Here is a 72089-nt window from a genome sequence, read left to right on the forward strand (position 1 = left end):
CTTAGCTCAGAACTCCGAACACACATTCTTCTTAGATCACAGGCACATTCTGAGGGTGTGCTGAAGTGATTGCTGCCAAGTACCTCTGCCACACAGGTTACACCACCCTTGAACAATTCTTCTGCAGCAAATGCAGTGAGAACAGCAGCCAATGCTCGGAAATCAGGTTATATGAGTAAGTTGTTGAGAGGAAAGCTTTTCCTCTGCCAAGTTGAATTCAGTGGTTGGGGGCCTGTAAATTAACTGACAATAGACATATTAACAGGAAAAAAAGGTCTGCTTATGCTTTAAAGGAGTTCAGGAAATGCCACTGTAAAATATGCCCCTTCAGTGTGTTGACATTTCATACCGAGGGCACTTGAGGGACAGTGGATGTAGGCAGAGGCTTCCTCTGGGCTCCCCTTATGTGTCTAAAGACAGATCCTCTGAAAGGAGGTCAGCTGTCATCAGTCCCCTCCCCAGGAATTTCATCACCCAGGGAAGATTAACTTCTATCACAGGAGGGGAGTCAGGGAGTCAATGCCACACTCAGACAAACTTAGTCACAGATTATCACCTATTCTTCCAAAGGCCCATTCATCTTTTCCATTCATCATCTACTCTCCCCTAAGCTGCCTCCTCCATCCCCTCCCCTATGAAGAGGGTACATAAGCTACTAGACTAACTGGGTTTTGGTGATATTCCCCTTTTTTCCCTCTGATGCCCCTGTGCATGTAACAAATTTGCATACTTTTTCTCCTGTTAATCTGCCTGTTTTCACAGACTCAGTTACAGGACCTAAGAGTAGAGAGAAAGCATTTTCTCCCATACTGCATACATGCAGGAGTACTCAGTGATGAGCAACTTGCTCAACAGCCAGAGATAAAAAGCTTACATAACAAATTTAACAAGTATGAGCAGGGTGGTGGTGGGGTTTAGCGCTTCATTGGGAAGGTATGGAAGATTCTGAAACCACCATTGCAAAAATTATACCAGTGAGAAAATTACGACAGTGAAAGAGATCTGATCTAACCAATGCCCATCTTGCCTCTAATCTCCAAACTTCCCTTAATCTATCCTGAGCTTGCGGCAAGCTAACTTTGGAAGAAATTTAGTTTACAGTTTAAATGATAATACCCCTTCCCCAAAACTGCATCACCTTTGTAAAGCTAAAAGACCACCAGGTTAAGAGGATGAGAGGAGCCTGAATTCTGACATAAACCGTTACCAACCATTATTCTGGAGGTCACAAGACTTGCAACTTCACTAATTACTCCTGCAGACATCACTTTTATAGAACCTAAGACTGGCCTTTGAGATGTCTTTTCAGGTTTTTGCATTTTTCCATCTGGGCCAACCAATAGTTCCACCCAGAAGCAAACTTAGCACACACAAGAACAATTTTCCATATGCCTGATTACATCCCCAGCTGATCGGCAGCCTCTGTCCCCTGCCTGCCAAATTGTCCTTGAGAAACCCTAGTCTTTGAATTCTGTGGGGAGATCGATTTGAGTAAGGACTCTATCTCCCACATGGCATGGTTGGCCTCATGTCAATTAAGCTATTTCTCCTTTGCAATGCCGTGGTCTTAGTGAGTTGGTTTTGTTTGTGCAGTGAACAAAGAGAACCCGCCAGACAGTTAAGAGTTCTAGTTATATTTTTGATACTAAGAAAATGAGCAGCCTGTCCCCAAAGCAGCTGAATTCACAGGAAATCTGCTGTGAGGGGGGTTAACATCACTGTATTTTCTGGAGGCTCTGCTTTAGTCAGATAAAGGAAGTTGAGATAAGATTTATTTCTGCATCTTCTTCAGTTCAAATCTGTTCCCTTTAAGATAATCTTTATACCAATTCTGGGGGTCTCAGCATGGTCCCACACAGGTTGGTTACAGCCAACAAGGAAGGCCAACCCCACCTCCCTGCCTGTCCCATGAGGATGAGCACTCACACTGGTGTAACAGACCAGAACATGCCACCCCAAAATATGCTGCCTTGGCATAAGGATTATTTTGAGAAACTGAAGACACAGAAGAATCTCTGAAAGCAGAGTAGAGGTTACCACTTTTTTTTCTATTTCGATTTCTATTTATTTATTTTATTATTATACTTTAAGTTCTAGGGTACATGCGCACAACGTGCAGGTTTGTTACATATGTATACATGTGTCATGTTGGTGTGCTGCACCCATCAACTCATCAGCACCCATCAACTCGTCATTTACATCAGTTATAACTCCCAATGCCATCCGCTCCCCACTTCCCATAATAGGCCCCGGTGTGTGATGTTCCCCTTCCCATGTCCAAGTGATCTCATTGTTCAATTCCCACCTATGAGTGAGAACATGTGGTGTTTGGTTTTCTGTTATTGTGAAAGTTTGCTGAGAATGATGGTTTCCAGCTGCACCCATGTCCCTACAAAGGACACAAACTCATCCTTTTTTATGGTTGCATAGTAATCCATAGTGTATATGTGCTACATATTCTTAATCCAGTCTGTCACTGATGGACATTTGGGTTGATTCCAAGTCTTTGCTATTGTGAATAGTGCCGCAATAAACATAGGTATGCATGTGTCTTTATAGCAGCATGATTTATAATCCTTTGGGTATATACCCAGTAATGCGATGGCTGGGTCATATGGTATTTCTAGTTCTAGAAAGGTTACCCTTTTACAGGGGAAATTTATATCTATAAGGGAAATTTCCAATTGTAAGGATGTCTATCTGTATTAGGAACGCTTTTCAATGGAAAAGGCATGGACTTAAATCTTCAGAATGTCGATGAAAAGAGTCAAACCCTATAAAATAATGGAAGAGATTTATTCTGAGCCAAATATGAGTAACCGATGGCCCATGACACAGCTCTCAGGAGATCCTGAGGACAAGTGCCCCAGGTGGTCCAGGTATAGCTTGGTTTTACACATTTTAGAGAGATATAAGACATGAATCAATACATGTAAGATGTACACTGGTTTCATTTGGAAACTCAGGACAACTGGAAGCAGGGGGTTTCCAAGTCACAGGTAGATTCAAAGATTTTCCGATTGGCAATTGGTTGAAAAAGCTATTATTAATAGAAAGGAATGTCCGGGTGAGGGGTTGTGGAGACCAAGGTTTTATCATGGGGATGAAGCCTCCAGGTAGCAGGCTTCAGAGAGAATAGATTGTAAATGCTTTTATCAGACTTAAAGAGTCTGCTTATCAGTACTTTCAAAAGGGAGGTGTGTATCCTAAGGCATATCTGGTTCCACCTTCCCATCATGGCCTGAAACTAGTTTTTTAGGTTAACTTTGGAATGCCTTTGGCTGAGAAGAGGGGTCCATTTGGATGACTGGATGTGGGCCTTCACATTTGTTTTATACACGGCTACTGAATTCTTATGATTATTAATGCAGGATATGGAAATATCCCTTAAAGTATTAAGAATAATGTTTTTTTAAAAAATTTAACTTTTATTTCAAGTTCAGGGGTACATGTGCAGGTTTGTTTACAGGCAAACTTGTGTCATGGGGGGTTGTTGTACAGATTATTTCATCACCCAGGTATTAAGCCCACGACCATTAGTTATTTTTCCTGATCCTCTCCATCCTCCTACCCTTCAGCCTCTGATAAGCCCCAGTGTATACTGTTCCCCTTCATGTGTCCATGTGTCCTCATCATTTAGCTCCCACTTGTGAGAACATGCAGTATTTGGTTTTCTGTTCCTGCAATAGTTTGCTAAGGAGAACCCAAAAATAAAAAAATTTCAGCAAAGATTTCATGATGAAGATGCCAAAAGCAACTGCAACAAAAGCAAATATTGACAAATGGAATCTAATTAAACTAAAGAGCTTCTGTACAGCAGAAGAAACTATCATCAGAGTCAACAACAACCTACAGAATAGGAGAAAATTTTTGCAAGCTATGCACCTGACAAAGGTCCAATAACCAGCATCTGTAAGGAACCTAAATTTGCAAGAAAATAATTTTATTTTGGAGTTTACAATAACAAACCCTACCCTGGTTTACTGAGCTTTTCCTGGGCATCTCTCAGGAACTGGCCCTCCCTCCACCTTTCTTTCTTTCTTTCAGTTGAAGATGGTATTTCAGCCTAAATTCTAAGCCACCGTTTTGAAATTTATTCATTTTTCCCTTGAATACATCCTGGGTATACATGAGGTATACATGTTAATGAACTGTTTTTCTCTTGTTAATCTGTCTTTTGTTACAGGGGTTTGTCCCAATTAAGAAGGATAAAGGGTAGAGAGAAAATTATTTTCATGCCATGAGAGAGAGTTAGGACTTTAAAATGCCTTAGTTAGGAAGGCATGGGAAATGCCAGGAGAGGGAGTAGGAGTTGGGACTTTAAAATGAGTGGATTACCATAAACTGGCAAAACAACGTTGGTGTTTCTTCTATAATTAGTGAAAATGGGAGTTTTAGAATTAACAAACAACCATGAAAAATAAAGGGATTTTTTTTCCACGGCACATGTAAATTTTTGTGGGTAGTTTTTACCCTCTCCTACAGCGCAGATCCGCCAGAGTTGGTGAGGAATACAAGCATCTCCTCAGCTAATTCCTTTAAAAATAAAACTTCTAATGCATGGTATTTCCCACACTGAGGTCAAGTGAGGCCCTTCTGTACTTAGCAGAGTCACTGGGAGTCAAAGAGAGACAGCGGGAATTGGTGCTGGATGATTTCTTAGACAATTTAAAATATCCAGAAAACCTTAAAAATTGCTGAAGTCTAATTTGGTTAGTTAATTTGCAATTTTGTATAAGCAGAATTATTCAAAGAAAGTAGCAGCCAGTATGGGTGTTTTGTACACAAGGGTGATTTGTAGACCCTGGGAACCCTGACACCATGAAGTATCAACATTAGCATCCCATGTCCTGCTTCTGGGTCTCAGGATTCCTGGGGTTGACACAGGCCAGAACCTCCCCTCCCTTTCTTTTTATAACAAAGTCTGAAATTGTCCCAAAGCACAAATTTCCCAGGGCACTACTGGAAGTGACTACATTTAAGTGTTTGAGGAAAAACAAAAATGATCATGATTCAAGGAGCCAGCTTTTCCTTGGCCTGAGAACTTGACATTAATTAAAACGGACTGTCCTAATCTCCTCTAACTTTCGTGAAGGGACAGTGTCATGCTACTTTAGCTTTTGCTTTGGCAGGCTTTCCTGAAAATTCTGATCAAGTCACTTATTGTAGACTGAGCATGAAGAAGAGGGTTCAAACAGCAAAAAATTCCAGTGGGTGGCGAGAGAAAGGTTACTCTCGGACAAATTCCTTTTCATAAGTCCTGACTGTGATTTCCGTGTGACCACAGCTGGCCATACAGCAATGTGTGGGTTTTGGGAATTGGGGAATTCCTTGTAGAATTATCTAGCTGACAGTTCACTCACACCAAAGTGCAAAGAGACAGACAAAAGGCCTCACCCAAATCAATAATCGACATCAACTGATGCATCATCTATATACTCCAGCGAGGCAGTGGCTCTCAAATTTATTGCCTATTAGAATCAACTGGGGAGATTTGACAAATGCAAGTGCCGGCCACATGCTACACAAATTTAATGATCATCTCTAAGGGTGGGACCCAGGTATGTGTAGTTTTAAAAATCCCCCAGGTGATTACTATGTGCAGCCATGTCTGAGAACCAATATCTTGAGAGGGACCTCTGGGAATGAGACTGAACCATGAATGTGGGTTGCTGTGGAATTAAGGGATAGAACTGAGACACAAGTAATACAGGGTGGTCACAGGAAAATAAAAAATTCCAGGCGGCAGTTCCACATGACTCGAGATTATGACCTGAGAAGACTCTGAAAAACCAGGAGATGCACCAGGCTGGTTAAGACTGACTGGATCCAACAAGGCACTGGATTTGATCTAGGTTTCACCTAGGACCTCATTATATGCTCATTAACACTCCAAATCACAAGCCCACCAGTACACTGCATTTGGAGTAAAAATGGGTGGCACCACAGTTCTGAAAAATCTCTACCTTTTTCCAGGAATCATGAATATGCCACCTCTTGGTTAAAGAAACCCATAAAAGTAGCAGCCCCAAACCCCATTTGCATGAGTCTCTCTTGAGTATGCCCACACTCCCCTTTCTTGAGTGTGTGTGTACTTTTCGCTTTGAAATCAATCTCTGTACTTGCACTATTTTCTGAGTCACCCTTGAATTCCTTCTTATGCTGGTGTCAAGAGTGTGGACACTCACTGGGGTTGAGGTACCGCCAGCACTTAGGGACCTCCCCCAGACCACTATATCAGATTGATTTCCCCTCAGTTCAAAGAGAGACGACAAATGACAGGGACAGAACCTTCAGCACAGATCACAACTACCCCCATATTATTAGAGACAGGTATTGGTCAGGGCTTCATAGACAGACTCTCTGTCCTCCTCTCACTACAGGAGCAATAAGGAAGTATAAAGATCTCTCATTTCCTAGGCTTTTCCTGGTTGTTAAGTCCAAATGAGGAGGTATTATAGACCCAAGATGCCAAGCATTTTGGTTTTGCTGAATGCAAACATAGGAAATGCTCCTTGCCCAAATCAGGGAGTTGGTAAGTTGATAAAGAGCTCCTGCAGAGAACTTGACTAATGCCATAAGAGCACACTTCAGAAGTGACCTGGGCGTCACAGACAGTCAGGGTTATATGAGGTTAGAAAAGGGACAGGCGACGTCACTGATGCTTAAAGGGAAAGGGGCCTGAGCCAGGCTAATGCACCTCAGTGAAGTGAGGGGCATTTCTGGCCTTGTACTATTGCTGGTGCTGTGGCCTTCTGATGGGTGGAGGATATAAAGAATATTATTTAACAAATATTTACTGAGCACCTTCTATGTACAGGCACTGTTCTGGAATCTGAGGTCACAGAGTAAACAAAACAGATAAAATCTCCTACCTTCAGGGACCTTAGAATCTGACTTCTCCCCATTGTATCCAATACCATGGTCTGAACTATTTAAACACCTCCTTATCCTGGGTTGAATAACACCATCGCCCCAAATATATGTCTACCTAGAACCTCCAGAAGGTGACCTTACTTGGAGTAAGGGTCTTGGCCAATTTAAGTCAGTAAAAGATCTTGAGATCAGATTTTTCCAGCTCAGAGTGAGCCAAAAATCCAATGATGAGTATCCTTTTAAGAAACAGAAATGGAATAACAGATACAGAGAGACATAGGCCATGTGTAGACGGCGGCAGAAATTAGAGAAAGCCCACAATCCAAGGAACACCAAGGATTGCCAAGTACCACCAGACACTTAGAGAGAGGCATGGCACTCTTCCTCAGACCCAGTCCTACCATCACCCTGATTTTGGATTTCTGGCTCCTAGAACTGTGAGAAAACAAATGGACTGTTCTAAGCGGTGCAAGTAATTTGTATAGTAATTTGTTATGCAGCCCTAGGAAACCAACACGTCCCCTAACTGGGCTTCCTTCCTCTGCCCTTGTTCCCCACAGCTGTCAGCGTGATCCTTCTGGATCTCAAGTCAGATCGCGCCGCTGCTCTGCTCAAAGCCCATCAGCAGCTCCCATCTCACTTGGAGCAAAAGCCAGGGTCTTTTCAAAGACCTTGAAAGCCCTTGGCACTGGGGAGGGACGATCTGGCCCCAGCTATCTTTCCAGGCAGGTCTCTTAACCAACCTTCCCATCTCCCTCAGAACACTGAGTTCTAGCCACAGTGGAATGTCCCTGGTGCGTGGGTCCCACCTGCCGAGAATGCTCTTCTCCTCCAGATATTCCTCCTGCCTTATTTCCTTACAAATCTCTGCTCAAATATCACTGTATCAACAGAGGCCTCCTCGGGTCACTCTTCTCTCTCCAAGCCCTTACTCTGCACCTGACATCATATACACATATAGATCAACACAAGTATAGATATGGCCAGAAATAAAAAGCATCTTCCAATATAATGCATTCTCCCTGAGGATAAGAATTTTAGTTTTTTAATTTTTTTTTTTTTTTTTTTACTTTTTAGAGACAGGGTCTCACTCTGTTGCCCAGGTTGGAGTGCACTGGTGTAATCACAGCTCACTGCAGCCTCGACCTCCCTGGGCTCAGGTAAGGGATAAGGATTTTATTTCGTTTGCTGCTGCATTCCCATTAGCTATCTCTGAAATGCCACATCCTAGAGATTTTGCCTGTTTTTGAACACATTACAGATTACTGAAATGCCACATCCTAGAGATTTTGCCTGTTTTTGAACACATTACAGATTACTTTGCATTAAAGATATCTCTTATGATATGTCTTATGTCTCCTACGGGATTGAAAGCTTCTTGAAGACTGGAACTCTGTTTCAGTCATACCTGTTTCAGCCTTTCTCTCTGACTAGCCTAAGACAGTACTTTGCAGATAGTCAATGCTCAACATGTACTAATTGTTTGGACCATGATCTAGCCTTTTTAGGTATAAATCTACATAAACTAAACTTTAAATTTCTTATTTTCTTAAAATGTTTAAGAATGACTCACCTAAAGGATCTTGGACTTTTATGAGCATATCTTGGGAAGAAAGCAATCCTATAAAAAGACTGTAATCCAAACTGTTTTTTCAGTGAGAAATGTTCTTTTTTTTGACATTTATTAAATGTCAACAACACATCTAGTATTTGGCATATTAAAAGCTGCTTCTCAAAAAAATGCTAGGGACCACATATTGAAAGGACTGAAAAAACTCATTAATCTAGACTTTCCCATTTTGAGATTTTGCTACTTCCAACAGGGAGGGAAAGGAGCTTGGGCTGAGATATCTGATCTAAATACATATATAAAAGATTTGCTTATATTTTAACTAATATCTCGGAAAGCTGTTTAAACCACTTAAGTAGCCCTCTAACACAAATGTTTCTTTCTTTCTTTGAGACAGAGCCTTGCTCTGTAGCCTAGGCTGGAGTGCAGTGGCATGATCTCGGCTCACTGCAACCTCTGCCTCCCGGGTTCAAGCGATTCTTGTTCCTCAGCCTCCTGAGTAGCTGGGATTACAGGCGCGTGCCACCACACCTGGCTAATCTTTGTATTTTTAATAGAAATGGGATTTCGCCATGTTAGGCAGGCTGGTCTTGAACTCCTGACCTCAAGTGATCCACCCACCTCAGCCTCCCAAAGCGCTGGGATTACAGTTGTGAGCCACCATGCCCAGCCAAAGACAATTGTTTCTAATTACCATACTTATAACTTCTTCAGATCAGTTTTCTAAAAATGCACTGATACGAGAATTTAAGGCATTCATATTTATTCACTAATGTAAGTTCCAAAGCATTTCTTGAAAGTAGGATTCTCACCCATGAAAAGTAGAGGTGCCAGCAAGGCAGAGACTTGATCAGGGTCATGGGCTGTCAGAATGATTTGCCCGAGGAGGAATCTGCAATGGGCATAAAGAGTCTGTAAAAGTTAGTACTGGAACTTCAAAGTTAAAATGAACTTTATTCCAACAACCTCCACTCAACCTGCAGGAGTTTCAAATACAATACAGAAGAAGAGTCACAGATAGGTTTCACTCAACTACTTTTTTCCTCTTCTTAGCTTAAAGTGACTATAATTTGATTTAATTTTCTTTGAGAAGAAACTACCCCCCAAAATTGTTTTCCTGGCTTTTGTTTCTGTGTTTAAATAAGCAAAGAGATAACAGATGGAAAACAACACTGGGCTAGAAACAAGGGGCACTGATCCCAGACTTCTCCCTATCTTGTGTGCTCTTAGAGAAGTCACTTTCTCTGGGCCTCAGTTTCCTCATTTGTAAAATTAGGGGTTTGGAAGAGTTGAAGTCTCCAACAGTTCCAATGCTCTGAGATCTTATATAGTCATATATTGTATTGTTGTGAAAATCCGACTTCTTATCAAAAGTGAGTTCTTTGAAGTTTTGCCTTTTAGACTTAAGTTTCATTATCTTCAAAATTAGTAAGATTAATCTCTGTCATTGAAAATTCTCAAGAAGGCACTGTTCATCCAAAGACCTGAGATTTATAGATAAAACAACTCAAAATAAATAAGAAGATACCCAATGTCATCTGTAAATGTTTTAATTTTTATTTTTTTCTTGTACAATATTTATCTTAGCATTTTTTAATTGATTTTTTTTTTTTTTTTTTTTTTTTTGAGATGGAGTCTCACTCCTTCACCTAGGCTGGAGTGCAGTGGCACCATCGTGGTTCACTGCAGCCTCAAACTCCCTGGCTCAAGTGAGCCTTAGTCACCTTAGCCTCTGAGTAGTTGGGACCACAGGTGTGCCACCATCATGACCAGGTAAATTTTTTTTTTTTGTAGAGACAGAGGTCTCACTATGTTACCCAGGCTGGTCTTGAACTTGTGGGCTCAAGTGATCCTCCTGCCTCAGTCCTGCAAAGTGCTGGGATTATAGGCATGAGTCACCACGCTTAGCCAAAAGCCAAACAAAAAAAGCCACCTCTTGGGTATCTCATTGAATTCTACTGAAATTGTATTAGAAGTTTTATTTAAAACATCTATAAATCTGTCAACAAAGAGAGGGGGGAAAAAAGAGAGGAGAGAGAAAGAAAGAGCAAGGGAAAGAGAGAATTTTAACTTTGAGCCCTGTGCTCATAGAAAGCATCAGTGATTGAGAAATCGTGTTATATTCTAAGAAACAGCTAGCGACAAAGGCCCACCATGCTCTGTGTATTCCTCAGGGTCCGTCCTCACGACTCCCCTAAAACTGCTAACCACTTTCTTGTTTTCCAGCCTCTGTAAAACTCCAGGTCCCTTCATTTCCTTTCCTCATTAATAACTGTTCTTCCCATGGCAATAACTTGAATAAAATCTCCCTAATTGCCTGATAGATTTTATCTTTGGCCATATATAGACAGCAGCCTGTGCTGGGTGCTCTGATGAAATCATACCTGGTGCTACATTACTTAGGTGAACAAGGAAGGCCTCGGTGAGGAGGTGACACTTATACTAAGACCTAAATAACAGGAGGGAGTGAGCTACGGACCAAGCAAGAGGAAGAGCCTTCCAGGTGGGGATTGTGGGCGTCCCACGCAAATATTCTAATGGAGAAACAGCTTGGTGTTCTGCAGAAGTCTAGAGCATAGTGAGTTGGGGAGTGGAGTGGGTTAGGGCACAGTCCAGTGGTAGCAGGGGAGATTAGGAAAGAGAGATAACAGGGGAATGATCATGAAAGCCTTGCCGCACACGGTGAGAAAATTGGATCTTATTTAAAGTGCAACGGGGGCCGGGTGCAGTGGCTCACGCCTGTAATCCCAGCACTTTGGGAGGCCGATGTGGGTGGATTACCTGAGGTCAAGAGTTCGACACCAGCCTGGTCAACATGGTAAAACCCTGTCTATACTAAAAAAAAAAAAAAAAAAAAAAAAAAAATTATATATATATATATACACACACACAAATTAGCCAGGCATGGTGGTGGGCACCTGTAGTCCCAGCTACTTGGGAGGCTGAGGCAGGAGAATTGCTTGAACCCAGGAGGTGGAGGTTGCAGTGAGCCAAGATTGGCCACTGCACTCCAGCCTGGGTGACAGTGCTAGACTCCGTCTCAAAATATTAATAATAATAAAATAAACAAAAAATAAAGCACATTGGGAAGCACTAGAAGCATTTAAACAGAAGAATGAAATGATTTGAGGTCTTTTAAAAAGATGATTTTGGGCTGCACATGGTGGCCCATCCCTGTAATCCCAGCACTTTGCGAGGCCAAAGCAGGAAGACGGCTTGAGGTCAGGAGTTCAAGACTAGCCTGGGCAGCACAGCGAGACCCTTTCTCTAAAAAAATTTCAGAAATTAGCCAGGCATGATGGTGCATGCCTGAAGTCCCAGCTACTTGGGAAGCTGAGGTGGGAGGACTGTTTGAATCCAGGAGTTTGAGGGTGCAGTGAGCTATGGTTACGCCACTGCACTCCAGCCTGGGTAATAGAGCAAGACTCCAACTCTAAAAGAAAAAAAAAGATTATTTTGGCTACTAAATGGAAAATTAACTTTAGATGGTCAAGAGTGACAGTAGGAAGCTTGTAGGCCACTGTAGCTATCCAGGCGCAATGGTGTGAATGTGTCCCTCCAAATTCAAAAGTTGAAACCTAATCACCAAGGTGATAGTATTAGAAGGTGAGACCTTTGGGAGATGATCAAGTCATGGCGGGTCGACTCTTCATGGATGGGATTAGTGCCCTTATGAAAGAGGCCCCAGAGAAACCCCTTACTGATTCCACTATGAGAAGATGCAGCAAGAAGCCACCTTCTGTGAACCAGAAAGTGGGCCTTTACTAGACCCCAACTCTGCCAGCACCTTGATCATGGACTTCTTACAGCCTTTAGACTATTCAAAATGAACTTTTGCTGTTTATACGCTACCCAGTTTATAGTATTTTGTTATAGCAGGTTGAATGGGCTAAGACACCAGGCAAGAGCCGATAGTGCCTTAGACCGCAGTAGTGGTAGCAATGGAGAAAAGTGGATACATTTTAAAGACAGAGTCAATAGAGCTTGCTGATGGATTGGAAGTATGGTACTAAATAAAAGAAAAACAGGGATTAAGACTGGCTCTCTGATTTTAGTTTTGACTTGGGTAACTGAATAGGTGGTAGTACTACTGGGGCCCAGGGATCTCCTGAGAGGAAACTGATTAAGATCTCAACCCAATTTCAGATGTTAGGGAGAGTTCTGGAGTAGACACTAGACTAGATGCCAATAAAGGCATGGGGGAACTCAAAAATCAGTTGGAAAACTAAAAAGTATGACTATGTTTATACCCAAAATTTGTCAAAGAAGTAATACACATTAAAATTCATTTACTAAAATAAATTTATCAGGTACCTACTAATGTCCTAGGGCTTCCAGGAGGCTGTACCTGGTCCTTTTTAAACTCTTGTAATTCTTTATGCAATTCCTGGGTAACCTCATCAATTCTCATGTCTTCACTTATAACATATATGCTAAATTCATCTGATAGCTGTATCTATACTCCAGAGAATTTTTATGCTCTAGGGGTATGTGTGTGTGTGCACGCGCCTGTGCATGTGCATGCACCTGTGTGTATACATAAGCACATATGACTGTCTACTAGATGTCTACTGGATGCCCCACAGGTATATAAAATTAAATACAACACCAAAAAAAATCATGATCTTCCAGATAACTATGTTGCTCCCCTGCCTGTGTTTGGTTCTTCAGTCAATGTCATCAAAGCCCAGCCATTCTCCCCGCTAAGAACTTGGTTGTCACTCTAGATATTCTATTATTCCATCCTGTCATCCCACATCTGATTAAGTTCCATTAATGCAACCTCCATCACATCATTCATATTTCTTCACTCCCTTTTCTGTGACTTCAGGTCATATAATCATTATACCTCTCATGAACTACAATGATAGTAATCCAGTCCCCTGAGTGCTAGTGCCTCAATTGCCTTCTGTACCATAACCAGTGTGGTATATCTAACACAAAATTATGACCATGCCACTCTCCCAATTAAAACTCTTCAAAAGCATCTCATTACCTATAGGATAAAGTCCAAACCGTGTAGCCTGGTATATGCAGCCCTACGTCATTTGGGTCTTGCATAGTTCTCCTTCCACATTTCATACCACCACCACCCTACACTTAACGCATCTCAAACTTCTTGCTATTTCCCCAGAAGCATGATGCTCACTCTGCTTCTCTTGCCTGGAATGTCCCTACTCATTACCCACCTCCTAGCTGGTGAGTACCTGCTCATCTTCCAAGAGGCACCTAAGCTTCCTTTCTCTATGGTCTTTTCTGCTTGCTGTCCAATTGAATGATCCACTCCCTTCTTTATGCCCTGACTCTATTCTGTACATATTTCAACTACAGCACTATACATAACACTGTACTTATTTTTTTTAAAGTGTATCTTCCCCACTACACTGTATGCCCTTCAAGGGAAGGGATAATATTCTACTTACATCGGTATCATTATCATGGAATTCAGTGCCTGACATGTAACACTAGTTAATAAAATTTTAGTCAATTATTAAGTATGTTAATGAAAGAATTAATATATATAGATAGATATAGATATAAATATAGATATAGAAACCAGGAATTTGATATAGGCTATTGTTACTTCACCAAGACAAATCAAACAATCTGAAGACAAAACAGAAAAGCATGGAAGAAAAATTATCAAAGGAATAACATGAAATAGTTTTGTAGCTGAAGGAAAACATAAGACTATTGGGGGAACCTGCCCCAAATATTTCAATATAGGTTCTTTCTATTTTCCATAAGTGTCGCCCAGCTGAGAAATAAAGAGAGACAGTACAAAGAGAAGAATTTGACAGCTGGGCCGCCAGGGGTGACATCACATATCGGTAGGACCGTGATACCTGCCTGAGCCTCAAATCAGCAAGTTTTTATTAAGGGTTTCAAAAGGGGAGAGGGTGTATGAACAGGGAGTAGGTACAAAGATCACATGCTTCAAAGGGAAAAAAGCAGAACTACTAACAAGGGTCTAACAAAGATCCCATGCTTCTGAGGGAACAGGACAAATGGCAAAAGCAGAGGTACTGATAAGGGTCCAACAAAGATCACAAGGCAAAGGGCAAAAGCAGAACTACTGATAAGGGTCTATGATCAGCGGTGCACGTATTGTCTTGATAAACATCTGAAACAACAGAAAACAGGGTTTGAGAGCAGAGAACCGGTCCAACCACAAATTTACCAGGGCAGAGTTTTTCCCCACCCTAGTTTTAAGCCTGAGGGTACTGCAGGAGACCAGTGCATATCTCAGTCCGTATCTCAACCGTGTAAGACAGACATTCCCAGAGCAGCCGTTTATAGACCTCCCCCCAGGAATGCATTCCTTTCCCAGGGTATTAATATGAATATTCCTTGCTAGGAAAAGAATTTAGAAGTATCTCTCCTACTTGCACGTCTGTTTATAGGCTCTCTGCAAGAAGAAAAATATGGCTGTTTTTGCCCGACCCCGCAGACAGTCAGACCTTATGGTTATCTTCCCTTGTTCCATAAAGATCGCTGTTATTGTGTTCTTTTTCAAGATGCACTGATTTCATATTGTTCAAACACACACGTTTTACAATCAATTTGTACAGTTAACACAATTATCACAGTGATCCTGAGGTGACATATATCCTCAGCTTATGAAGATTAAGAGCTTATGAGGATTAAGAGATTAAAGACAGGCATAATAAATCATAAAAGTATTATTTGGGAACTGATAAATGTCCATATTAAAATGAAATCTTCACAATTTATGTTCCTCTGCCGCAGCTCCAGCCAGTCCCTCCGTTCAGGTTCCCTGACTTTCCACAACAGAAGACTTCCAATTGAAATAGCTTATTTGCCAAGTAGAATAAAGAAAAAGAATTACTGCATACCCTGAAGTATAGCTATAAAAATTCCAAACTTAAAGCACCCAAAAACAATAGAAAGCCATCCATTTTAAGGTTTACAGTTAGTTGCCTTCCCAGCAATCATAGGTTCCTCCATCTTCCTTTTAGAGCTATTTTATTTTATTTTAGATTCAGAGGTACACGTGCAGGATTTGTATAGATAAGTTGCATATGATGAGGGCAATTCTTTACTCATCTACAGATAAATGCTACAGATTTCAGTGCTGCTCTTACCACATCTAAAATTTGAAAATACCTCAGGAACTGGGCAGTGGGAAGAAACAGTAAGGACTTTGAAAAGGGTGTTAGTGAAAAAGAAAATGCCTGAAGCAGCTTTTAGTAGAACCTGGAGACCTCTGAGGAGGCTGCTGGTGAGAGCTCACAGAAACCTAAGGAAAATGTTATTGAAAACTGGAGAAAGGGAATCCTTGTCATGTTGTAACAGGAAGAAGCAATACTGCTGCCTGAAGTCATATGGAAAACAGAAAACGCATCTAGCAAGCTGAGTGACTGAGTGGGGATTTCCAGACTTAAAGGTGTCAGTCACCTGGTTTCTTCTTATTGCTTATATTAAAATACAAAAGAAAAGAGACAAGCTGGAGAAAGGATTTTTATACAAAAAGAAGCCTGGACTAGATGAAGCCAGCTTTCCAGCTTTTGAAAGTTTTCAGCCCCTCGAGACGGAAAGCAATGCTAAAATTAAGATATGGCTTCTAGGAGAATATAAGATCCTGGGCACTGTCAGGAAAACAGCGTCTAAAGATGAAGCCATGCATGTGGCTACAACTCCCTTATTTACACCTTGGAAAGATTTAGGATGGTGTCTTAAAAGAGAGAGCTTGCTATGAAGCTTCAGGGTGCTATCTCTCAACAGTCTCAGCAGAAGACCAATGAGAAGAAGGGCTTATCACAAAGAAACTTTAGTGTGTGGATCTTGTGTCTAATGGAGGGAATCCCTTAATAGGAAAATTATACTGGTTTGGATTAAAGGAACAGGAACAATACAAAATGAAGAGAAGCACTGGACCCCCAAACTTCTACAGACAGGAAGCAAGCAGAGAGATGATTCAGCTGCAGACACAGGTAACTTTCCATGGAAAAGGCAGGATCTCCCAGAGAAGCCCAGAAGGCAGAGCCAAGAGTCTGTCTTGGCTCTTAGAAGAGAATCGTTCCAGGAAAGGAACAGGACTGAGTCAAGGAACTTCCAGTTAAGAAAATTCCAACTGGATTTCAATCAGTATAGGCCCATGACAACGTTTTCCCTCTTTTTGAATGGGACTGCCTATAGTGATTATCCTATGTCTGCCTCCCACTGTATGCTGGGTGTGTGGAGCAGATGGCTTGTCTCTTTAGTTCATGGACCTTTAGCAGGAACTGTACTCTAGGACCTGTGTATGAGGAAACACGCCTACACCTACCCCTGGTTTAGATGGCAAAAGACCCTGAACTTCAAGTCAGATGCTATATAGAGATGACTTGTGTGGCATCTTAGGAAGTGGTGAGTGTATTTTTCATGTGGGAAAGATGTAAGTCATGGGGGGGCCAGAGGGAAGACTGTGATGGGCAGCTTCCAAGATGATTGCAGGTCTGTTATTCATGACCTTGTGTAGTCCCCTCCCACATTAAGTAGGGCTGAACTGTATAATCAAGAGGATACTGTAGAAATGATGGACGGTGACTTCCAAAGCTACGTCCCAAAACACATCAAGGTTTCTGCCTGGCTCCCTCTTGAATCATCTGCCCTGGGGGCCAGTGTCTTGTAGAAAGGACACTCAAGTAGCCCCAAGGAGAGGTCCTCGAACCAGAAACTAAGACCTCCTATCAAAAGCCAAAACCAACTCACTACCCATGTGAGTCAGCCATCTTAGAAGAAAATCTTCAAACTATGGTCAAGTCTTCAGATGACTACAGCCCCGCTGACGTCTTGACTACAGTCTCATAAGATACCCTGAGCCAGGACCACACAGCTAATTTGCTCCCATATTCTTGACCCACAGAAACTGTGGGAGGTAATAAAAGTTTACTGCTATTGTAAGTCACTCAGTTTCAGGGTAGTTTGTGGCAGAGTAATAGACAATAAAAGAGATGTAAGTAACTTTCACAGCACAAGTTACCAATAAAGTCAAATAACTATATTGGGAGTACAGAGAAGGGGTGAGCGTGTGTGTGTAAATGGGCAAAATCCACATTTGCCACAAGAGAAAGCCAATACAAAATGTCTAAAATTAATAAACAAAAAAAGGCCAAATAAAAAAATTGTTTAGAAATTTACAGATAAAATTATTGAAAAAAACTAAAATAGAAATGATTCAAAGTAGCTACTTTTGCATAAATTGTCACTTTTCATTATAAGTCCTCTGTTCTATTTGATTTTTAAGCCAAATTCACCATATCTATCTATCTATCTATAGATCTAGATCTATAGATAGTTTTGGTTTTTTTTGGAGACAGTCTTGCTCTGCCACCCAGGCTGTCGTGCAGTGACACAATCACAGATCACTGAACAGCCTTGAACTCCTGAGCTCAAACAATTTCCTGCCTCAGCCTCCTGAATAGCTGGAGCTACTGGCGTGCACCATCACACCCAGATAATTTTTTTAAATTATCTGGAGATAAATTAGAGAGAGATGAGGTCTCACTACCTTGCCCAGGCTGGTTTCAAATCCTGGCTTCAACTGATCCTCTTGCCTCAACCTCCCAAAGTGTTGAGATGACAGGCATAAGCCACCGCACCCAGCCTTGGATGAATACTTCAAAGCTGACCTGTCATGACTTCTACATTGTAAAAGTTTGAATATTTTCATAAAAGCATTTTTTTAATTAACTAGAAGTCCATCTTATAGGTTACAGCTTCAGTAAAAGCAAATCTTGATATAAGCTCATCTATTAAAAGCAAATGACCCTCAGCTATAACCACAGAGTACTTTCCAACTTTATGCAGGTGTTCTTGAAAAATATTTGAAACAGAGGAATACAATAATATTGAGAATAAAAAGGTTTGCAAAGCATAGCAAGCAAATGAAGACAAGCAGCAGGAGTGCTAAGCTTAATACCAGAACAAGTTATTTTCAAAGCCAAAAGCACACTGAGACAAAGAAAGATACCTTTTAATAATAGAATGCATACTCTTAAAAAAATGTGTCATTGTTGCTATATCAAATAATACAAATAATATAGCGTCAATATTTGCACAACAAACCTACAGAGAATTTTTAAAACTAACTTTATCAAACACTTTAGCTCAATTTCTCAGTCTATGATTTTTCAACTGGTCAAAAATTAGGTAATACAACAGAAAATCCAAATAACAACAGCATGGGACAGCTTTTATTGTTGTCTCTGTAATTCTCTCCTTGAAATAAAGTATCTTCCTTTCAAGTACCTATGGGATATTATAAAAATAACTGACCATAAATATAAGGCTGCTAATAAAACTTCAGTAAATTCCAGAATGTAGACATGGTACAGAGGATATTTTCCGATCACAGTATAATAAAATAATCAATGAACAACAAAACTAGAAAAAAAAAACAGACAAAACCCACAATAATGAGGTAGAAAAACAAAAACTTACTCATAAAACTGAGTTTGGGTTTAGGAGAAAAATAAAATCCAAATGACAGAATCCTAACAATAATAAAAGCATTACATACCATACTTATGGAATTCAGCTACAACAATTTGCAGAGGAAAACTGATAGTTCCAAACACTTAATTAACAAAATTAATGAAATATCTACTCAAGAGATTAGAAAAATAACAAATAAATCTGAAGGACACAGAAACATAGAAACCACGGAGCAATAAAAGCAGAAAATAAATCACAAAACACTAAAAAGAACTAATAAATCCAAAAGGAGAAATGTATAAAAATATCAAATCAGTATATGATTGGCTAACTTCATACAAAAGACTACACAAATTTATAAAATAAATTCCCTAATAACATTAGGGAAATTATCACAGATTATAAGAAATTAAAATAATGATAAGTAATCAACAGAAATTACTGAACTCTACATAAATAAATTTGAAGACCTGGATGAAATGAATTATTTTCTAGAAACATATAAATCATAAAAACCCTACCAGAGATAGAAAATTTAAACCTAACATAATTCCCATAGCAGAAATAATTTTCAGAGAGGGACCTCCTCCAAAACACCACAACCGGTTGATTACTTAGGTTTATCAAGAAATCTCAATGAAATTCACAGTAGATAGTTCAAAAGTGGAAAAAACATATGATTGGCTCCATAAATATTTAAAAATCAGTTAAAATTTAATGTTTACACTTTTATTTTAAAATATCTTTTAATCAAACAGGAACATTCTTTAAAGGGGGAATGGATTTTTTTTTATTATTATACTTTAAGTTCTAGGACACATGTGCACAACGTGCAGGTTTGTTTCATAGGTATACATGTGCCATGTTGGTTTGCTGCACCCATCAACTCGTTATTTACATTAGGTATTTCTCCTAATGCTATCCCTACCGCAGTCACCTACCCCCTCACAGGCCCCGGTGTGTGATGTTCCCCGCCCTGTGTCCATGTGTTCTCATTGTTCAACTCCCACCTATGAGTGAGAACATGTGGTATTTGGCTTTCTGTCCTTGTGATAGTTTGCTTACAATGCTGGTTTCCAGCTTCATCCATGTCCCTGCAAAGGACATAAACTCATCCTTTTTATGGCTGCCTAATATTCCATGGTGTATATTTGTCACATTATCTTAATCCAGTCTATCATTGATGGACATTTGGGTTGGTTCCAAGTCTTTGCTATTGTGAATAGCGCTGCAATAAATATACATCTGCATGTGTCTTTAGAGTAGAATGATTTATAATCCTTTGGGTATATACCCACTAATGGGAACGCTGGGTCAAATGGTATTTATAGTCCTAGATTCTTGAGGAAACACCACACTGTCTTCCACATGGTTGAACTAATTTACACTCCCACCAACAGTGTAAAAGCGTTCCTATTTGTCCACATCCTCTCCAGCATCTGTTGTTTCCTTTTTAATGATCGCCATTTTAACTGGCGTGAGATAGTATCTCATTGTGGTTTTGATTTGCATTTCTCTGATGACCAGTGATGATGAGCATTTTTTCATATGTCTCTCAGCTGCATAAAGATCTTCTTTTGAAAAGTGTCTGTTCATATCCTTTGCCCACTTTTTGATGGGGTTGTTTGTTTCTTTCTTGTAAATTTGTTTAAGTTCTTTGTAGATTCTGGATATTAGCCCTTTGTCAGATGGGTAGATTGCAAAAATTTTCTCCCATTCTTAGGCTGCCTGTTCACTCTGATGATAGTTTCTTTTGCTGTGTGGAAGCTGTTTAGTTTAATTAGATCCCATTTGTCTATTTTGGCTTTTGTTGCCGTTGCTTTTGGTGTTTTAGTCATTTGTCCATGTCTGTATCCTGAATGGTACTGCCTAGGTTTTCTTCCAGGGTTTTTATGGTGGTAGGTCTTACCTTTAAGTCTTTAATCCATCTTGAGTTAATTTTTGTATACAGTGTAAGGAAGGGATCCAGTTTCAGCTTTCTACATATGGCTGGCCAGTTTTCCCAGCACCATTTATTAAATAGGTAATCCTTTCCCCATTGCTTGTTTTTGTCAGGTTTATCAAAGATCAGATGGTTGTAGATGTGTGGCATTATTTCTGAGGCCTCTGTTCTGTTCCACTGGTCTATATCTCTGTTTTGGTACCAGTACCATGCTGTTTTGGTTACTGTAGCCTTGTAGTATAGTTTAAAGTCAGGTAGCATGATGCCTCCAGCTTTGTTCATTTGACTTAGAATTGTCTTGGCTATGTGGGCTCTTTTTTGGTTTCATATGAACTTTAAAGTAGTTTTTTCCAATTCTGTGAATAAAGTCATTGCCAGCTTGATGGGGACGGCAATGAATCTATAAATTACCTTGGGCAGTATGGCCATTTTCACAATACTGATTCTTCCTATCCATCAGCATGGAATGTTCTTCCATTTGCTTGTGTCCCCTTTTATTTCGTTGAGCAGTGGTTTGTAATTCTGCTTGAAGAGGTCCTTCACATCCCTTGTAAGTTGGATTCCTAGGTATTTTACTTTCTTTGTAGTAATTGTGAATGGGAGTTCACTCATGACTTGGCTCTCTGTCTATTATTGGTATATAGGAATGCTTATAATTTTTGCACATTGATTTTGTATCCTGAAACTTTGCTGAAGTTGCTTATCAGCTTAAGGAGATTTGGAGCTGAGATGATGGCGTTTTCTAAATATACAATCATGTCATCCGCAAACAGAGACAGTCTGACTTCCACTTTTCCTAACTGAATGTGCTTTATTTCTTTCTCTTGCCTGATTGCCCTGGTCAGAACTTCCAACGCTATGTTGAATAGGAGTGGTGAAAGAGGGCACCCTTATCTTGTGCTGGTTTTCAAAGGGAATGTTTCCAGTTTTTGCCCATTCAGTATGATATTGGCTGTGGGTCTGTCATAAATAGCTCTTATTATTTTGAGATACCTTCCATCAATACCTACTTTATTTAGAGTTTTTAGCATGAAGTCCTGTTGAATGTTGTCGAAAGCCCTTTCTGCATCTATTGAGATAATCATGTGGTTTTTGTCGTTGGTTCTGTTTATGTGATGGATTATGTTTATTGATTTGCATATATTGAACCAGCCTTGCATCCCAGGGATGAAGCTGACTTGATCGTGGTGAATAAACTTTTTGATGTGCTCCTGGCAATTCAGTTTGCCAGTATTTTATTGAGGATTTTCACATAGATGTTTATTAGGGATATTGGCCTAAAATTATTTTTTTTGTTGTTGTGTCTCTACCAGGCTTTGGTATTAGGATGATTCTGGCCTCATAAAATGAGTTAGGGAGGATTCCCTCTTTTTCTGTTGATTGGAATACTTTCAAAAGGAATGGTACCAGCTCCTATTTCTACCTCTGGTATAATTCGGTCATGAATGCATCTAGTCCTGGACTTTTTTTGGTTGCTAGGTTATTAATTATTGCCTCAGTTTCAGAGCCTGTTATTGGTCTATTCAGAGATTCAACTTGTTCCTGGTTTAGTCTTGGGAGGGTGTAGTGTCCAGGAATTTATCCATTTCTTCTAGAACTTCTAATTTATTTGCATCGAGGTGTTTATAGTATTCTGTGATTGTGAATTCTTTTTTAAAACACAAAAGAACACATCTGTCTCAATCCCAGAGCCAGCATCAGTATTAGATTAGTGGGAAAATCCTAGAAGTATTTCCACTAAAGCCAGGGAAAAGAGGATGTCTTTTATCATTGCTATTATGCTAAATTATTCTGCTAGTACCAGACAATACAATTGGAAAATAGTCTTTAAAGGCCACATACACCTTAGAAAGGAAAAGCATGATTACATGAAGATGGTAAGATTATTTATCTTGAAACTCTTATATAATCAACTGAAAGTATATTATATCTAACATAAAATGGTGGTTAGGGGTGAAATATTCAAGAGGTCTATAGCCTTCATATGTACAAACAAGTTGGAATACAGAAATTTTTTAAAGACATTCTATTTACAACATCAACAAAAATGGACAAATACCTAGGAATTAGTTTACCAAGACATAAGAATAAACTTTAAAATTACTGTTTTGGACATAAAAGAAGATCAAATGGAAAGACATCCTATGATCTTGATTAGGATTGTTGATTTAAGATCATAAAAATGTATTTTATTGCTAAGTTAATCAATGCATTTTACATGAAACCAACAAATAAACCAATAAAAAGTTTGTAACAAGAAAAAAGTTAACCCTTTTGTAAAACCACATGAAAAATAAGAAGAAGAAGAAAGATTTTGAAAAAGGATAAGAATGGTACATAACGACTGACTTTGCCAAGTATTAAGACACATTGTAAAGCCATACTGATTAAAATAATGTTGTCTGGGGTACGACAAGACAGACTCATGAAACAAAAATGGACTCAGTACATATATATAATTTTACTGTGTGTGTATATACATATTTACACACATATTATATATATATATATAAAAAACATATGTGATAAGGTTGCATTTCAAATTATTTAAAAAGAATCATCTTATTTAATAAATGGTGTTGGGACAACTAAGTAGCCATCTGAAAAAAATAAATTGGTCAGTATTTCACATCTTACACTAAAATAAATTCCACATTGTTTAAAAATTTAAACATGGCCAGGCACGGTATCTCATGCCTGTAATCCCAGCGCTTTGGGAGGCCAAGGTAGGCGGACCATGAGGTCAGGAGATTGAGACCATCCTGGCTAACATGGTGAAACCCCATCTCTACTAAAAATACAAAAAAAGCAGCCAGGCATGGTGGTGGGCGCCTGTAGGACCAGCTACTCAGGAGGCTGAGGCAGGAGAACGGTGTGAACCCAAGAAGTGGAACTTGCAGTGAGCCGAGATGATGCCACTGCACTCCAGCCTGGGCGACAGAGTGAGAATCCATCTCAAAAAATAAAAAATAAAATAAAATAAAATAAAATAAAATAAAATAATTTGAACATAAAAAAACAAACTGTAAACATGCCAAGAGAAACTATAGGAGAGTTAAAAAATATATTATTGGAGTTGCTAAGGCATTTCTTTAAAAGACAGAATCCAGAAGCTATTAAATTGTGCAGCCACATCAGTTTAAAACACTTTTGTGTGGCAGAGAAAAAAATCAAGACACAGCAGAGAGCTAATGTCCTTAGTTTAAAAGAGCCTCCACAAATCAATACAGAGTCGAGCAAATTATTAGAAATTTGGACAAAGATATGATTAGATATTCACAATCTAAAAATATGAATTGTTTTTGAAATTTATGAAAGTAATTTCAACCTCAGATGCAGTCATAATAAAAGAAATGCCAACTAAAACTACAGTGAGGTGACATTTTTCAAAAAGAAATAAATGGAGTTGAATAAACAGTGTTGATGAGTGGGGAAACTTATTCTATCACACTGGAGGTAGAAGGATATGTTGGTACAACTTCCCTGGAGGGAAACTGGGTGACAAAATGTGTCTTTCAGAATTAAAATTTCATATGCACTTTGGCCCAGCAATCTTTCTTTTTTTTTTTTTTTGGAGACGGAGTCTTGCTCTGTGGCCAGGCTGGAGTGCAGTGGTGCAATCTCAGCTCACTGCAACCTCTGCCTTCTGGGTTCAAAAGATTCTCCTGCTTCAGCCTCCCAAGTAGCTGGGACTACAGGCATGAACCACTACGCCCAGCTAATTTTTGTATTTTTAGTAGAGACGGGATTTCACCATGTTGGCCAGGATGGTCTCAATCTCTTGACCTCATGATCCGCCCACCTTGGTCTCCCAAGTGCTGGGATTACAGGCGTAAGCCACCATGCCCAGCCCCCAGCAATACTTTTAAAGATCTATCCTATGTATAGATTCTTACATGTGCAAAGTGATGAAAGTACACAGATATTAATTACAGCACTCTGTAATAATAAAATATTGGAAACATTTAATATAGTAAAGGGTTAAATCAATTGTGGTACATCACTATATGCCAAAATGCTCTCATTTAAATAAAATAGCTTTACATGTACTATGGGAAGATCTAAAAATATACTGTGAAATACAGAACAGCGTATGTTTGTTACTACTTGCAAGTGTGTAATATATAGAACCACGTGGTTTTGTTTTTTTAAATTTTGTGCTTGCTATTTTACTTAGTTTTATTTTTATATTTTATGTTGACAGAGTTTTATGTATTTAGCAGGTACAACATGGCGTTTTGAAGTATACACACATTGTGGAATGACTAGCTATTATAATTAACATATGCATTACCACTCGTAGGCACCATTTTTTGTGGGGAGAACGCTTTACATCTACTCTCTTAGCATTTTTCAAGAATACCTTATATTTTTAGTTATAGTCATCATGTTGTACAATAAATCTCTTTAACTTATTCTTCCCAACTGAAATTTTGGGTCCTTTAGCTAACATCTTCCCAGCAACCTTCCCCTAACCCCTGCAACTACTTTAGCCCCTCTGTATTAGTCTGTCTCTCACTGCTATACAGAACTTCCTGAGACTGGATAATTTATGAAGGAAAGGTTTAATTGACTCATGGTTCTGCATGGGTAGGGAGGCTTCAGGAAACTTACAATCATAGTAGAAGGCGAAGCAGGCATGTCTTGTGTGGCAGCATGTGGCGGGGGGAGAGAGGGAGAGACAGCATAGGAAAAACTACCATTTATGCAACCATCAGATCTCATGAGAATTCACTCACTATCATGAGAACAGCATGGGGGAAACCATCCCCATAATCCAGTCACTTTCCTCCCTCAACTCATGGGGATTATAATTCGAGATGAGATTTGGGTGGGGACACAGAGCCAAGCCATGTCACCTTGGTAACCACCATTCTACTCTATTTCTACGACCCAACAGGCATATGAAAAGGTGCTCCACATCACTAATCATCAGAGAAATGCAAATAAAAACCACAATGAGACATCACCACACACTTGTTAGACTGGCCACTACCCAGAAGACAAAAGATCACAAGTGTTGGTGAGGATGTAGAGAAAAAGGAACCCTTGCACACTGTTGGTGGAAATGTAAATTCCTATAGCCATTATGGAAAACACATGGAGGTTCCTAAAAAAATTATCATAGAACTACTATATGATCCAGCAATCCCACTACTGGTATATATTCAAAGGAAATGAACTCAGTATATCGAACAGAAACCTGCACCGCCATGTCTGTTGCAACACAATTCACAATAGCCAAGATATGGGATCAATCTAAGTGTCCATCAGTGGATGAATGGATAAAGAAAATGTGGCATATATACACAATGTAATACTATTCAGTCATAAAAAGAAAGAAATCCTGTCATTTGCAACAACATAAGTAAACCCGGACAACATTATGCTAAGTGAAATAAGCCAGGCACATAAAAAGAAATATTGCATTATCTCACTCATATGTGGAATCTAAAAAAGTTGACCACATAAAACCATATTTTTTTAATGCATTAACCATTTCTACTAGAACCCTCAGAATCTAGTAACAGTGGTTATATTTTCAAGTCTCAATTGCTTCTGGATCTGAGAATTGGGTTGCTGAGGGACAGATGCAGGAAGGAGACCCTGCTTTCAATGTATCCCCTTATGTACCTTTGAAATTTTGTATATATGCATACACTATTTGTTTAAAATAAGAATTTAAAATTTATCCAATTTAAATATCCGTCCATTATGAAAGACACTAATTTTAGGTCAAGCCCCCAAATGAGATGTTAGCATTGATGACTTGAATGGGAAAAGAGAACATAGAGGAAATATTTAGCATTTTGGCATGGTTTCATCTGGAGAAGGGGTATCTGACGCAGTTGTTTTTGATAGCATGGAGACTACTGGAGGGGGATCTAATGACAACCAGCTGTGTTTCATCTCTACTGAGCCTGCAGAAAAAAAGCAATTCGAGCAGAAGGGACTGGAGCTACAAAAAAAAAAAAAAAAAAAATCATTAAAGCGCTCCAGGTTCTTGGTCTGAGCTCAAAAACTAGGTCACTGGAGCATGTTCTGTTTCTAGGAGAGCTGCTAAATCGTCTCTTATTTATCCTACCTGTGTGTCATCTTGACCAGACACAAAACAAGTGATTGCTTCCCAGACAGTTCTGATTTCTGCCTGACACAAGAGCTGGTGGGGTTACAGCAGGGCAGTGAAGGATGGGGAGATGTGCAGGTGACTGTGTGGCTACCAGAAACGGCAGGCCTGCCCCCAGGACTGGGTAGGATTCAGCACTTCCAATCCAGCAATAAGGGCCTCCAGGCGGAAGGCATGCTAAAGGCAGGGAGTCACACAGGATAGCCTAGGCAGCCGCCTAGATATTCCTCCAGCCAACTAGAGAGAACATCTCCTGCAGAAATGTCTGAGAGACGGATCCAGGACCACACTGGATGAATGGGAGAAACTGTGAGGACACGGTCAAGAGGAGAGAAGGATTGACCGGGCACGGTGGCTCTCACCTGTAATCCCAGCACTTTCGGAGGACAAGGCGGGCGGATCAACTGAGGTCAGGAGTGGGAGACCAACCTGGCCAACATGGTGAAACCCCATCTCTACTAAAAATACAAAAATTAGCTGGGCATGGTGGCAGGCGCCTGTAATCCCAGCTACTCAGGAGACTGAGGCAGGAGAATCACTTGAACCCGGGAGGCAGAGGTTGCTGTGAGCCGAGACTGCACCATTGCACTCCAGCCTGGGGGACAAGAGCGAGATTTTGCCTCAAAAAAAAAGAAAAAAAAGAAGAGGAGAGAAGGATTGAAGGAAGACTCAGCAGAGAATACAAGGGCAAGGTACACCCACTTCTTGCTACTTGGGATTATTTAAATTTCCTTATGAAAATATTAAAAAGGAGAAAACCTTTGTTTAGCTTTAAATGTTTTGAAGTTTTGTTTGAATGTTTCTTATTTTCCCTGCCTCTTGGCTTGATTTTCTCTAAGTTTCGTCCTGCATGGACCACCTGCATGGTTTATCCTTTGCTTTGAGCTCCAGAAAAGATTTCCCATGGGTGAATGTGGAGCTTCTGTAGCTTCTTTGGGGGATGCTGACGATGGTATAGGCCAGGACTAACTAACTACATGGCATGATTTAGGAGGTACCAACGCCCCAGGGAAAATAAACATTTCTCGGTTCCTGGGAACCCAGTTATTTCTCAACTTAGTAAAGTATACGCTGCCTAGTAATGAAAAGGTTTTGAGGTACTTTAAAATATACATGATTTTGCAATAAAATTGGTGTCAAGGAAAATTGAGGCCAAATCTTACCATGAAAGCAGAGGAGTGTGAGTAAGCAGAAAGACAGGACATGAGGCCCTGCGTGATCAGTAAGTGAGCCAGAATTCAGTCCTATTTCCTCACAACCAATATCAGGCAGCTGAAATGCATACACCCCCAAGGGAGGTCATTTGCTGACTTGGATTGTGTAAATGACCAAGAGCAGATCTTTTTCTGGGAATCGGGTTTGGTTTGAAGGCAGAGAGAATGCAAGTTTCCCAAAGATGATCAATCTGTCTAACATATCCTATCTTTGTCTCCCACCTCCAGGATCCAGTCACACAAAACTACCCTAGTGCCTGCACTCCGACCTTTGATCCAAGCCCCATGTAGAATGGAAATGAGCAGGAGGGCTGGCCCTAGACAGTGTTATGAAGTAGTTTTGGTTTTTGTTGTCATGTGTGCTTCTTCACTCAGACTCTGCTTTTCTCCCCTGTCTGTGTAGCCTTTCTTATTGATTCCATTTTTTTCAAAGCACAGTTGTAAGGGTGAGTCCTTGGCCACCCAATGGCCATGTCTCAGCAGAATAAGACAATCACATTGTGTACCTTTCCTGCCACCAACAATAGTTTTTGACATGTGAGTAAAATGAATACTACAAGAGGCTTTTAAGGGAAAAACAAGGAGGACAAGGAATGTGAGGAGACATGGGTGCCATTCTTGGCCCTTCTTCCACCTGTTAGCTGTAGACCTATGGGCAAATTATTCCATTTGTTGGTGACATTTTATTTATTTATTTATTTATTTATTTTTATTATACTTTAAGTTCCAGGGTACATGTGCACAATGTGCAGGTTTGTTATATATGTATAAATGGGCTCTGTTGGTTTGCTGCACCCATTAACTCATCATTTACATTAGGTATTTTTGCTAATGTTATCCCTCCCCCATTCCCCAACCCCACAACAGACCCTGGTGTGTGATGTTCTCCACCCTGTGTCCAAGTGTTCTCATTGTTCAATTCCCACCTATGAGTGAAAACATGCGATGTTTGGTTTTCTGTCCTTGCGACAGTTTGCTCAGAATGATGGCTTCCAGCTTCATTCATGTCCCTACAAAGGACACAAACTCATCCTTTCTTATGGCTGCATAGTATTCCATGGTGTATATGTGCCACATTTTCTTAATCCAGTCTGTCACTGATGGACATCTGGGTTGGTTCCAAGTCTTTGCTATTGTGAACAGTGCCACAATAAACATATGTGTGCATGTATCTTAATAGAAGAATGATTTATAATCCTTTGGGTATATACCCAGCAATGGGATGGCTGGGTCAAATGTTATTTCTAGTTCTAGATCCTTGAGGAATCGCCACGCTGTCTTCCACAATCATTGAACTAGTTTACACTCCCACCAACAATATAAAAGCATTCCTATTTCTCCACATCTTCTCCAGCACCCGTTGTTTCCTGACTTTTTAATGATCACCATTCTAACTGGTGTGAGATGGTATCTCATTGTGGTTTTGATTTGCATTTATCTGAGGACCAGTCATGATGAGCATTTTTTCATGTGCCTGTCGGTTGCATAAAGGTCTTCTTCTGAAAAGTGTCTGTTGATATCCTTGCCCACTTTTTGATGGGGTTGTTTGATTTTTTTCCTGTAAATTTGTTTAAGTTATTTGTAGATTCTGGATATTAGCCCTTTGTCAGATGGGTAGAGTGCAAAAATTTTCTCCCATTCTTAGGCTGCCTGTTCACTGTGATGATAGTTTCTTTTGCTGTGCAGAAGTTCTTTAGTTTAATTAGATCCCATTTGTCAATTTTGGCTTTCCTTGCCATTGCTTTTGTTTTGGACATGAAGTCCTTGCCCATGCCTATGTCCTGAATGGTACTGCCTACGTTTTCTTCTAGGGATTTTATGGCTTTAGGCCTAACATTTAAGTCTCTAATCCATCTTGAATTAATTTTTGTATAAGGTGTAAGGAAGGGATCCAGTTTTGGCTTTCTACATATGACTTGCCAGTTTTCCCAGCACCATTAAATAAGGAATCGTTTCCCCATTGCTTGTTTTTGTCAGGTTTGTCAAGGAGCAAATGGTTGTAGATGTGTGGTGTTATTTCTGAGGGCTCTGTCCTGTTCCATTGGTCTATATCTCTGTTTTGGTACCAGTACCATGCTGTTTTGGTTACTGTAGCCTTGTAGTATAGTTTGAAGTCAGGTAGCATGATGCCTCCAGCTTTGTTCTTTTGGCTTAGGATTGTCTTGGCAATGCAGGCTCTTTTTTGGTTCCATATGAAGTTTAAAGTACTTTTCTCCAATTCTGTGAATAAAGTCATTGCTAGCTTGATGGGGATGGCATTGATCTATAAATTACCTTGGGCAGTATGGCCATTTTCACGATATTGATTCTCCCTATTCATGAGCATGGAATGTTCTTCCATTTGTTTGTGTTCTCTTTTATTTCATTGAGCAGTGGTTTGTAGTTCTCCTTGAAGAGGTCCTTCACATCCCTTGTAAGTTGGATTCCTAGGTATTTTACTTTCTTTGTAGTAATTGTGAATGGGAGTTCACTCATGACTTGGCTCTCTGTTTGTCTATTATTGGTGTATAGGAATGCCTGTAATTTTTGCACATTGATTTTGTATCCTGAGACTTTGCTGAAGTTGCTTATCGGCTTAAGGAGATTTTGGGCTGAGAGGATGGGGTTTTCTAAATACACAATCATGTCATCTTCAAACAGGGACAATTTGACTTCCTCTCTTCCTATTTGAATACCATTTATTTCTTTCTCTTGCCTGATTGCCCTGGCCAGGACTTCCAACACTATGTTGAATAGCAGTGTGGTGAGAGAGGGCATCCCTGTCTTGTACCAGTTTTCAAGGGGGATGCTTCCAGTGTTTGCCCATTCAGTATGATATTGGCTGTGGGTTTGTCATAAACAGCTCTTATTATTTTGAGATATGTCCCATCAATACCTAGTTTATTGAGAGTTTTTAGCATGAAGGGCTGTTGAATTATGTCAAAGGACTTTTCTGCATCTATTGAGATAATCATGGGGTTTTTGTCTTTGGTTCTTTTTATATGCTGAATTACGTTTATTGATTTGCATTATGTTGAACCAGCCTTGCATCCCAGGGATGAAGCCAACTTGATCGTGATGAATGAACTTTTTGATGTGCTCTTGGATTTGGTTTGCCAGTGCTTTTTTTTAAAGGATTTTTGCATCGATGTTCATCAGGGATATTGGTCTAAAATTCTCTTTTTGTTGTTGTTGTGTCTCTGCCAGGCTTTGGCATCAGGACGATGCTGGCCTCATGAGTTAGGGAAGATTTCCTCTTTTTCTGTTGATTGGAATAGTTTCAGAAGGAATGGTACCAGCTCCTCTGTGTATCTCTGGTAGAATTCGGCTGTGAATCCGTCTGGTCCTGAACTTTTTTTGGTTGGTAGGCTATTAATTATTGCCCCAATTGCAGAGCCTGTTATTGGTCTATTCAGGGATTCAACTTCTTCCTGGTTTAGTCTTGGGAGGCTGTACGTGTCCAGGAATTTATCCATTTCTTCTAAATTTTCTAGTTTATTTGTGTAGAGGTGTTTATAGTATTGTCTGATGGTAGTTTGTATTTCTGTGGGGTCAGTGGTGATATCCCCTTTATCATTTCTTATTGCATCTATTTGATTCTTCTCTCCCATCTTATTAGTCTTGCTAGTGTTCTATTTTGTTGATCTTTTCAAAAAATCAGCTCCTGAATTCATTAATTTTTTGAAGGGTATTTTGTGTCTCTATCTCCTTCAGTTCTGCTCTAATCTTAGTTATTTCTTGCCTTCTGCTAGCCTTTGAATGTGTTTGCTCTTGCTTCTCTCGTTCTTCTAATTGTGATGTTACGGTGTCAATTTTAGATCCTTCCTGATTTCTCTTGTGGGCATTTAGTGCTATAAATTTCCCTCTACACACTGCTTTAAATGTGTCCCACAGATTCTGGTACATTGTGCCTTTGTCCTCATTGGTTTCAAAGAACATCTTTTTTTCTGCCTTCATTTCATTACGTACCCACTAGTCATTCAGGAGCACGTTGTTCCATTTCCATGTAGTTGAGCGGTTTTGAGTGAGTTTCTTAATCCTGAGTTCTAATTTGATTACACTGTGCTCTGAGAGACAGTTTGTTGTGATTTGTTCTTTTACATTTGCTGAGGAGTACTTTTCTTCCAACTATGTGGTCAATTTTGGAATAAGTGTGATGTGGTGCTGAGAAGATTGTATATTCTGTTGATGTGAGGTGGAGAGGTCTGTAGATGTCTATTAGGTCTATTTGCTGCAGAGCTGAGTTCAAGTCCTGGATATCCTTGTTACTTTCTGTCTCACTGATCTGTCTAATATTGATAGTGGGGTGTTAAAGTCTCCCATTATTATTGTGTGGGAGTCTAAGTCTCTTTGTAGGTCTCTGAGGACATGCTTTATGAATCTGGGTGTTCCTTAATTGGGTGCATACATATTTATGATGGTTAGCTTTTCTCGTTGAATTGATCCCTTTACCATTATGTAATGGCCTTGTCTCTTTTGATCTTTGTTGGTTTAAAGTCTGTTTTATCAGAACCTAGGATTGCAACCCCTGTTTTGTTTTTTGGTTTGTTTGTTTGCTTTCTGTTTTCTTGGTAGATCTTCCTTCATCCCTTTATTTTGAGCCTATGTGTGTCTCTGCACATGAGATGGATCTCCTGAATACTGCATACTGATGGGTTTTGACTCTTTATCCAATTTGCCAATCTATGTCTTTTAATTGGGGAATTTAGCCCATTTACATTGTTACGTGTGAACTCGATCCTGTCATTATGATGTTAGCTGGTTATTTTGACCGTTAGTTGATGCAGTTTCTTCCTAGCATCGATGGCCTTTACAATTTGGCACGGTTTTGCAGTGGCTGGTACCGGTTGTTCCTTTCCATGTTTAGTGCTTGCTTCAGGAGTTCTTGTAATGCAGGCCTGGTGGTGACAAAATCTCTCAGCATTTGCTTGTCTGTAATGGATTTTATTTCTCCTTCACATACAAAGCTTAGTTTGGCTGGATACGAAATTCTGGGTTGAAAATTCTTTTCTTTAAGAATGTTGAATATTGGCCCCCACTTTCTTCTGGCTTGTAGGTTTTCTGCCAAGAGATCCACTGTTAGTCTGATGGGCTTCCCTTTGTGGGTAACCCGACCTTTCTCTCTGGCTGCCCTTAACATTTTTTCCTTCATTTCAGCCTTGGTGAATCTGACAATTATGTGACTTGGGGTTGGTCTTCTCAAGGAGTAACTTCATGATGTTCTCTGTCTTTCCTGAATTTCAATGTTGGCCTGCCTTGCTAGGTTGGGGAAGTTCTCCTGGATAATATCCTGAAGAGTGTTTTCCAGCTTGGTTTCATTCTCCCCGTCACTTTCAGGTACAGCAATCAAGTGTAGATTTGGTGTTTTCACATAGTCCCATATTTCTTGAAGGCTTTGTTTCTTTTTACTTTTTTTCTCTAAACTTCTCTTCTCGCTTCATTTAATTCATTTGATCTTCAATCACTGATACTCTTTCTTCCACTTGATTGAATTGTGCTACTGAAGCTTGTGCATGCGTCACGCAGTTCTTGTGCCATGGTTTTCGGCTCCGTCAGGTCATTTAAGGTCTTTTCTACATCTACACTGTTTATTCTACTTAGCCATTTGTCTCATCTTTTTTCAACATTTTTAGCTTCCTTGAGATGGGTTCGAACATCCTCCTTTAGTTCAGAGAAGTTGGTCATTACCGACCTTCTGAAGCCTACTTCTGCCAACTCGTCAAACTCATTCTCTGTCCAGCTTTGTTGTATTGCTGGCAAGGAGCTGCGATCCTTTGAAGGAGAAGAGGCGCTCTGGTTTTTAGAATTTTCAGTTTTTCTGCTCCGGTTTCTCCCCATCTTTGTGGCTTTATCTACCTTTCATCTTTGATGATAGTGACCTACAGATGGGGTTTTGGTGTGGATGTCCTCTTTTTGATGTTGATGCTGTTCCTTTCTGTTTGTTAGTTTTCCTTCTAACAGGTCCCTAAGCTGCAGGTCTATTGGGAGTTTGCTGGAGGTCCACTCCAGACCTGGTCATCAACCAGTGGAGGTTGCAGAGCAGCAAATATTGCAGAACAGTAAATATTGCTGCCTGATCCTTCCTCTGGAAGCTTTGTCTCAGAGGCACACCTGGCTGTATGAGGTGTCTCTCAGTTAGGCTACACAGGGGTCAGGGACCCACTTGAGGAGGCAGGCTGCCTATCTTCAAATCTCAAACACTGTGCTGGGAGAACCACTACTCTCTTCAGAGCTTTCAGACAGGGATATTTAAATCTGCAGAAGTTTCTGCTGCCTTTAGTTCAGCTATGCCCTGCCCCTAGAGGTGGAGTCTACAGAGGCAGGTGGGACTCACTGAGCTGCAGTGGGCTCCCCCCAGTTCAAGCTTCTAGGTCACTCTGTTTACCTACTCAAGCCTCAGCAATGGCAGACGCCTCTCCCCCAGCCAGGCTACCGCCTAGCAGTTCAATCTCAGACTGCTGCACTACCAGTGAGCAAGGCTCCGTGGACGTGGGAGCCACTGAGCCAGGCACGGGACATAATCTCCTGGTGTTCCCTTTCCTAAGACCATTGGAAAAGTGCAGCATTTAGGTGGCACTGTCCCAATTTTCCCAGTATAGTCTGTCATGGCATCCCTTGGCTAGGAAAGGGAAATCCCCAGACCACTTGCACTTCCTGGGTGAGGCGATTCCCTGCCCTGCTTTGGCTCGCCCTCTGTGGGCTGCACCCACTGTTCAACCAGTCCCAGTGAGATGAACCAAGTACCTCAGTTGGAAATGCAGAAATCACCCGTCTTCTGCGTCAATCATGCTGGGAGCTGCAGACTGGAGGTGTTCCTATTTGGCCATCTTGGAACGAACCTGTTGGTGACATTTCTAAAACTGGCAATAATATACTGATTGCCTAAGGGTAGGACTAAAACATCAAGATCTACTTCTGTAAGAGATGAAGTCAAAGAACAGCATGCAGCCATGGAAAACTGAGTGGGCTGGAGGAGTGACTGTATATACAAAATGGATCTGGGCTGTTTTTAAAGCAAACTAGTCAGTTCCCCAAGACCATCATAGAACACAGAATAGCCATAGTACTCACAGTTGTAGAAATCCAAACCCACCAGACATCATAAAAATATAAAGGTACATTAATCCACATTACTTTTTTTTTTTTTTGGAGAGATAGTCTTGCTCTGTCACCCAGGCTGGAGAGCAGTGGTGCAATCTCAGCACACTACAACCTCTGCCTCCTAGGTTCAAGCAATCCTCCTGCCTCAACCTCCTGAATACCTGGGACTACAGGCATGTGCCACTATGCCTGGCTAATTTTTGTATCTTTAGTAGAGATGGGGTTTCGCTATGTTGGCCAGGCTAGTCCTGACCTCCTGACCTCAAGTGATCCACCTGCCTCAGCCTCTCAAAGTGCTGAGATTACAGGTGTGAGTCACTGCACCTAGCCTACATTATATATACTTTTTAACTGAAAATGTAAAATGTATTTACATTTTTCCTTTTGATATATATATTTGTAATTTACAGTTAACTATGATATTCTGATACTCGACAGGCCTCCTCAGGAATTCTTGTAAAGTGAAAAAAGGCTAGCCCGAAGTTGTGTTTGAATGTAATAAACTTTTTATCAGTATTAAATTCAGCATTTAGTAACATTAACATATATTTGTGGACATTTAGTCAAATATTTTTCAAGCTTGATTTTGCAGCTTTCTTGGAAAATATTGAAGCCAATGATTATATTTTCAGGTCTCAAGCCTTAGTAAGTTAAAATCTCTTAGATTGTAAGCCTTCTAGCTACCTGGTCTCATGGCAGCAACAGAAAGGTACTGAGGAAGCACTACACACTTCAGGGAAGTTTTTCTATGGTGCGGACTTGGGGGACCCTGGCCACTGACAGAGGCACAGGTCTCCATTTCATTAGCATGACTTTAGTGCTGTGGCTTCAGAGCATGGCTAAGAAAGAAATGCAGAATCCAATCAGACATCATTTGATGTCTTTGAAAAATTCAGCCTCGACTAAAAGAAACCAAATTAAACAACACAAAAAAAAATCAAGATCCAATCAAGCCATGAAAGAAGTTTCTGTGATCTTTGGGCTGGGAGCCAGCGGACTGAAATCGGATGGAAGACTTAGGGACAGACATAACCAGGGACTATGGTTTGGACGTTTGTCCCCTCCAAACCCTATGTTGAAAGTTGATCCCCAGTGTGTTAGAAAGTGGGACCAATGGAAAGTGTTTAGATCATGGGGATTGATCCCTCATAAATAGATTAATTACATGAGAAAATTCCCACCACTTTTTTCATTCCTATGAGAGCTGGTTCACAAGAGCCTGGCCCCCTCCCTGCTCACTCCCTTGCCTCTTCCCTTGTCATGTGATCTGTTTACGTGTGCTGGCTCTCTTTCCACTTTCCACCATGAGTTGAAGCAGCCTGAGAACCTTTTTGATTACATGGTAATCAAAACCAGGTACAGATGCCCAATCTTGAACTTTCCAGCCACCAGAATCATGAGCTAAATAAACCTCTTTTCTTTATAAACTACCCAGTCTCAAGCATTCTGTTACAGCAACACTAAATGCACTAAAATATCAGAATAAAATCCTAATTGAAAGAGATGTGCCTGGAATCCCATGTTATGGAAACCATGAAAGGGGGCTCAGCATGTCATTAGTGCCTGGGAGATGAATCACCTTGTAGGGGCTCCAGTTAGCTGCTGCTGTGTAACAAACTACCCTGAAACTTAGTAGTTTAAAACAACAATTGATATTTTTATATTTCATGGTTTTGTAGGTAAGGAATTCAAATGGAGTTCTGCAGGGATGGTTTGATTCACAAGTATGGTGTCTGGACCCCCAGCTGGAATGAATAGTTTGGGGTTGGGAGAGTGGGACTAACCAGGCATTTCTCTCCACATACATCATTTCCACATAGCTAGTTTGGGCTTCTCCACGACCTGGTGACCTGAAGCTAGTCAAGCATCTTACATGGCAGCTGGCTTCCCTCAGTGTGAACATTCCAGAACACCAGTTGCCAGTAGCATTTTATTCTGCCAATTCTATTGGTTTCACATAAAACCATTTTGGAGCCATAGTACCAGGCCAGATTTGAGAGCAAGCACTATACAAGGGTATGGGTTCCAAGAGGCATGGCTCATCCAGAAGCCATTCTTGGAGACTGTTGAGTTTCTCATCTTGGCTAAATTCTCTAATTAGTAAGTGCCACAAGTCCCTGAGGATAGTGACCCCAATTCACCTAGGATGGGAAAACATTTAATTCTGGAAAGACTTACAGAGATAGTAAATCAAATGCTCAGTAATAATTTGGGGCTAAATTTAGGAATAATTCATGCATTTGATATTTAGAGTGTTATGTTTAAGAATTTGGCATATTTGTGTGACAGATTAGCTCTGTGATTCCAATTTAAAATGTATAATTAATTTGTTTTAGAGCTTGAAATTTTTAGTCAAAAGGAATAAGAGAACAAGTCTGTGAACAATACTGGAATGTTTAAGGGAACTTGGGATTCACTGTATTTTAAAGATTGTTCTAATCAGATTTAGGGGAATGGGTAGGTAAAGAGGATTTGCTTTTTAGGCTAGCCATTCTAAATGTTCCAAAAGAAATCAGGTATATTACAATTATAAAACCAGCTTAAAATTTTTGCAAAAATAAAGTCATAAAGTTGATTATTTAGGACATTTTCATTATTCTGTATAAGTTGATTACATGGTAATCAAAAACTTCCTTAAAATGATTTTTAAAGCTTACTGTATTTATCATTAGAATAAAATGAATTTAAAGCTTAATATCAACTAAGCTTAAAAGAACTAGGATTTTAAAATTATTACAGTAATAAATTAAAAATTATTTTTCTTCAAAGTAGCCACAAATTTCAATGTGCACAAAGCCATCCATGCACACTAAGCAAACACATATCTTCTGATTCCATTTTATTCCTCCCCACTCCTTGAAACCCCAGCAGTCTCTGTCTTATTATCTCAAAATCATCATCTGTGGTGCTAATCCCTGTTAGTCTATTAAAAGCAGAAGTATTGACTTCTAATTTAACACTCCTTGAAAAACAATGTGGTCTCAGAGGCAGATAATCAGAAAGTATGTTCGGGAGACTGTACATTCCCACACAGATCCATGGTTGGGGGCCTGAAGTTTATGTAATTATGAAGAGCAAAAGACTCTAAGAAAAATAACCATCATGAAATTAGTGATAAAAAGCCAACTTCTATTTACACAATAAGAAGTAATAAATTACGAATTTTTTAAATTCTGCAAAATTATAAAGTCTAAAGAAATATTACTGCCTGAGTTACTCTGCAATACATTTGTTTTGCTTTTTTAATTAGATTTTAGAATTTACTACAGAGGTACAGTTAATCAAGATTAGGTGGCACTGGCATAAGGACAGACATGTACGTCAAAGAAACAGAAAAGGATGTCCAGAAAGCAACCCGCACAGATACCAAACTGACCTTTAACAAATGTTCTAAGGTAAGTCAACAGAGAAAGGACACTACGTTCAACAAGTAGTGATATCTTGAACAACTTGTACCAAATGAATCATTATCCATTTCTTGTACCACATACAAAAATCAACTTGAAACAAAAAGTGTAAAAACCAAAATGGTAACATTTCTAGAATAAATGAAAGAAAATTTTTGTGTTCTTATTATTTACAAATAGTTCATATATAGGATGTGAAAGTATAAACCATAATAGAAAGCAACAATAAATTAGTCATCAGTAAATATTTTTTTAAAATAAAAGCATAAGCTGTAGTCTGGGAGACCATATTTACGTAATACATGTCTGATAAAGATTTTAATTTCAAAAAATACAAAGGACTTTTGCAACCAAAGCCATACATGTGCAAAAGAAGACATATAAATGGGAAATTCAGACATGAAATAATCCCTAAAGTCACTAGTCATTATAAAAATGAAAATCAAAATCCCATTGAGCTACATTACATACTACCAGAATGATAAAAATTAAAAACAAGAACAGAAACAGACAATGCAAATGCTGGCAAGGATATGAAGAAGCCAGATCTCTCACATGATGTTGGGAATGCAGTGGGAAAACTAACCCAGAGAACAATCTGCAAATGCCTTTTGTATTCAAACAAACACTTAGCAAACAACTCAGCAATCTCACTTTTTGTGTTTATTAAAGAGCATACATGTATGTGAATGCTTATAGCACTTTTATTAAAAAGTATCAAAAATTGAAACTAAATGTCCATCAAGTGATAAATATATACATAAACTGTGGCACAAACAATAGAATACCACTCGACGATCAAAAGGGACAAAGTATGGTAGATGCAGCAACATGGATAATTCTCACCAGCATTACGATAAGTGAAAGAAGCCAGACACAGTAGGTATATGTCGCATGGTTACACTTATATGATATTTGAGAAAAGAAAAATGACTAAGGACAGAGATACTATCCTTGATTATGAAGGGCTGGAGATTGGGGGAAGGGTATTAACTAGAAACTGGCAAGAGGAAGCTTTTTCAGATGACGGAAATGTTCCATATCTCACCACCATTCATCTCCAGAACTCCTTTCATCTTGTAAAACTGAAAATCTATACACATTAAACAATAACTCGTGATTTCCCCCTCCCACCAGCTCCTGGCAACCACCATTCTATTTTCTATCTCCATGATTTTGACTACTCTTTCATACAGTGTTTGTCTCTGTGACTGTCTTATTTCACTCGGCATAATGTTCTCAAGATTCACCCATGCTGTAACATGCGTCCAAATGTCCTTCCTTTTTAAGGCTGGACAATATTCCACTGTATGCAAATCGCACTCTCTGCCCGTCCATCCATGGACACCTGGGTTGCTTCCATGTTTTAGCTCTTGTGAACAATACTACTACAAAAATGGGTGTACAAATGTCTCGTCACATTCCTGCTTTTACTTGTTTGAGGTATAGACACAGAAGTAGAATTGCCGGATAATTTGATAGTTTTATATTCAATATTTTGATTACCTACTGTAAATAACAAATTACTCCAAGATGTAGTGGCTTAAACAACAACAATCACTGATTTTAATGATTTATTTGCAAAAGGAATTCAGATGGGGTAGAGAAATGACAGTTTATCTTGGTTCATCCATGCCTTAGCTAAAAGATTTGAAGATTGGGAGCTGAAATCATCTGAATACTTCTCTTTCATTTGTACCTACCTGGGGCTGCCGCTGGACACCCACACATGACTTCTGCATATGGCCTGGATTTGCTCACGACATGATAGCTAGATCCCACAGGCAAGTTTTCTCAGGGAAAGAGAGCCAGGTATTTTTTATAATCTATTCTCAAGAGTCATACAGAGTCAATGCTCTGTATTTTCCCGATTCAGGCAGTGACAGAGTTTTGCCCATGTTCAAGAGGACGGAACACAGACTTCTTGATGGAGAAATTCCAGTGTTACATTATAAGAGCATATTGGATGGGGTAAACATTGGCACAACTATCTTTGGAAGATTCAGTCTGTCACCATGATCATATGGCATATGTCTGTGTTAAAATTTTAAAAAATAATTTGAATTTCACTATATATGTGAAATATACTAATTGTGATTTGAAAATTACTTAAAAGCATAAAGATTCTTTTAAAATTCTCCCATAATTGAACATCTGTTAAGTGTTCTTGTAATTTTTTTTTATATATTATGTTCTAGGGTACATGCGCACAACGTGCAGGTTTGTTACATATGTATACATGTGCCATGTTGGTGTGCTGCACCCATCAACTCATGATTTACATTAGGTTTATCTCCTAATGCTATCCCTTCCCCCTCCCCCCACCTCACAACAGGCCCCAGTGTGTGATGTTCCCCTTCCTGTGTCCAAGCGTTCTCATTGTTCAGTTCCCAGCTATGAGTGAGAACACGCGGTGTGTGGTTTTCTGTTCTTGCAATAGTTTGCTGAGAATGATGGTTTCCAGCTGCATCCATGTCCCTACAAAGGACATGAACTCATCATCCTTTTTTATGGCTGCATAGTATTCCATGGTGTATATGTGCCACATTTTCTTAATCCAGGTCTGTCACTGAGGGACAACTGGGTTGGTTCCAAGTCTTTGCTATTGTGAATAGTGCCGTAATAAACGTGTGTGCATGTGTCTTTATAGCAGCATGATTTATAATCCTTTGGGTATACACCCAGTAATGGGATGGCTGGGTCAAATGGTATTTCTAGTTCCAGATCCTTGAAGAATCACCACACTGTCTTCCACAATCATTGAACTAGTTTATACTCCCACCAACAATATAAAAGCATTTCTATTTCTCCACATCTTCCCCAGCACTGTTATTTCCTGACTTTTTAATGTTCGCCTTTCTAACTGGTGTGAGATGGTATCTCACTGTGGTTTTGATTTGCATTTCTCTGATGATCAGTGACGATGAGCATTTTTTCATGTGTCTGTTGGCTGCATAAATGTCTTCTTTTGAAAAGTGTCTGTTCATATCCTTTGCCCACTTTTTGATGGGGTTGTTTGATTTTTTTCCTGTAAATTTGTTTAAGTTATTTGTAGATTCTGGATATTAGCCCTTTGTCAGATGGGTAGAGTGCAAAAATTTTCTCCCATTCTTAGGCTGCCTGTTCACTGTGATGATAGTTTCTTTTGCTGTGCAGAAGCTCTTTAGTTTAATTAGATGCCACTTGTCTATTTTGGTTTTCATTGCCATTGCTTTTGGTGTTTTAGACATGAAGTCCTTGCCCATGCCTATGTCCTGAATGGTATTGCCTACGTTTTCTTCTAGGGATTTTATGGCTTTAGGCGTAACATTTAAGTCTCTAATCCATCTTCAATTATTTTTGTATGAGGTGTAAGGAAGGGATCCAGTTTCAGCTTTCTACTTATGGCTAGCCAGTTTTCCCAGCACCATTTATTAAATAGGGAATCCTTTCCCTATGTCTTGTTTTTGTCAGGTTTGTCAAAGATCAGATGGTTGCAGATGTGTAGTATTATTTCTGAGGGCTCTGTTCTGTTCCATTGGTCTATATATCTGTTTTGGTACCAGTACCATGCTGTTTTGGTTACTGTAGACTTCTAGTATAGTATACATGCGACAAAACCAACAACATTTACTAAAATAGCCAACAGACCCAAAACTCAGAATAGGAATTCATTCCAGATGAAATTTACTTACTGGAGCAGTATGAAAATGACTTTAAAATAAGGATGTTTATGATGTTCAAAAGAGATAAGCAAAGACATAATTTGCATTAAAAAAAACTTATAATTGCTTTTAAGGACAGCAAAGAATGATATGAAAATTATTTCTTAACGTTAAAATGTTTTTAAAATAAATTTGGATGTTAATAGACCAATGTTAATAATAGTTAAAATCTTTTGTGTCAAGAACTATTTTCCATGTTTCATATATATATATATATATATATATATATATATATATGCTTTCTAAATATTATAAACACTATGAGGTAACTATATTATTCCCATTTTACACATGAGGAAACTGAGATCCAGAGAAGCCAGTCATTTTCCAAGCCCAATAGATAATGAATAGAAGTGGAATTTGAATCTAGACAGGCTGGCAGCAGAGCTCTTAGCTTTAAAACAACCTCCTAATGCTGCCTATGCCTAAGTCTCGAATGAACAGTTGAAGAGAGAATTTGTGAAATGGAAGATTAGAGAACTGAAATAAATCTAAACTGAATATGGCACAGAAAGACAAAGAAATAAACAAGCAAATAGCCGCTATAAGACACTTTGAAAGGCATTCATGTCCAATATTTGACTATCAGGAGCTCTGGCAGAACAGAATGAAGGAAATGATGGAGAGGCAGTATTTGAAGAAATAATGTGAATTTCCCCAAATTAAATACAGATGTGAATTTTCAGGTTGAAAGTGCCCAGGACTGGGCAGGATAAAACATAGAGCATTAGAGATAAAGATAATCTTAAACACTCTTTAAATAAAGGGTAAATCACCCACAAAGAATTGAATGTAGAGCATATTTAGCTAAAATAGATGACAATAGAGTAATATTTTACAGTGTTAAGGGGAAATAATAGTAAACAGGATGTGCGCCCAGCAAATCTATCACCAGAGCGAAGGCAAAAATAACGGTATTCTCTGACATAAGATGGAGAAGTAATCAAGAGAATTCATCAGCTAATCACAAGTGTTCTAGGAAGGAGACAGAGGGAGATTTGACGACAGATGAACAAGGAGAATGCAATAAAGGTAATGGAGGCAGAAACTGGAGTGATGGGGCTGCAAGCTAAGTAATGCTGGCAGCCACCAGCATTGGAAGAGGCCAGGGAGAATTCTTCCCTAGGGCCTCTGTAGGGAGTTCAGCCCAGCCTGCAACTAAATTTTGAACTTCTAACCTCTAGAACTGTGAGAGAATACCTTTCTTTTGTTTTAAGCCACAAAGTTTGTGCTAATTTGTTATGGCAGCCAGAGAAATCTAATACGCCTCCTAAATTAAAAACAACAACAAAACAAAGCTTGAAAACAAATTAAAAAAAAAAAAAAACAGAAATCTTTCTATAGCTTTGAAACAGCAGAGGTAAAAAGAAGTCCATGCATCATAGCAACAAAGATGATAATGGACAAGTGAAATAAAGCTAACAGATAAACAGGTATGAAAGACCTCAGTGGAGAAAATTTCAAACTACCATTAAAACAAATACTAGAAAACAGACCTGAGCTTTTTACTAATAATATAAAACTAAACATATAATAAAAACTCAGTTCAAGACAGTGGTTACCTCTAGAGAAGGAAAAAGAGAGAGGAGGAAGGCAGAAAGATGGAATCAAGCCTTGACTGCATTTCTAATGTTTTATATCCTTTAAAAAAAATCTGAAAATATCTGAAGCAAATATGGCAAAATATTAAGGGTCCTTTGAGTTCAGTGGTAGATATATATTATATTATTCTCTGTTCTTATTTTTATATTTGCAATATTTAACAATGAAAATTTAAACGAATAAAAACAAAAATAAGTAAAATAAAGTGGGTCCCTTTCATAGCAAAGTGGAAACAGTGTTCAAAAGATAGGCTTATGTCTTTCAGCTTGATTTTGTTTTTTTCTAAGATGCCTTGGAAGCTGTTGTCATAAACAGGTTTACGTAATTTTGACATCATCAAGGGCACTGGAATCTGGGCAGTGACTGCTAATGGAATTTGGCAAAGGCAGAACAATCATCTCTAAGCATGAGGGGACGTGGAGATGCCAGAGTTGAGATATCATGTGTTCTCCTTTTACTTTGAAAGGGATTCCAAAACATAACTTAAATACTTTCAACAACTGTTTGTTGTTGTTGCTGCAGTTATTTTAATGCACTTCTTTTCAGAGAACGTGGAAGGGATAAAGGCATTATGTGGACTATGCGGTGACTGGAACCAAATGTGTGAGAAAGGAGAAATTGACTTAAACCAATGAGAGGTTGTGTGACACGGAAGGAGAATATGGACCAGAGTCAGGAAACTTGGTTCAAGTTTAGCTAACTAGCTGAAACTTTCTTTTATAAAAAAATTGTTTCTTTTTGTTTAAGACAGGGTCTCACTCTGTCACCCAGGCTGGAGTACAGTGGCATAATCACGGCCCACCACAGCCTCTATCTCCTGGGCTCAGGTGATCCTCCCACCTCACATTTCTAAGTAGCTAGGACTACAGGTGCCCACCACCATGCCCAGCTAATTTTTGTATGTTTTGTAGAGATGGGGTTTAGCCATGTTGCCCAGGCTGGTCTCGAACTCCCAGGCTCAAGCAATCCACCTGCCTCAACCCCACAAAGTGCTAGGATTACAGGCGTGAGCCATGGAGCCCAGCCAACATTTACAATTATCATCAGTTCTCTGGGGTTTGCCCTTACCTATAAAACGAAGAAATAAGTTTAAGTAATGACTGAGGTCACTGTGCATTAACATACTATTGCTAGCCCTTAGTGTTGCTTGCCTTTTATACTTTAAATAAAACAATCATCTAAAAATACTTTATTTTTCTTTTTCCTAGGGCTCTTCAGTGATGAATGAAAAGTGAGGAGACTAGATTCTGAGACCGAATCACACTGTTTCTGCTTTTTAAATTAAATTTTCTCATCACTGTCAGTATTTCTCTTTTTTATGAAACGGAGTCTCACTCTGTTGCCCAGGCTGGAGTGCAGTGGCCTGATCTTGGCTCACTGCAAGCTCCACTTCCTGGATTCATGCCACTCTCCTGCCTCAGCCTCCTGAGTATCTGGGACTGCAGGCGCCCACCAATACGCCCAGCTAATTTTTTGTATTTTTAGTAGAGACGGGGTTTCACTGTGTTAGCCAGGATGGTCTCGATCTGCTGACCTCATGATCCACCCACCTCGGCCTCCCAAAGTGCTGGGATTACAGGCGTGAGCCACCATGCCCAGCCCATCAATTTTTATTTTCATTGAGAGAATGTAAGTACATAAAAATTTCCCGGGATGACAACCTTCCATTCTTGAAAATTTGATCTCGTGACTTTTTTTTTTAAAAAAAAGTTTGTTTGTTTGTTTTTTAACTTTTATTTTAGGTTCAGAGGGATATGTGCAGGTTCATTATACAGGTAAACTGCGTGTCACGGGGATTTGGTGTCCAGATTATTTCATCCCCCAGGTAATAAGCCTATTACTGATAGGTGGTTTTTTAATCTTCTCTCTCCCCCCCACTTTCTACCCTCAAGTAGGCTTCAGTGTCTCTTGTTCCTTTTATTATACAAAGTATTTTTGATATTTTAAAATTACATTAAGAAAAATATCTAATACTTCTACCCAGAGACAAAAACATCTGAGTAAGTATTATGAAAGAGGACCTGCAGTCATGGTTAGGTTAATAAGTTGAACTGCTTGTTCATGTATTGAGTCTTCACCAGAGGACATAACCGCCTACTGGATGGCTGTGGCAGAGACCAGTAACGCTCCCTGAATGGCCCTCTTTCCTTCTTCCTTTTACTAATATAACCACCAGAGTTTTAGCCGGTCTGAATTATCAACACAGAACATTTTTGATACCACATGTGTGGGGATTTTCCCCAACACAACAACTAAACGATCAATTCTGCAGTGAATATCAGTTGGATGTCCTCTTAATTTTTTTTTTTTTTTTTCGAGACAGGGTCTCACTCTGTGGCATAGGCTGGAGTGCAGTAGTGCAATCATAGCTCACTGCAGTCTTCAACTCCTGGGCTCAAGGGATCCTCCCACCTCTGTCTCCCCAGCAGCTGGGACTACAGGCACATGCCACCACACTTGGCTAATTTTTTGCAGAGATGAGGTCTTACTGTGTTGGCCAGTCTGGTCTAAACTCCCAACCTCAAGTGATCCTCCTGCCCTGGGCTCCCAAAATGCTGGCATCGTAAGTGTGAGCCACCATGCCTGGCCCCTCTAATTTTACTCAATTCTGCCATTGTCTACCTGGACCTCATAGGTTGAGGGCTCAGTCCCCAAAACTGTCTCCACTTCAGATGCCAGTTGCAAGTACAGGTTGTGACCTGGGTTTCTTCCCAATCGGCTCTAAATTGGGGTTCCCATGATCCCCTCCTTGGGTTTGATTCATTTGTTAGAGCAACCCACAGAACTCAGGGAAACACTTTACTTGCATTTTCTGTTTGATTTTAGAGGCTATTACTAAGGATACAGATGAATAGCCAGATGGAACAGGTGCATAGAACAAGGCATAAAGGAAGGGGCACAGGAGCGTCCATGCCTTCTCCAGTCATAACACCCTACAGGAACCTCCACACATTCAGCTATCAGAAAGCTCCCAGAACCAAGTCCTTTGGGGTTTTATGGAAGCTTCATTATGTAGGCATGACTGATTAAATCTTTGGCCATTGGGATCAACTTCAACTTCAGCCCCACTTTTCTCCCCAGAGACTGGGAAGGGTGATGCAGGGTGGAGCCAAAAGTCCCAAACCTTTAATCATGCCTTGGTCTTTCTCGTGATCAGCCACTATATTGAAGTGATCTATGGGCTCTCAGCCACCAGTCATCTCATTAGCATACAAAGGATACCCCAAATCCAAGGATTTTAGGAGCTATATGTCAGGAAACAGTGACAAATACCAAATACACACTTCACGATATTACAGCTGGGCAATTGGCTTCCCAGGTATTGATTGCTTTTCTCAGCCTCCCTGGTGACTAGATGGGCGTGCAAATGGAAGTTACAAGAGCAATTTCTAGATCTCATACTTTGAAAAGAGAGCATTGAATGCTCTTAACTTTCCTGCAGGCAGAAGTTTGAATGCGGTGCTAGTGAGAGAGCTTTGACTTTGTAAGAATCAATTATTGAGGATGACAATGATGGACCAATAAGATAGAAGGAGCCTGGGTCCCTGGATGACTTTGTGGAGCAAAAGTCATTTCACCAGGACTGCAGACTGCTCATTTGTGGATTGTTATGTAAAAGAGAAATTAAAACCTATCTTCTTTGAGCCCCAAAGTTGTGATCTCTCTATTACAGGAGCCATAACTAATACAATGACTGAAAAGGAGGTTCAATTTTTAGCAGAAGTCCCAAAGGAGATGGGAACCTTTACCAGGGATTTGTGACTGCCAGGAAAACCAGGAACAAATACTATACTAGCTTGAATCTAAAGAAGAGGAAACAATCAGAAAAATCCACACAGAAGGACACTCTGCAAAACAATGATCCTGGATCCTTAAAACATGTCAGTATCATGAAAGACAAAAAGAGGCTGGGATACCAGATTAAAGAAGCCTCATGGATCATGACAACTACATTCAGTGCATGATCCTTGATTGGATCTTGATCTAAACATATGTATACACATATATATGACATTATTGATACAACTGGAGAAATTAGAATATGAAATACATATTGAATAATGAAACAGTATCAATGTTATATTTCTTTGAGCATTGCAATTATATTAATTATATTGTGGTTACAAAGGAGAATGTAGGAAACATGCTGAAATATTTGGGTAAAGTGTTAAATGTGTGCAACTTATTCCTAAATATTTCAGCAAACTAATAATAATAGCATAATTTCTATACTTGGCAAAATATCAACAATTCATAAAGCTCGATGAATCTAAGTGAAGGGTATATTGATATTCTTTGTACTATTCTTATAATATCTCTGTAGACTTGAAATTTTTAAAAATAAAATGTTGGGAAAAAACGTAATAGAAAGCACACATGAGTATCTTTCAGATTTTGAGGTAGGAAAAATATTCTGAAACAAGACACACAAAAATGACTATATAAGTAAAGACTGAATGACTATATAAGAAAATGATGGTCCTGGATCCTTAAAACATGTCAGAATCATGAAAGACAAAAAGAGGTTGGGATACCAAATTAAAGAAGTCTAAAGGATTATGACAACTAAATGCAGCGCATGATCCTTGATTGGATCTTGATCTAAACATATATATATATGTGTGATATTATTGATACAACTGGAGATTTGATATTATCACCCTGGTGACAGACTGCTTGGGTTCAAATTCTGATACTCTCATTAATCAACTACAGAAAGATGATCATGAACAAGTTATGTAGATTCACTAGGCCCCAGTTTCCTTATCTTTAAAATTGGAGAAAACAACAGCAACTACTTCCTATGGTTGTTGTGAATAGTACATAAAATAATACACATGAGACAGAGTGGCAAGTTGGCACCAGTACCCAGATGATGAGAGCTGCTGATGCTTGAGTGGCTGATGGGGCTCGGCTGGCTCTTCCCATCTCTCCATCCACATCTATACTGTTAGCACTTTGTGTCTAAGGCTGCAGTTACCGTAAGCTTCTTTTTCCTGAATATTCATTCTCTCACTCACCTTTGCACATGCTATTCACACTGCATGGAACACCTTTCTGCAAGGCTTTTTTTTTTTTTTTTCTTTTCTGAAATGCTACTTATTTTGCACATCTCATCTAAGAATCTTTTTCTGGGCAGAACCTTCTCTACTCCCCAAACCCAGCTTAGCTTAGGTGCCCTCCTATGTGCTCACATAGACCCCTCACGGCCAAACGCCACTGAAGATTGACTGAATGAATTCCCAGCGTGACTAGACAGCTTCCTAAATGTACTGACCTGGCACAAAAGTTCTCTGTGGAAGAGTTTAGAAACTAGCAGAGAATAAGAGTAGCTGGGGATTACCTCCTTTCCTTCTCAGCCTTACAACATTCTTTGTGCTACAGTGATCCTTCCTTTTCCACACCCCTACTAGTCCATAGTAGAGAGAAATTGTTCTGAGGTGGGCAGACCAATGCAAACCTACCCTTGAATTCCAAAGAAGCTGAGAGGTCAAAGAAAGAGGTTGACAAATCCAGTTTCTTATTTAAAAAACACACGCACACATTTAATTGCTGCAAACAGAAGCCATGTCTGTGTGTTGGGTGGTTGTGAGTCTAGATGGTGGATCCTGGTGCCATCACACCTCAAGACCCGGAGCTCATATACCATAGGGAAGGAATATATAGGACAACTGTAGAAAAGGCAAGAATGCTATGTGAAGGGCAGGATCTATGGACAAGATTTACAGTTAGTACATGTCCTTACACAAGGAACAGTAGATAAAACAGAAATCTTCGAGGCATTCCTGGAACTGGAGTTAATCGGAAGTCAACACGGCGGGTTAGCATCCAAGAGGGAGTTGCTTTAGGTGCCATAAAACTTACATGGCAATCATGGACCAATCTCCAACATGGATCTTGTTCTCTGGCTTGTAGAAATGTCACATTTCAGAAGGCTCTATGGTAGTTTTTTATGAGTTTTGGTAGGCAGAGCAGGAACTCGCAGTCTGGGATTCGGATCTGTTGGAAAGCTGACAACCACCCAGCATGTGCCATTGTTTTGTCCCTTGTGAATCACAGACTCACCTGGCACTTGGCCTGATAATGTCTTATTAATACGAGGTATGAGCATCCACAGCATGTGAGGTTAAGGCGGGATCTGCCTCCCATCACTGTAACCTTGACAGGAAGTGGCTTTGAAAATGACTAACTGCCTCTAGAAAAATGTTGGCATGACACTGTGTTTCCCTCTGGCCACCCCATTCCCTCCATTGCCCTCTGGCTCAATTCCTATCCCCTGTGTCATAAACATGTTGTCCTTGCTCCCTTTTGAGTGCAGCTGGTGTCATCTCTGTCCAGGTTGCCTTCCAGGGCAGACGTCCAAGCTTCAAGGACTCACAGTCTGCACTGGGACCATCTTGTGGGCAGCTGGGGCACATGCACATGGATTCCCCTGGAGTGGAGTTCTGTTGACCTTGAAGGATCGGCATATCGGAGGGGTATAATGAAACTTGTCTTCTCACAACACGTTTGTGAGGCAAACCACAGTGTTAGCCAAGTAAGCCAATCACAGCATCAAAGACAAATGTGTTGCAGAAGAGAATGTGCACATTAGAGGAGAGAGAAGCTACTTATCCAAAACTCAACAGAAAATGCCTCATTATATCATCTATCCCATTATTCTAATTCTTTCATCAGGACTGGTGGAGGCAAAAACTTCTTACATATGGTTCAAGTCAATAAACGATGAATGAGCAAGAACCATCTACCAGTAATGTGTAACATGCCATAGGTGTTAAGAAAAAAAAAAAAAAAGATAAAGCCAGGTCCATCGTCTGTCTTGAAAAACAGCCCAGCTGCTCCAGTCGCAATCCTGCCTTTAGAATGCCATTGGCAAAAGCTCACAGGGGTTTTCTCCCTTCACCTAGAGGTTATCCATTTCTTTAATGAATTTAGTTCCCCATGTCTGGACTCTTTCCATCCACTGCTTTTAAGACTTCCTTGAGGTGCATTCTAGAACTATATACAGTCTCTTCGAGGTTTAGACAAAACATACTTTTCTATAAGATGGAGTCGTATTTTCTGCATATTTCTCTTGGTTTCTAGGCAATACCTAATGGCAGGTTGGCCCTTGTTGACTGTAGGAGCATGTTAGAATGATGCGTTCTAGGCTGTACACATTCATTTCTTGGACTATATCAGGTATAGTCTAACAGCTTCAAATCTGGTTTGCATTACTTAAGACTAAATGTGATAAAAGTGTATTGACAAAGCCAGGCGTGGTGACTCATGCCTGTAATCCCAGCACTTTGGGAGGCCGAGGCAGGCAGATCTCTTGATGCCAGGAGTTCGAGACCAGCCTGGCCAGCATGGCGAAACCCTATCTCTACTAAAAAATACAAAAATTAGCCAGGTGTGGTGGCACATGCCTGTGGTCCTAGCTACTCACATGGGAGGCTGAGGCATAACAATCACTTGAACCTGGGAGGCAGAGGTTACAGTGAGCCAAGATCACACCACTGTACTCCAGCCTGGGCGACAGAGCAAGACTCTGTCTCAAAAAAAAAAAATGTACTTATACATAAACACACGGAAGCTCTTAGGCCATTCTCCTGACTACTTAAATCACTTTACTGAGATACTCCTACACTGCATCCCTGTGTCTAAGAACTGTCTACTTAAAATCTCAATAATTTAAAGATAATTGTATTTTTTGATGAATGTCCTGATGAAAGATTTTTTGAAAAAGACAATGCCATGGTGAGAAACTGTAATCAAGAAATGTGGTATGCCAGCCTAGGCAACATGGTAAGACCTCATCTCTACCAAAAAAAAATTAAAAATTAGCTGGCATAGTGGTACACATCCGTAGTCCCAGCTACTTGGGAGGCCGAGGTGGGAAGATCACTTGAGCCCAGGAGTTTGTGGCTGTAGTAAGCCATGATCATGCCATTGCACTCCTGCCTAGGTGAAAGACTGAGACCTTGTTGAAAAGAAAGAAAGGAAGGGGAGGGGAGGAGAGGGGAGAAAAAGAGAGAGAGATGTAAAGAGAGGTAGAGGACCTTAGGAACCAGCCCAATTTAAAATCGAGCCCTACCTCTGCCAGGTACTCTGTACACGAACTTGGCCAAGTCACTGAATCCCTGTGAAATCATTTCCTCAGCAGCAAAAATGGGGTAATAATACTGACTGTAGTGAGGTGTGAGAATTAGGAATAATGCCCAAAATATATTTAGAGAGTGCTCACAGCACTGTCTCATAGAACGTTCCGTAATGACGAAAATTCCCTATTTTGTCCAGTTTTACATAGGTGGCTGACTACTTGAAATGTGGCTAATATGAGTGAGGAATTAATTTTAAAATTTAAGTTTAAATTTAAATAGTCCAATGTGGCTACTGTATTAGACATCACAGGTCTAGGCTGTGGTAGGTCCTCAGAAGATGGCAGTCATTGATACGATTAATAACGGGAAGTTTGGATATCCTGCCCAAGGATGGTCTAAAACAAAGAACAAAGCAAAACAAAAAAAACAACTCCAGAAAACCAAGAATTCTCACTAATGTTTCCTGAGATTATCTATGAGACCTTATGCATATTAACCTGAGAACATCTAGATACAGCCTTTTATTTTATATATTTACTTTTCGGAGACAGAGTCTTGCTCTGTTGCCCTTAGGCCATTCTCCTGACTACTTAAATCACTTTACTGAGATACTCCTACACTGCATCCCTGTGTCTAAGAACTGTCTACTTAAAATCTCAATAATTTAAAGATAATTGTATTTTTTGATGAATGTCCTGATGAAAGATTTTTTGAAAAAGACAATGCCATGGTGAGAAACAGGTTGGAATGCAGTAGTACAATCATGGCTAACTGCAACCTCCGCCCCTCAGGTTCAAGTGATTCTCGGACCTCAGCCTCCTGAGGTGCCTGCCACTGTGCCTGGCTAATGTTTTGTATTTTAGTAGGAATGAGGTTTCATCATGTTGCACAGGGTGGTCTCGAACTCCTGAGCTCAGGGAATCCATTTGCCTTTGTCTCCCAAAGTGCTATGATTACAGGCATGAGCCACTGTGCCAGCCTAGATATAGCCTTTAATTCCTCACTGTCTCAGGGCTCTGGGTCCCTCCCACACTCCTGAGCCCAGCAGTAATACCAGGACTTCCCTCCATTCTCACCACTGGTATGCCACCTTTGCTGCTATTATGTCAAATGTGACATAAGAAAGTGTCCTCCTATGATCCTAAATTGAGAACCACATAGTCCCTAATACTGCAACCCTTAAGTCAACCAAAGATACCATAAAAGTCCCTTAGAGAGAATGCGTTTTGTTTTGTTTTGATTTTTTGTGCTTTTTTTGTTTGTTTGTTCGTTTGTTTGTTTTTTGGTATTTGGGATTAGCTCTACCTAGAAGCTTATGGAAAAAATAAAAAAGGATCCCTGAATGTGTCAGATCCCATACTCCCATGCACTTTGTTCACCCTGTCATCAGATATAAAGCAGGCTTCAAGACTGTTCAGTTCAGCCAATACTGCTGGAAGTAATTTTATCACACTCACATTTCTTAATAGAACTCTGTATCAGCTTCTAAAAATACCAGCCATTCTGGGCCAGGCAGTCTCATAGACACTGACGTCTAAGTGATTTGAGTCTCAATAGTTCCAATCTCTCTGACCTCCAGTGAGTGTCTGTCCAGGAAAAATATGATTTAAATTACGGAAATTCTTTTGTTTATGGTTTAGAACTTGATCTTATAGTCTGGATAATTAGGGTTGATTTTAAAATACAGCAAATGAAACAGTAAACTCAAGATTAGTCCTACGCTTTATAAACCAGACATAAAGAGATTGATATATTAGAATTTGCCAAAATCCCAGAAGGATGCAGAAAATAATAAATTAGCCTGAATCTTGAGAAAGTATGAAGGTATAAACAAGTTAGACATAGTGCTTTCAGGCAAACATCTTCTTTGTTACATGGAGACTGATAATAAATAGGCATAAAAGCACAGTGAAATCACAAATAATAGAATGTTAAAGCCGGAAGGATTTTATAAGCTGGACAAACTGTTCTGTAGGAAAAAAAAAAACGAAGCCTACGAATTGTTGTGATTTTCCCATAGTCACACAATTAGCTAATGATGGAGCTCAGAACTGGAATCTCCTGGCTCTCACTCTAGTCTTCTTTCCAGTATATCCACAAGTTGCCCAATTTATGGGTAAAACGCTTTTTTCCTAATGAGTAACAAACCCCTGGGCTAGGGAAGTCACCATCCCTATTCAAGAAGAGGTCCTTTATTCAGCCCAGGATTTCTCAGCAGTCCCAGAGCTCAAAGGAGGGCAGCTGTGTTGGTGGACTTGTGAATCACATTAGCAAAAGCATCAGGAGTTTGACCTACTGAGTTCTACAAGATCAAATTTAGGACCTCCAGGAGATACCAAATTGTTCAGTTCCCCAGGGATGCAGAGTGTGCTGAGCAGATGCCTGAGAATCATGAGATGATGCAGAGTATGTTGTTTACTCTCTAAGGGAAGCCAGATGCAGTCACCACGACAGAATTCCAAATGCCCTGTGCAGGAGGAACACACTCCTCATGCACTCTATGCAAAGGGAAATTCCTGCTATAGAATCAACTAAGTTTCACAGACTTTAGAATCAGGAGTGCCCACCACATATCAGGTGTATTCCTGGCCTGTGAGGCTGGGATGGCATTAGTTCAGATGGCACTAGAATTGGAGAGTTGATTCGTCAGCCCGTGAACAATTTTTTGAGTATGTATCAAGTTCCAGTCTAGTTACTGTAAAAAATAAAAAATCTGGATACCACTTAGTCCATCAGAAATATTTACTGAGCCCTAGCAGTGCTCTGGATGCTGAAGGTACAGCTCTCCTGGATGCTGTTACATTGCTCCCACCTCTGTGATCCTGGGGCATATGGCTTGTGCCTCTGCAAGGGCCTAGTTTGACTTTCGGTATTTACTTGTGTATATTTACTTTCCTTTTTCTAGACTGTAACTCCTCCAAGGCAAGGAGTGGAGACTTTTTCATGATAGCTAAATAAAAGATAAGCAAATCCGTTAGCAGTTGCCAGATACCAACAAAATTGATGATACCACTGTAGTTCAATTCAACTTTACAAGCACTAGTTGCTTATGTATTATGTTGGTAGCAAAAGTAATACTGGTTTTCGCCATTAATGGCAAAACCATGCTAGGTGCTGTGGGGTATAGACAACCACCTAAATTTGCATGTCTTTTCTTCCAGATATTTGCAATATTTTCTGGGGAGCAGAGAGGGAGAAAATATAAATATCAATGCAATCCAAGGTTATTTAACTAAATGAGAAAATGCAATAATTTAACCAGGTAGATGGTAAAGGGGGAGAGAACAGTGTAGCTAAAAGGCTTTTCAAGGAAGAAAGAACCTCAGCTGGGCCTTGAATGCATCAGTGAATTACAAAGAAGGATGGGTAATTTAGGTAATAGGGAAGGCACAGAATTAGGAATGAAGAGGAACTGAGTCTAACTAATGATGTGACGGCTATGTGTTAAGCACTGATTGAGATTTGATTGTTTTCACCACGGTTGCTAATTTCTGAGATGCAACAAAAGTCAAGTTAGAACCGTTTTCTAAATTTACCTGCATTTCTGGTTGTATACATTTTTCAATAACTCATCTGGAAAATTCTAGTCAGGACTCTATCAGTCAAGAGAGTTATTTGAAGGATTATCTGTACCTTCTATAATTCAGGAAATTGGGGAAATGTCTTAGTCTTCTATAATTAAAGCAGTGGTTCTTACACTTTAGCTTAATCTTAAAACATAGATTCCTGTGCTACTCCCTGAGTTTCTAGTTCAATAAATCTACGGTAGGGCCTGAAAATGTGTGTTTCTAAAAAGTTCCCAAGGATGCCGATGTTGCTGCTTGGGGACCACACTTTGAGTAGCACTAATTGAGAACCAAACTGAAGGGGGGCTTCCCATCCCTGCTTATGAAACTTTACAGAGATGCCAGACACAGCCATGAGGAAACGGTTCATATCAACAACCTCAAATCTAAAAAGCATGTATGTGAAAAAATGAACTGCATTTACTGTTTGAGAAGATGGGATATAAAAAAATAAACATTACAGCCTGACTTCTAGGAATAATAAGCCTTTTAACTCAATAGTAAACAGAGTCATGTCAACTAAAGCCGGAAAGAAAAAACAAATAATGTTGTCACCACTGGCTTTGTGGTTGTCCTTTAGCATAGCATAGAAATATTAGTCAAGGTTCTCCAGAGAAAAGGAACCAATAAGATGTGTGTGTATGTAGGGAGAAAGAGATTTAAGGAATTGGCTCATGCTATTGTGGAAGCTTGGCCATTCTGATCATGGAGGTTAGCAGCCTGGAGATTCAGGAAAGAGTTGGCATCTTCTGGTTGGGTGTGGTGGCTCACACCTGTAATCCCAGCACTTTGGGAGGCCGCGGTTGGAGGATGACTTGAGGTCAGGAGTTCAAGACCAGCCTGGCCAACATGGTGAAGCCCTGTGTCTACTAAAAATACAAAAATTAGCAGGGAGTGGTGGCAGGCGCCTGAAATCACAGTTACTTGTGAGGTTGAGGCAGGAGGATTGCTTGAACCCAGGAGAAGGTTGCAGTGAGCCAGGAAAGAAAAGAAAATGGAGATAGAGATAGAAGTGATGTGGCCACCAGCCTAGGGATGCCTGGGGCCACTGGAAGCAGAAAGCAAAGAAGAATCTCCCCTGGAACTCGTGGAGGAAGCGCAACTCTGCTAAATTTCAGACTTTGGGCCTCCAGAAATGTTAGAAATAAATTCCTGTTGTTTTATACCACCACGTTTGTGATTATCTGTTCTGGTAGCCTCAGGACTGACAAGAATTTTTCTACATCTGCTCAGAATACCAATTGGTGTTGGCTTCTTGGGGTCCTGGGAGGTGCAGCACTGAAGCTCAAGAGAGGTGTTGTGGAGGTGACAGACAGAGGCAGAGGCCGTTGGCCACAGCAGCCTGGCAGTGGGAACCAAAAGCAGTGGTGAGGCCCCCATGCAGCTTCCCAGGCAGCAGGTGATCCAGTAGCTCATGTGGCCTCAGCACTGGAAGACAACTTCCAGGAACCTTTGAAGTAATACTAAAAGAGGAGCATAGGTGATTCCAACTCCCTCTTGAGTTCCATCCAGGCCAGTGACAGAGGAAAGCCGTCACTCCTTTCACCTGGGGCTGTATCAGTCCACCTAGAAGTGAGTCAGCTGCTGTATGTCTGAGTGCGTAGACTCACATCTATTTGATCTTGGCATCCTTTTGCCAACTGCACATGAGTAATAGGCCACGTGCCCAGGCCCAGGTAAGCCTTGCTGAATGCATTCTCTTTACCTAGTCCTGCACACTCTGGGCAACTAAGCTTTGATTTGAATAGTCGGGAAGAATCCATTATACCCAGCCCACAAATGTACATACAATGCCTGGGAGGACTTGATGAAGACCACAGTCTATAATAAGAACCAGATACATACACTATATACAGTCGTATGTTGCTTAATGCCTGGGATACTTTCTGAGAAATGCATCATTCGGTGATTTCATTGTTGTGTGATTATCATAGACTGAACTTACATGAACCTAGATGGGATAGTCTCCTACACACCTAGGGCGCATGGTCTAGCCTATTGTAATAGGCTGCAAACCTGTAACAGCATGTGACTGTACTGAATATTGTAGGCAATTGTAACACAACGGTCGGTATCATCTATCTATACATACCTAAACATAGAAAAGATACAATAAGGTCATTTTCACTATATTGATTCTACCCATCCATGAGCATGGGATGTGTTTCCATTTGTTTGTGTCATCTACGATTTCTTTCAGCAGTGTTTTGTAGTTTTCCTCATAGAGATCTTTCAACTCCTTGGTTAGGTATATTCCTAAGTATTTTATTTATTTTATTTTTTTTGCAGCTATTGTAAAAGGGGTTGAGTTCTTGATTTGATTCTCCGCTTAATCACTGTTGGTGTATAAAAGAGCTACTCATTTGTGTATATTAATCTTGTATCCATACATTTTGCTGAATTATTTTATCAGTTCTAGGAGCTTTCTGGAGAAGTCATTAGGGTTTTCAAGGTAAATGATCATATCGTCAGCAAACAGGGACAGTTTGATCTCCTCTTGACTGATTTGGATGCCCTTTATTTCTTTCTCTTGTCTGATAGCTCTGGCTAGGACTTCTAGTACTATGTTGAAGAAGAGCAGTGAGGGTGGGCATCCCTGTCTTGTTCCAGTACTCAGAGGGAATGTGTTCAACTTTTTCCCATTCAGTATTACATTGGCTGTGGGTTTGTCATAGACGGCTTTTATTACATTAAGTTATGTCCCTTGTGTGCCAATTTTGCTGAGAGTTTTAATCACAAAGAGATGCTGGATTTTGTCTAATGCTTTCTCTGCATCTCTTGAAATTTGATTTTTGTTTTTAATTGTTTATGTGGTGTATCACATTTATTGACTTGTATATGTCAAACCATCCCTGCACCCCTGGTATGAAACAGACTTGATTATGGTGGATTATCTTTTTGATACGTTGTTTTATTCAGTTAGCTAGTATTTTGTTAAGGATTTTAGCATCTATGTTAATCAAGGATATCAGTCTATAGTTTTCTTTTTTGGTTGTGTCCTTTCCTGATTTTGGTACTAGGGTGATGTTGGTTTCATAGAATAAACTAGGGAGGGGTCCTTCTTTCTCTATCTTATGGAATAGTGTCAATAGGATTGGTATCAATTCTTCTTTGAATGTCTGGTAGATTTCTGCTGTGAATCCATCTGGTCCTGGACTCTTTTGTTGTTGGTAATTTTTAAATTATTTCAATCTCACTGCTTGTTATTGGTCTGTTCAGGGTATGTAATTCTTCCTGATTTAAGCTAGGAGGGTTGTATTTTTCCAGGAATTTATCCATCTCTTCTAGGTTTTCTAGTTTATGTGTGTAAAGGTGTTCACAGTAGCCCTGAATGATCTTTTGTATTTCAGTGGTGTCAGCTGTAATATCTCCCACTGTGAAAATGACTATACTGCCAAAAGCAATCTACAAATTCAATTGAATCCCAATCAAAATACTACCATCATTCTTCACAGAATTAGAAAAAAAAAAATTCTAAAATTCACATGAACCAAAAAAGAGCCCTCATAGCCAAAGCAAGGCTAAACAAAAAGAACAAATCTTGAGGCATCACACTACCTGATTTCAAACTACATTATAAGGCCATAGTTACCAAAACAGCATGGTACTGGTATAAAAACAGGCACATAGACAGACCAATCGAACAGAATAGAGAACCCAGAAATAAACCCAAATACTTACAGCCAACTGATCTTCTACAACGCAAACAAAAACATAAAGTCAGGAAAGGACACCCTTTACAACAAATGGTGCTGGGATAATTGGCTAGCCACATGTATGAGAATGAAACTGGATCCTCATCTCTCACCTTATACAAAAATCAACTCAAGATGGATTAAGGACTTAAACCTAAGACCTGAAACTATAAAAATTCTAGAAGATAACACTGGAAAAACCCTTCTAGACATTGGCTTAGGAAATAATTTCATAACCAAGAACCCCAAAGCAAATGCAATAAAAACAAAGATAAATAGCTGGGACCTAATTAAACTAAAGAGCTTTTGCACAGCAAAAGGAACAGTCAGCAAAGTAAAACAGACAACCCGCAAAGTGGGAGAAAATCTTCACGATCTATACATCTGACAAAGGACTAATATCCAGGATCTTCAACAAACTCAAACAAATCAGTAAGACAATCCCAACAAAAAGTAGGCTAAGGACATGAATAGACAATTCTCAAAAGAAGATATGCAAATGGCCACCAAACTTGAAAAAATGCTCAGCATCACTAATGATCAGGGAAATGCAAATCAAAACCACAGTGCAATACCACCTCACTCCTGCAAGAATGGCCAGTCAAAAAATCAAAACGCAGATGTTGGTGTGGATGTGGTGAACAGGGAACACTTCTATACCACTGGTGGGAATATAAAGTAGTACAGCCACTATGGAAAACAGTGTAGAGATTCCTTAAAGAACTAAAAACAGAACTACCATTTGATCCAGCAATCCCACTACTAGGTGTCTACCCAGAGGAAAAGAAGTAACTATTTGAAAAAGATACTTCCACACACATGTTTACAGTGGCACAGTTCACAATTGCAAGTCATGGAACCAAGCCAAATGACCATCCAATCAATGAGTGGATAAAGAAACTGTGGTATATATATACACGATGGAATACTACACAGCCATAAAAAGGAATGAATTAACAGCATTTGCAGCGACCTGGATGAGACTGGATACCATTATTCAAAGTGAAGTAACTCAGAAATGGAAAGCCAAATATCTTATGTTCTCATCGATGTGTGGGAGCTAAGCTATAAGGACACAAAAGCACAAGAATGATGCAATGGACTTTGGGGACTTGCAGGGGTGAGGGATGGAAGACTACAAATATGGTGCCGTATATACTGCTTGAATGATGGGTGCACCAAAATCTCACAAATCACCACAAAAGAACTTACACATGTAACCAAATACCACCTGTCCCCTGATAACTTGTGGAAAAATTTAAAAATGAAAAAGAAAAGATACAGTAAAAATACAGTACAAAAGATAAAAAATGCTACACCCGTATAGGTTACTTACCATGAAAAGAACTTGCAGGACTAGAAGTTGCCCTGAGTGAGTGAATGTGAAGGCCTAGGACATTACTGTCCAACACTGCAGGCTTTGTAAATAGTGTACACTTAGGCTACACTAAATTTTTTTTTAATTCTTTCTCTATTATTAAATTAACCTTCACTTACCATAAAATTTTTACTTTATAAACTTTAAAAACTTTTTAAACTTTTTTATTCTTTTGGAATAACACTTAGCTTAAAACACAAACACACTGTACAACTGTACAAAAATATTTTATCTCTTTATATCCTTATTCTATAAGCTTTTCTCTATTTTTAAATTTTTTATTTTATTTTCTACTTTTTAAAACTTTTTTCTTAAAGCACAAACAGACACATAAGCCTAGGCCTACACAGGGTCAGGATGATCCATACCACTGTCCCGCCCCTCCACTCCTGTTCCACTTGAAGGTCTTCAGGGACAGTAACAATCACAGAGGTGTCACCTCCTAGGGTAACAATGTCTTCTTCTGGAATACTCTCTAAAGGATCTACCTGAAGCTGTTTTACACTTAGCTTTTTTAAATAAGTAGAAGTATGCGCTAAAATAATGAGACAATGTATAGTACGGTAAATACATAAGCCAGTAACATGGTCGTTTTATCACTATCAAGTATTATGATGCAATGTACATAACTGTATGTGCTATACTTTTATATGACTGGCAGTGAAGTAGGTTTATTTACACCAGTGTCACCACAAACATGGGAGTAACGCATTGCACTATGACATTTGTTATGACAGCTACAACATCACTAGGAAACAGAAAATGTTCGGCTCCATTATAATCTTATGGGACAATCATCGTATATGTGGTCTGTCATTGACCAAAACATCATTATGCAGCACGTGACCGTACAATGACTGAGATATGGATTCATGGATTCCATATTTGTGAATTTGCCTACTTCCTAAAATGTATTTGTAACCTCAGAATCAATACTCGTGCCACTCCTGCAGTCTTTGTGCACATGCACAGAGTAGCAAGACATTTGAAATACTGACATGATCACTCTGCCTTTTTGTTTCAGCTCTCATGATATAAACGAGTGTCCTTTTCATGGTATCATGGGTTTTGTGTGTGTGTGTGTGTGTGTGTGTGCTTTTTGTTGGTAATTTTGCTATTTAAAATGGCCCTCAAGTGTAGCTGCTCAAGTTTTGTCCACTGCAGGCGTCTCCAACTCCTGGGCCTGGTACTGGTCTGTGGACTTTTAGGAACTGGGCCCCATAGCAGGAGGTTAGTGGTGTGTGAGCAAAGCTTCCTCTTTATTTACAGCTGCTCCCCATTGCTTGCATTACCGCCTGAGCTCCGCCTCCTGTCAGATCAGTGGTAGTATTAGATTCTCAAAGAGGCGCAAACCCTACTGTGAACTGTGCATGTGAGGGGTCTAGGTTGCACACTCCTTATGAGAATCTAATGCCTGATGGTCTGTGACTGTCTCCCATCACCCCCAGAAGGGACTGTCTAGTTGCAGGCAAACAAGCTCAGGGCTTCCCCTGATTCTACATTATGGTGAGTTGTATAATTATTTCATTATATATTACAATGTAATAATAATAGAAATAAAGTACAAAACAAATGTAATAGGCTTGCATCATCCTGAAACTATCCCCATCCAAGTCCATGAAAAAATAGTCTTCCATGAAACCAGTCCCTGGTGCCAAACACTGCTGTCCTAGTGTTCCTAAATGCAAGAAGGCTATGATATGTGATAGAGAAATATATGTGTCAGATAAGTGTTTGCTCAGTTAGGAATGACAGTGCTGTTGAGTGTCAATGAATCAACAATGTTAAATAAAGTGTCTTCCAACAGTGAAACACATCAAAGTTATGTACTGACCACTGGAGGAAAATATTGTAACCAAAGGCTCCTGTATTTCCATTAGGAGCAATGAGTCATTATTCACTAATTCAGTGTTACAGCGACTTTACAGACCATAGCTACCATGAATAAGAAGCAGCTGTATGCGACTATAAGAATTATTCAGTGTGATTCTGACATAAGTTTCCACACGTTCTCCTGAAACAGCCTTAACCAACCCCAGGCCAGATTCACTCAGTGCCCCGCTGCCTCATCTCCCTCCTTTACATCCTCCTGCCCCAGAAGCAAGAAAGTGAATATTGCCCACCTGAGGGAAAAACTGTTTTTATACTTGCAACACCTGTGACACCTAATGCAAAAGGTTTTTTTTTCTCCCCCCCAACACCAATCACCAATACTCCGACTCTCCAGATACCAACCGGGTGTCCAGTAATTCAACTCAATTCCGAAACTAACGACCAGGAGTTAGACCAGACCCCACTAGTGAAGGGCTCCGCCCCACACACAAACCCCCCACTTAAGATGCCAGTAGTAAATCTGGACCTCCACACTTTTGGCCAGCTGGCTATAAATAAGGGGCCCTCACGACCCCATGCTTGGATTTCATATTTTGCCAGACTGCCTCACAGAATCCAGGAAAATAGTCTATGCGTTTATTATAAAACACACGACTCAGGAACAGCATAAGGAACAGATGCTGTATTAGTCCGTTTTTACGCTGCTAATAAAGACACACCTGAGACGGGGAAGAAAAGGAGATTTAATTTGACTTACAGTTCCACATTACTGGGGAGGCCTCAGAATCATGGCAGGAGGCGAAACACACTTCTTACGTAGCGCAGGCGACAGAGAATAAGAAGCAAAGGCGGAAACCCCGATAAACCCATCAGATCTCAAGAGACTTATTCACTATCACGAGAAGAGCACGCACGGGAAAGGCCGACCCCCATGATTCAATTACCTCCCCGTGGGCCCCTCCCACAACTCATGGGAATTCTGGGAGATACAATTCAAGTTGAGATTTTGGTGGGGACACAGCCAAACCGTATCAGACGCCCAGGACAATGTATGGGGAAGGGCCGAAGAGCTTCCATGCCCTCTCCAGAGCACCACCATCTGGAAACCTCCACGTGTTCACCACTCCAGAAGCTCTCCAAACCCCGTTATTTAGGGTTTTTTATGGAGGTTTTATTACATAAGCACAATTGATTAAATCATTGCCCGTTGGTGATTAACTCAATCCCTGGCCTCTCTCCCCTTCCACAGGTTTGGGGGAGGTGGGGTGATGAGGCTGAAAGTTCCAGCCTTTGATTCCTCTGGCAACCAGCCCCTAACTTGTCAGGAAAGACAAAAGAAGCTCCTCCCACTCCCATCACTCAGGGAGCTCCAAGGGATTCTTAGACGCTCTTGTACCAGGAACCAGGGGCAGAAATCAAATATATAGTTCTTAATTTCTTATAACATCCCTCCCAGAAATTCTGTCTTGTGGCACTATTGAGAGAGTCAGCGTGGCCTGCTTTGTGAGGGTTTTTTTTGTTTGTTTGGTTGGTTGGTTGGTTGGTTTGGTTTGGTTTTGGTTTGGTAAGCCAGGTGCGGTGGCTCACGCTTGTAATCCCAGCACTTTGGGAGGCCAAGGCAGGTGGATTACAAGGTCAGGAGTTCAAGACCAGCCTGGCCAACATGGTGAAAACCTGTCTCTACTAAAAATACAAAAATTAGCATGCGGTCCTATAGTCCCAGCTACTTGGGAGGCTAGGTGAAAGAATCGCTTGAACCCAGGGTGTGGAGGTTGCAGTGAGCCGAGATCGGGCCACTGCACTCCAGCGTGGGCGGCAGAGTGAGACGCCATCTCAAAAAATAAAAATAAGTAAATAAGAAAGCAAGAAAATTTTCTGTTCTATTGTGGGGATTTCCTCTGACGGCTATCCTTGCATGGTGCCATATTGGTACTGCATGTGCTCATATACTTATATACGGTATGTATTTCATAGGTTAAGGGATAAAGGGTGCCTCCGTTTCTTCCAAAAACTTCCTGGCTGTGGGTTAAGAGAACTATGTGATCAAAGGGAATCCAAGATTGAAGGGTTAGAGAAAGTGAAAGGAAGTTTGAGAAAGGACAAGGCATCCTTAGTGAAGAATTGGGATGCGATGTCAGAAGTAAGCTCTCCTGATGATGGAGAAACCAGAAGCAGTCTGTTGCCTGAGCTCTCCGTTATGTAACTTCAAGGATTCTCACACTCACTCGCACACCTGAGTCAGGAGGTGGGGCGTGGGAAAGTACATGGCCGTGGTCACTCCTCTGTAAATTGCAGCAAGGGCTGGGGACACAAAGGCCCTTGAGAAAGCAGCTGATTTCCTCCCCAGCACAGCCCAGCCAACACAGGGAAGATTCCAGAAGAGGAAATTTGCTCAGCTCATAACAAAGTTTATCAGCTTAGCAGATCTGTTTGTCAAATAAGAGTCAGCTTCTGAAGACTCCATTCATCAAATTGGCTCAAGCTTAGTCATCTGTGAAAAAAACTGCCAAAGACCCCACAAAGACAGCATACAGAAAAAAACTTGTAGCCCAAGGTTTGGGAGGATTGGAAATAAACACAAAAATCAGAGATAAATACCAACTCTCTAAGACTATGAGCTGATTTCCTCAAGGGTGGACAGTTAGATGTAGAAGGAAACTGTCATTGCTCCACGGGTTCTTCCTGCTCACTGCCCAGACAAAACCAATTCATTGCAACCATGACACTGCATTAAGGAAGTTTGACACAAGACCAGCCATGCCACGTGGGAGATGAAGTTATTACCCAAATCAATCTCCCTGACAATTCAGAGGCTAGGGTTTTTTAAGAATAGTTTGGTAGGCAGGGGGCTGAGGGAATGGGTACTGCTTGATGGGATGCAATCACAGGAGTGTGGACAGTGGTCCTTATACAGAGTCGCTGCAGAGCCACAGGAGCAGAGTCTTGGGTCCGGGTCGGCCATCTGTTAGACAGAAATGCAAAAACCTGAAAGGACATCTCAAAAGGCCAATCTTTTTAGGTTCCAAAATAGCGATGTTAGCTGCAGGAGTAAATGGAGAAGTTGCAAATCTTGTGACCTCCGGAATAATGGCTGGTAATGGTTTATTACCTTGTTTATAGGTAACAGTTTATCCTGCCTACATCTTAGCAGAATTCAGGCTCCTCTCATCTTCCTAACCTGGTAGTCTTTCATTAGTTTTAGAAAGGTAGTTCCATTTTGGGGAAGGGCTATTATTATTTAAACAATAAACTAAATTTCTCCCAAAGTTAGCTAGACCCAAGCCTAGGAATGGCCAAGGGCAATCTGGAAGTTAAAGGCAAGACGGAAACTGGTTAGATCAGATCTCTTCGACTGTCATAATTTTCACATTGTTAAAATTTTTGGAAAAGTGGTTTCAAAACTGTTCCATCTCTTGTTGGGCATGACGGACAGGAGGGAACAGGAACAACTGAGATACCTTGTAGGCAGTTAATGACAGAAGAGGTCTCAAGACTGGGTTGGGTCTAGGTCAATTATTTGCAAAAGTGTGGGTGCAAACCATGTTCTATCTAGGGACTGCCAAAATGCAAAACTGGGGAGATAAAATTCTGCAACAGAGAATTCAAATGTGAGGCTAGAAATAAGAGATAAAGTCAAGATGAGCAAAGACGGTACATCACAGCAGTGCCTGCACTTGGCTCAACACCAAGGGGTACAATTCACACTGCAGTCTGTACGAATGGTGCCCAGTACAGCTGAGCTGAGTGTACCCCACACCACTCCTTTGTAGCTGTGGATAATGAGATAAACAAACTGAGAAATGAAATGAGAGAGCCCTTGGATCAAAAAGATCCAAGATAATTGCTGAGGATAAGGCTTGAGCTTCCTCCTTTTTATTAGCTCTCCATTTTAAAAGCACAAATAGCCTGAAATAGAATCAAGATGCAGTAGAAAAAGCAACAGTCTAGAAATTAAGAGACAGGAGGTCAAATCACCCTCTGAGAAGTTGGTAATTTATTCAATATTCTTTGAGTCTGGTTTATCTCTAAAGGGGAGACAATGAGAACTGGTCTGCTTCTCTTCCTCTCGGTGTAGGACAAAGTTTGATCAAGGGTATAAGCAAACACTGAAAACGAATGCTTTGCAAATGTCAGGGGTTACAAATGACACAGTTGTCATGGTTTTAGCAGGGTGCTGAGACCTATCAATGGCCTACAAGACCCTGCAGTATCTGTCTCCTCTTGCTAGCCCCATCCACTCCACCCACACCGGCCCCTTTGCATTCCCCCAGTACCTGTCCCCAAGGGCCTTCCCTAGGGGACAGACGGTGGCTCTTCCCTCTGCCTGGCACACTCTCCCGCAGAATATCAGCTTGGCTGGCTACCTTCCCTCCTTTAGGTTTTATTCAAACATCAAGTTCTCAGTGAAGATTTCCCTGACAACACACTATTTAAAATGCTCACCTCCTAGCATTTTCTAAACCCTTCCCTATTTCATTTTTTTCTCCCAAACACATCACTATCTAATGCACAATGTAATTTACTTTTTCCTTTGTTTATGTTTTCTCCTCCCCCATCAGAATAGAAGCTCCTGGAGGGCAGTGATTATAATGTTTTGGATCCTAAACCAAAAATAAAGTCTAGAAAACTGGTAAAAATCAGATGTATGAAAAATCAAAAAAAAATCAGATGTATGAAAGGGAAAAGGCTGTTCAAAGACACAGGCTCATCTCCTTACCAGGATGCCTTTTGCAAGTCAGTTGAAATGGCTCCACCTAATAAAATGTCTGTTTCAGCACTTTGCTATCAATCTTGACTTTTGCTCCGATTCCTTTTGAGACTCCAGGACGTTTCAACGAAGTTTTAATTCCCCTTGCTTGCTGCCCAGGAAAGAGTATTGAGAAATGCAAGGTCAATTTCAAATAGACAATTTGCCAATTTGCCACATTTGCTGACCTACTAGTGAAATGAGCCATATTTCAGGGAAGGCTGTGGGTGCCCTGAGATGGGTTATAAGAGCCCCACAGGGGAAAGAACATGCGGAGAGTCCCATGTCAGACGATGGAATGTTTAATAGGCATTCAAAAAATATATGTTGCTTAGTGCAAAAGAAAAAACAAGCTCTCTCTTGAGCTTTCTTTGCTGTTGTTTGTTTAAACAAAATACATCCTCTGAACTCAGTAACTTGGAGAAATCTGCTGTTGCTGCAGAACTGGGAAGCATATAGAGTTCTGCCAACAAGAAATCTATTCCCCTTTGGGGGTTATATTCTTATCTTGAGTTATTTTCTCTTGGCCTAGAATGTAGTGCTAAATTATTCTCAAATGGCTTGCTTCTGGGTCAGTTCTTTATGCAAGGACACAGTTGCATAAAGGATACTGTGATCTGGTCAAAGTCAGTCTCTGACCTGCTGGGAATAGAGAGGGGATGGAAAAGAGGCCACCTCTCTGCTATCTGAAAACAGAGTCTTGTAGATTATTTGCTCAAATTGGTTAATATAACGATGTTAGGACTTGAGTATATATATATAATTTTGAGACAGAGTCTCACTCCACAGCCCAGGCTGGAGTGCAATGGCACAAGCGCAGTTACCACAACCTCTGTCTCCCGGGTTTAAGCGATTCTCCTGCCTCAGCCTCCCGAGTAGCTGGAATTACAGGCATGGCTAATTTTTGTATTTTTAGTAGAGACGGGGTTTCACCATGTTGGCTAGGCTGGTCTCAAACTGCTGACCTCAGGTGATCCGCCCATTTCGGCCTCCCAAAGTGCTGGGATTTTAGGCGTGAGCCACCACACCCAGCCAGGACTTGAATGTTTTCACCATATGAAATTATCTAGAGGATTCCAAATACACTCTGCGGAAGCAATACATCACCATACTAAAGACTAGGCTTTAGAATGAAATAGTCGTGGTTCAAATCTCATTCGTTCTGCTTATGAGTTATGTAATTTTGAGCAAATTACTTAAGCTACCTGAGACTCCGTATTTTCCTCTCCAAAATGGTAATAATAATATATACATCAGTTTTTTCTGGGATGATCAAATGAGATAATGTATTTAAACAGCTCAACAAATTGTTCTTGTTTATAATGATTATTCGGAAAACACAGGAGCATAGTTTTGTTAACCAAGACGATTTACCCTTAATTGACGAGAGAACACAGAAGGCAAGTAGTGAAGACAACATAGTCCATCTGGTGAAACTTGGCCAAAGTGATCAGATGATGTCACTCTCCTGTGTAAAGCATCCTGCAGCAAACCAGCATGTCAACATCAGAGCTGTTGGTCTGCAGATGGACAAGAGGCCAGTGGGAAGGAGGATCATACACCCTGGGACGAGGAAAACGATTCTTCCTCCTTCCCTTCCCTTTCCTGCCCTCCTTCCTTCCTTCCTGATACATCTTTCTAATTCTGTCATTTGTGGCTGTCCTTTCCCCACAGTCCCTATTGTGTGTCTACACTGGATGTCCTCAAGATTTGTATGTTCTAGACCCAGTTTGGCTCACTCACTAGCTGAGTTGGACAAATCACTTTTACCACAGAGTTGAACGGTTGAGAGCATGAACTCAGAATTAAGTCTATCTGGATTCTAAAAGCCTGCTCTACCACTTACTGGCTGTGTGACCTTCAGTGAGTTGCCTAAACTCTCTGTGCCTCTGTTTATCCATCCATGAAAAGGAGATTTACAATAGTGTCTATTTCACAAGGTTGGTATGAGAATTCAATGAGTTACTAATGTGAACCACTTTAAACTGTGCCTAGCACATAAGCCTAATATCTCCTCATTATTCTAATAGATTCCTATTACTATCCGTAAAATGAGGGGATTATGCCATCTCCAAAGTTCCTGCTATGGTAGAACTAACACTCTGTGAGTCATCTGGGATCCTCCCTGAAGGGACTGAGTTTCCCACTACCTGCCTGCTCTTTCCCCATCCATCCTACCTCATTCACTTTCAACTTTCACAGCTTCCCTCCTTGGCAGAAATTATGGAGCTGTTCCAATGTGCTATCGTTGGTTCAGTTGGGTGACACAGATGCCATCTGCTAGGAGTGTCCATTTGGGAAATCAGATGTTTAACAGATCACAGCGGTATTGTGTTCAGGAAAACAACATCATGTTCCTGCACAGGAAGGAGACTCCGGGAGGCTTGGTTTGGAACAGGGCTGGTACACATGTCTGTACAGTGGTTCCCCCACCCCTTATTCGAGGTTTTCTTTTCTAATGTTTGAGTTATCAGTGGCCAGTGGCCAACGGCAATCCAAAAATATTCAGTGGGCCGGGCGCGGTGGCTCACGCCTGTAATCCCAGCACTTTAGGAGGCCGAGGCAGGTGGATCACGAGGTCAGGAAATCGAGACCGTCCTGGCTAACACTGTGAAACCTCGTCTCTACTAAAAATACAAAAAATTAGCTGGGCGTGGTGGCAGGCGCCTGTAGTCCCAGCTACTCAGGAGACTGAGGCAGAAGAATGGTGTGAACCCAGAAGGCGGAGGTTGCAGTGAGCTGAGATCGCGCCACTGCACTCCAACCTGGGTGACAGAGCGAGACTTCATCTCAAAAAAAAAAAAAAAAAAAAAAAATTCAGCGGAAAATTACAGAAATGAACAATTTCTAAGTTTTACATTGTGATGAAACCTCGTGTCACCCTGCTGTGTTCCACCTGGGATGCAAATCATCCTTCTGTCCAGCAGATCCACACTGTAGACACCTCCCACTGTAAGTCACTGGGGTGCTGCCTCAGTTATCAGATCAACCATCACAGTATCCACAGCACTGTGTTCAAGGAACTCTTATTTTACACAGTCATAGCCCCCAAACACAAGAGGAGTGATGCCGACAATGAGGATCTGCCAAAGGGAAGCCATAAAGTTCTTCCTTTAAGTGGAAAGGTGAAAGTTCTCGACTTAGTAAGGAAAGAAAAAAACAACGTCATGCTGAGGTCGCTAAGATCTACGGTAAGCAGGAATCTTCTATCTGTGAAATTGTGAAGAAGGAAAAAGAAATTTGTGCTCGTTTTGCTGCTGCAAAAGTTACTGCCACAGTACACGATAAGTGCTGGAGGTGGAAAAAGCATTACATTTGTGAATGGAAAACAGGAACAGAAATGTGTTCCCATTGATTACAATCAGGTTTGGTACTATCTGTGATTTCAGGCCTCCCCTGGAGGTCTTGGAACATATCCCCCATGGATAAGTGGGGGAGATGCTGTGTTATCACCCCAGGGAATCCGTATGTACTGTATATTCCACCGGGCAATGGGAATGCACAGAGTACAGCCACCCAGCCACCAGCTGAGGCCAAGTGCCCAGTGGCAGCATGTCAGGGTTGGAGGTCAGTCTGGAGCCAGGAGACTCCAGCTTATGCTTCAGCTCTGTGTCAACCTGTGAGATCTGGGGATTGTCGAACTTCAGAGGCTCAATTTTCTCAGCTACTAAATGGGGATAATAAAACCAACTTCATAAGTCACTTTAAGAATTAAGGGAGCGGCCGGGCGCGGTGGCTCAAGCCTGTAATCCCAGCACTTTGGGAGGCCGAGACGGGCAGATCACGAGGTCAGGAGATCGAGACCATCCTGGCTAACATGGTGAAACCCCGTCTCTACTAAAAATACAAAAAACTAGCCGGGCGAGGCGGCGGGCGCCTGTAGTCCCAGCTACTTGGGAGGCTGAGGCAGGAGAATGGCGTGAACCTGGGAGGCGGAGCTTGCAGTGAGCTGAGATCCGGCCACTGCACTCCAGCTTGGGCGACAGAGTGAGACTCCGTCTCAAAAAAAAAAAAAAAAAAAAAAAAAGAATTAAGGGAGCAATCGTGCAGTTTAGAGCTATCACGGAGGAGAAGAAGATACTTTGTAAAATGTATAGGCTTACACTGTAAGAGTCATAATTTTTCTCATTAGAGCTTCAATACATGGTAGGACTGGAATTCCTGAGTCTTCCTTAAAAGACAATAACCTAATTTGTTTCCTTGTTTAATTTCAAAATGTTTACTATTCTTAGCTAAACAATACATTCAAGAAGTTGGAGAAGCAAAAATAATGGCAAAAAATGTCCCTTCCCCATCTTCCAAATTCCCACCGCCTCCTGTTACTAGGTTTTTTTGGTTGTTTTTTGTGAGCTCTCAGATCTTTTGGATAAATATAGAAGGCAAAGGCATTTGTCCATTTCAAAATACATCATCCCCTGCCTTTCCGCCTTTTAACCACAAATGATGTCACACTATGCCCGTTGTTCCATACTTACTCCCTTGAAATCTTAGAGGAACTTCCACATCAGTACATAGAAAGTTTTCTCATTTCCTTTTCTTTTGCTTCTTTTTTTAACCACTGAATGAGTTCCATTGTATATATATATTCCATAATTTAACAGTCCCCTATTGATGGAAATTTAAATTACTTCTTAACTTTGTTGTTACAAGTTATTTCATATATAAATATGAAATTGTAATAGAAATTGTAATAGAAATTTACAATAATTTCTATTGTAAATTAGAATATTGTAATAGAAATATTCTATTGTATTATTATTCTATTGTATTATTCTATTGTATTGTAATAGAAATTGTAATAGAGTGTAATTGTAATAGAAATTC

This window comes from Theropithecus gelada, chromosome 8 (genome assembly GCF_003255815.1).
Source record: "Theropithecus gelada isolate Dixy chromosome 8, Tgel_1.0, whole genome shotgun sequence".
NCBI classification, from domain to species: Eukaryota; Metazoa; Chordata; class Mammalia; order Primates; family Cercopithecidae; genus Theropithecus; species Theropithecus gelada.